The 72089-nt window shown below is 41.5% G+C and overlaps 1 protein-coding gene, 2 long non-coding RNA genes and 2 other non-coding genes across 5 annotated transcripts; 3 read left to right on the forward strand and 2 right to left on the reverse strand.

Moving 5' to 3' along the window:
* Positions 1-11716: 11716 nt before the first annotated feature.
* Positions 11717-28260, reverse strand: LOC106587390 (uncharacterized). Its single transcript, XR_001324433.2, has 4 exons — positions 27808-28260; positions 23770-26028; positions 22072-22413; positions 11717-13261 (listed from the first exon to the last, which is right to left on the reverse strand). It is a non-coding gene; the product is annotated as an uncharacterized lncRNA (long non-coding RNA).
* On the forward strand, positions 19932-23958 carry LOC106587391 (uncharacterized). The gene is made up of 2 exons (XR_001324435.2): positions 19932-20211; positions 23438-23958. It is a non-coding gene; the product is annotated as an uncharacterized lncRNA (long non-coding RNA).
* Positions 28261-41965: 13705 nt separating the features above from the next.
* trnar-acg (transfer RNA arginine (anticodon ACG)) lies at positions 41966-42038 on the forward strand. The gene has a single exon. It is a non-coding gene; the product is annotated as a tRNA-Arg (tRNA).
* Positions 42039-43032: 994 nt separating this feature from the next.
* Positions 43033-43105, forward strand: trnar-acg (transfer RNA arginine (anticodon ACG)). Its single transcript has one exon. It is a non-coding gene; the product is annotated as a tRNA-Arg (tRNA).
* A 2890-nt stretch (positions 43106-45995) lies between these two features.
* LOC106587389 (kinesin-like protein kif7) lies at positions 45996-57670 on the reverse strand. Its single transcript, XM_014175743.2, has 20 exons — positions 57369-57670; positions 55041-55455; positions 54320-54520; positions 53749-54151; positions 53274-53621; positions 52893-53085; positions 52302-52445; positions 51761-51919; positions 51481-51629; positions 51253-51374; positions 51006-51140; positions 50670-50878; positions 50335-50532; positions 49948-50073; positions 48865-49041; positions 48469-48684; positions 48044-48250; positions 47678-47876; positions 47234-47395; positions 45996-46885 (listed from the first exon to the last, which is right to left on the reverse strand). Exons 2-20 carry the CDS (start codon positions 55366-55368, stop codon positions 46647-46649), a joined length of 3915 nt encoding a protein of 1304 aa, XP_014031218.2. The 5' UTR covers positions 55369-55455; positions 57369-57670; the 3' UTR covers positions 45996-46646.
* Positions 57671-72089: the final 14419 nt, after the last annotated feature.

A 72089-nucleotide genomic window follows, 5' to 3' on the forward strand; every position in this document is an offset into this window, starting at 1 on the left:
GGTCACTTAGAAATGTCCTTGTTTTTGAAAGAAAAGCTAATTTTTTGTCCATTAAAATAACATCAAATTGATCAGAAATACAGTGTAGACATTGTTAATGTTGTAAATCACTATTGTAGCTGGAAACGGCAGATTTTTTATGGAATAAAACTAATAACTAACTAATCCAAGTTTATCATTTTAAAAGGCTAATTGATAATTAGAAAACCCTTTTGCTATTATGTCAGCACAGCAGAAAACTGTTGTTCTGATTAAAGAAGCAATAAAACTGGCCTTCTTTAGACTAGTTGAGTATCTGGAGCATCAGCATTTGTGGGTTCGATTACAGGCTCAAAATGGCCAGAAACAAAGACCTTTCTTCTGAAACTCGTCAGTCTATTCTTGTTCTGAGACATGAAGGCTATTCCATGCAAGAAATTGCCAAGAAACTGAAGATCTCGTACAACACTGTTTACTACTCCCTTCACAGAACAGCACAAACTGGTCTAACCAGAAAAGAAACAGGAGTGGGAGGCCCCGGTGCACAACTGAGCAAGAGGACGAGTACATTGGAGTGTCTAGTTTGAGAAACAGATGCCTCACAAGTCCTCAACTGGCAGCTTCATTAAATAGTACCCGCAAAACACCAGTCTCAACGTCAACAGTGAAGAGGCGACTCCGGGATGCTGGCCTTCTAGGCAGACTTGCAAAGAAAAAGCCATGTCTCAGACTGGCCAATAAAAATAAAAGATTTAGATGGGCAAAAGAACACAGACACTGGACAGAGGAACTCTGTCTAGAAGGCCAGCATCCCGGAGTCGCCTCTTCACTGTTGATGTTGAGACTGGTGTTTTGCGGGTACTATTTAATGAAGCTGCCAGTTGAGGACTGTTTCTCAAACAGACTCCTCACAATGCAGTTTTAAGAAAATAGAGAAAATAAATTATTTACTAAATAAACTAAAGTAAAAAAATAAAAAATAATGAGGCTATATACCTCCCCATGTGTGGGGGTACAGGTTAGTCGAGGTAATTTGTACAAGGGGGTGGGGGTGGCCGTTTGATGAATTGTTCAGCAGTCTTATAGCTTGGGGGTAGAAGCTGTTAAGGAGTCTTTTTGACCTAGAATAGACTGGATTTGTGAGAGTTCTCCATACTAGAGGTATAGTTACAGTACAGTTGACATGCTGAGTTCTACAGTGCAAGGCTGAGACAGAGGCCCGCGTTACCAGCAGATGGTGCCAACGTGGCATAGACTGGCACAGTGAAGCCTGGCGGCGATAGGGGCATCTGATCTTCACCCACTGGGTATACCATGCAGCCTCTGCTCTCTGTATGACACACAATACCTTATCTAGTCATCTGTATTACACTTACATTACACTTACATTGACTTTCTGCAGGCATGGCCTGTATGTGGGGGGTAGGCCTGGAAAAATCAGGTTTGTAATGTACTCTCGTGTTTAATGGCCCATATAGTTAACAGTGTGCATGCACATATAGATTGTACATACATAATTGAATTCATGTTCATTTGGAAATGATCTCAATATTTCTAAGTTGTTTTGAGCGACAAACATGAAATGGATTTGGAATGGCACTTTGCATGAGTTGATGCTGAGGCATTACAAGCTGCTATAATGAATATGTTTGTACATTGTTGCAATCATTTAAAAAGGTCAAGAGTTTAAAGAAAATTGATACCACATTGGAGCTCCACAGGATCAACAGAGATTTCAACATGACAATGCCATTACAATAGAGTGAAAGAAGTTACATAAATAGGTAACATACAGAAGATTTTTTTTCTCAAGAGAAATGGCAATGTCTTTATGAGTTGTGGTTGACATATATAATTATATATGTTTGACTGAGATGTGATGAATAAAAAAATGCATCACTTCACTTGGACATAACCCACACATAGGCTTAACTGGCCAGTCACCAAGATGGCAGTGAGTGGGCAACATTATTGAGTCCTTCCCACTACACAGGAACTGTATCAATCACTCAGAGAGACCCAAACGGAAGAGCTTAGCACATTACTCCCTCTTTCTTTTCCGCTTTTCACAATAAACAAAAGGGGGATAGAACCAGAACCAGTGCACAGATCCAGGTCTGTAGTAGGGCCGGCAGTAATGGTGGTGTTGGTCTTGGCTCGTTCCCCCATGGTCTGTTCTGTCTCCATTAACATTCTGAGACTGTGCCACTCGGAGCACCAGGCTCTGAAAGAGAGCGCTTAGACTCTCTCTCTCTCTCTGACTAGGAGACAGCTAGGACAATAACTCTACTGTGTGACTTCCTACTTTCTATATATTCAACCTCCCCCCTACAAATATACACACTGCACCACCGCCATGAATGGACCCCACTGTTAACTAACCCTACAGTGAGTGGCCATGATTAAATATAGGCCTCTGTGTTCTTTTTTAAATAATTTTTGGGGCTTAAGGAATGTGTTTAATACACTGTATGTCCATTCTAGAGCAGAGCCTCGCGTTCAGAGGACATAATACACATGTGTTAGATCATCTAAATACATGGACTCTATGCTTTCATCGAGAAATCACGGAATTCCCATCCGCTTCCGGGCCTACTTACGAATGAGCATTGATTACAGGATGCCACTAGATGCCGCACTCTTTGCATCTCCTTTTCCCTTATGGGATGTAGTACAGTAATTCCACTTAGGACAGTCATTGTGATAAAATAGCCTAAAACATAGTCCCTGTTGTTTTAGAAAATGGTATAGCTAAAGCTACGTTTATTTCGATTTATTTCAGTGTCTTAAAAAAGACCCTTTGAGAAGAAAATATTAAATAAATAAAATACATCAAATGTTGCATTTATAAGGACCAAACGTTTTCTAGAAATGGATATATGTCACTTAATAGATCGAAATAATACTAGAGATTTAGTTGAACTAGATATATTTAATACAAACACATTATGAAAATAATCTCAATAGGCTATTTGATGAAAACATCTGAAAGGATGGTTACAATAAAAAATTACAATGAGAAGTCAAATAGTATTTACAAAAAGTACAATATAGCCTTTAAAATGTATAGGCTACTATTAATACAAAGGCAATCAGCACACATTTATAAATGCTTACAAACACCATATAAGTTGTAATACTGCCTATTAGGCTACAGTGGCATGCAAATATGCCTAGAAAAAAATCCTTTCATTTAAAAATTTGAAAAATAGAGAAACAAAGGTTACAGTAAGTATGATATTATGATAGTGTGGTTTATAACCCCCCTGTCTCTCCTACGAGACTCGCCTGATGGCAATTAAACGATTAAAAATCGATAATTATACAACTCTGAAGAGGAAAGTTGAAAACCATTTCCACTCCTCTAAAATAGAATTTTAAATATTTTTGAGGGACTATCCCGATTAATCTCAAATAAAAAATTGACCTATAAAATATGATAAATGACGTTCTGATGAGATCAAATCTGTAACTGAGATATAATAGAGAAATGCATAACGATTGAACTATAAAATCATATTTCCTGCTATGATGCTATGTCAATCCCTTTTGTTTCAAAGGGGCTGACATGAACAGTTGAAGTCACTTTTATCCGCAGCATAATTTGCAAGAAATGTGCTTGATCGAAATGTTTTATTGTCAATTCGTTTGTCGAGGGCTTTGTACAAGAAGACTTAAAACTATACAATTGAAAAGCTATAAGCATCGTAGTAGCATATCAAATGCATCACATAGTTAAAATAATGTCTTAATTTTTCCATGGACCAGATCAGGTAGGCTACAGACTACTGTAGCTGGCAACCACACCCCTGAAGTATGGTCAGCACATTCTTTTGAAAACTTATTTAAACGTTATTTCATCACTGTAACTTTATTTTAGTGTTTTAAGAAGTTATGCAACTACAACTGATACAATAACACATGCATAAAATGATAAATAAGATAGAGTTTATACTATGAGATTTCTGATGTCACAACTAGAAACGCTGAAACTATGAAGCTCTGAAACGTATCGAAATGTATCAACGCTGAAACAATAAGCAGCCCTCTGGACGGGAGCCTAATCAAAACGAGCCAAGAATAGAGACACCATTTGGACGCAATCTATTTAGACATTTAAATCATGATTTTCCATAATAGCTCAAACTTTAAAGCTCTTTATCAGATGTCGTTGGTCTTTATAGCATTGTATTGGAAGCAGTTGGGTTTTATCATATTGACACAGTTGAGTTCATTTCATTTGGAGATGAGAGTATTTCTCTGTCCGCCACGGGCTCTGTGAGTTAGCCCACTCAACATGCCCTGCTTAGCCTACCGATTTGCTCTGTTCTCTAAACACTATTCATTAAGCCTACAATACGTGGCCTCTCTATAAGCGGATATATTTTCACCTGATCTGTAGGCTATTTATTATCGAGCATACCAAGGTTTTCTAATGCATGCATAAAGCTATAGACCTAATACGGCAGTGTGCATTAATGTGCTGGTTATTAATTGCCCAACAAATAAGTTCCAAATACATTAGATATCTTATCGAATGTAGCCTTCAGTAGGTCTACTGGAGCACTTGGGGATAAATGACGGGTGTGGGACGTTATTTATCCCATACTCTGACTCAAAACATCTATTTAACTACACGAGGAGCTACATTGATGAGGAGCACTTATTTTACAACACGATAACACCTATTGTTAACAGGGTTATGCCCACGAAGAATTCAAACATCATTCAAACATCATGAAATTAGAGAGCACGAGTACTGCTCTTCTTCACTAGGTCTACACTGTAAATTAGTGCCACTCTGCGCTCGTTTGTCAGAGTAGGCCTACTTGGCATCATGTTTGAGGCCGACCACATGTTACTACGACCACGACGAAGGGCACATTCAGAAAACACTTACAAGCTATGTATCATCAATGGAGTGATCGAATTCGTTTTTGTTTCATGCGTGCAATATATGGGTCGCTCTCCTTGCTCTTTAAACTTTTCAGTTTTTGTTGAAACGTGTTTCATGTCTTGAGTCTAATCAGGCCACCGTCGTGCTTTAAGGAGTTAAATATGTTTCTGCCTTCGCTGTAACTAGGTCTATGGTTGGAGAAATGATGGTTGTTAGAAAACAGTGGTAATTACTGAGCTACGACACCCCACGATATGCTCATACATGCGTGTAGTCACATTGTTCAGCACCTTGTGTTCAGCACCTTGTACCCTGGACAGCGCCCAACTCGATTTTCTCTGCATAGCAGGTCTCTCTCTCGCTCTCTCTCTCTGTTCAAAATGATATTGAATGTTATTTAATATAGCTTATCACACATATATCATGCAAGTACAATATGTAGCAAATGATCTAGTTAGACAAGTGAGATGTTATTGCTGATAAAAATACAGTTGTATTTTTCTCAGCATCTTGAGAACAGAAACAGTGGCCTATACTAGTAATAAGAAGGGAATACTAAAAGGACGAGCATGCGTCATAAAACAACAGAATAAAATACTTTGTGGGAGTGTTAATGACTGCTATTTGCAAATAGGATGACATTTTTTAAATGACTTTATGCTGTTGTACTGATCAAAATGCTTGTTGGCAGCATAATGGCCATGTGTCTATCCCTCTTGACAAAGAGAAGGCTTTTAAACCTGGACACTTGCCAAACGTCACACCTTCCCGCCTGCCCAGGGTGCATTAACAGTATAGCTGGCAGTGGTGAAGGAGTAATTATGTTTAATTATGTTTAACACTATGTAGTTAACACTGTAGCAGCGGCAGTGAGAGCATGTATACAATTAAATTACAAAGAACATGTATTTTAATAAAGCTATTTCAAGATGAATTTATGTTGGGCACATTGCTTTACGCGGACACAGTGTCATATCCGGATGAAATCATGTTTCATATCTAATGTTGACCTATTCCATCTCAGCGACACGTACTCTGTCATAACTTTAACCTACTTGATGTGGCTACAGTTTAACTCAATTTCTAATGAAGTATGAACACATTGCCAACTCTATTTAGGCTGATTTAGTTTATTGTTTTAAGACATTCTGATATGTGGCACTTTTTTGCTATGCTTCGCATAAGCACGTCATGTTCATGACTGATATATGATTGGCTATAATACGCTATCAAAAATGATTTCTTGAGATATTTCTCGAGAACATGATTTAGTAGAAAATGAAAAGGTTATCTTTTAAAAGTAATGTATAGGCTACACGTGCATAATTTGCTACTTTGCCAAAGGCCATTGCTAAAGTTCAAATAGGGCCAGTACTTCTTCATACAGAACGCTCTCCTTTCAGCTTTATAGTATACAGAGCTATATGCATCAAAAGTCATTGCCGAGATGCGTGCCTTTCTTCAGGTTCTCGGTCCACTACCACAAACCCCTGTGTTTAATTGGACTACAAACTGCTGCAGACTGTAGAAATGCATCCTCTCTCCTGAGGAGGTCGCTTTTGCACCTCTCCACTGAAATGCGCATGTGTGTTTAGGATGCTTGTGTCGTTACTTTGTCGTAAAGATGTTTGTGCTTTTATGTTGAGACAGATATATTGTTCCTACCGAATGGGATTGTAATACTGTTTTCAAAGAGTGAATAAAAATATGGATGAAATTGTTAAAAATGTCCCTCTCTCTCTCACGCACGCAAGCACGCGCGCGCGCACACACGCACACACACACAAGAGCGGAAGAGGGAGGGAGAGAGAGACGTGCATCGCTAAATCACTCCCCAGTTGTTCATTGTGCTTTGAGATTTTCAGGCATTTTGTCATCTTTTCATTCGCATTAACATGAACACTGATATAAAATAATCCTATGTGTAAAAGTCTAGTTATACAATGTCTCAGTTATACAATTACATTTGTACAGTTTGGGACTGTTCAGCAGGTTTAGTAACCAATAATACTGACAACGAGGAGGATCATCATTGAGAAAGACATTTAAATGTCTCTTCATCTACTGTCTATTAGGCCTATCCCCAGTGTTAAATGACCCTGCCCTTCCTCCTCTTCCTCTTCCTCCCACATCGTATTATCATGCATCCTCAGTGCACAACTCAATGAGGTGTGTGTGTATGTGTATGTGTGTATTTTCAGAGAGAGATATGCATGAGTGTGTGTGTGCCAGTGGCTATGATGGGCCATAATTTGCAACATATGTAAATAGTGTAGAATTATATCCAAGTCAGGGTCATTCTCTGGCATGGTTCTTCATGCCAGATTACAGTATCTCGCCTCAGTGAGGTTTCCTCTTTTTGTTGTCTTGATCTGAAAAGACTGAATAGTTGAGAAAACCTTTCTAATTATATGGAAGCACAGCTTATTTAGGTGATGAAAAGGGACTTGTAGTGTCATAGCAGCCCCTTAAATTTGCCAAATAAGGAGCGGCAATGATGAGGTGAGAAGGAGTGAATGCCTAAAACAAACTATAGAGGAGCTCCACTAAAGCAGCCAAGGGCTTAAGATATATTAAATTACCATGATTAGGACTTTAGGCATGGTTCAAGCCTGTTTGAGAGGCTGGGGAGCCTGAAAGTGGTGCTATTCATGTCTGGGGAGCAGGGTCAATAGGTCGGTGAAGTTCACAGGACCTGTTTCTATTCTTATGCTAACACAGAATACAGGCCCTAATGCTCACTGGCTTGGAAGATATAAATGATTGGGCAATAATCCACGGCCCTCCGTTGCAGGGGGAGCTGGTCTATAGCTAATTGCGCTCTGCCTGCTCTCCATTCAGGAGACGGCCATAATGATGTCAATGAAAGACTGGCCGTTTTCTCTGCTCTCCTCTTTCTCCACTTGCAGTTAGAGAGGTACACGATTGTGTTTTGATATCAGTGCACGGGGGCTCAGGCGTTTCTGAGTGCTAGTCTTGTACAGGAGGCTCTTGGTTCTATTGAGTTTATGGCTGCATACAGTGAGATGCTGTGTTCTGTTGACAATGACTGCTTACAGTCCATTCTGAAGTTGGCTAGGTGTTTTTCCCTCCACATCTCATAATGATAGCCACAGAAAATGTGTCTATTTTACAGTCCCATAAAGCGTTTTAGGGATGATAGAGTTTGAGCTGTTAGACTATAGGTGCCATCTTTAGTCACCTCCCTACTCCCCAGGACAGTTTAATTGTTCCTCCATCCAAGAACGCCTCTTAGAGTGTAGCAATGTAAATAGATGAAATTATGATGCCGAGTATTTCATTTATTTACATATTGTTAAAAGGTTGTTTTGTTCTCCTACGGCAAGCCTGAAGATTCATTTCTCAGTGATGGTAAGTATGAGGACCCTCAATGCCTCCCGCTACAATAGACCCTATCTATCTCCTTATGACAAGCAGAAAATCTGAGAAGAATAAATGAATGAATACAAATGATCTTGGAGTGCCATGTGACAGAACACCTGCAGTCAAGTTCCTGTGGCTGAGACAGAGTCTAGTCGGCTCATCTGGGAGCCTGGGCTGTTTCCCAAGTATTTTTCACATTCACACAACTAGTCTAGTTTAGGCTGGGCTGGGAGCATCATGGGAGTGGCTTCAATTTACACTGTACACATACAGAATGTATTTACATTATCATACACGTTTCACCCCAAGCAAGAGTAGTGAGGATTCTGTCGGAGATGGGATATCTAAAGTCCTGTGAAATGAATTGTACTTTTAGTCAGGGATACATTGTTACTTTTGATAGTTAAAAACCCTTAAAATGCAAGGAAAATTATGTATATTATTGGAATTTTAAGTCTATTGTGCATTGAAAAACTGCAAGGTCAAGGTTACAGAGTATGGTTTTGAATATACTGTAATTAAAAAACGTATATGTAATCCTTTATTACCTAATAGGGGATATGATTATAAGCATATTTCAGTGTCTGTAAGCAAACGATCACACTTTCAGTGTCACTGTGAAATAAATTCATGTCAGCTCCTGTCAATGGAGTTCATTCCATTGGCCATTGGGGAATAAACGGACAAGCCACTTAAACTGCGGTCATGCCCTCTGACCCCTGCCTGCTCTAGAGGGCCCTGGGGAGACACTTAATAGCACTGACATCTAGGATTCTAACAGGTCCCTCTCTGAATCACATTCCAAGCATCGAAACCCGTCATCCCATCGTCAAAGTCATATTTTCTATACACTGTATTGTTATATTGAGTTGATGAAAGCTATATTCGACATCATTCCTGAATATGAAGTACAGACACTTTTTAAGTACCTGCATTTCAACTTAACATTGCCCATTCGTTCCCCATGAACTGTCTGGTATCATAGAATGAAATGTAGAATTTAGGATAAAACTCTTTACATAAAAATACATATTATGAAAGGTTAAATTGATTACAATAGATGGGTAGTTATAGATTCACTGGATAAATTGTATGGGAATAAATAGAGAAGTATAAGGAATATCAATCTTCATTTTATAAACTATCTACAAACTAGTTAATTGTCTATAAACTATGTAAACACATCATCAACTACTGTATTTATAAACCTTTTAAAATAGCTATTTGTTTTCTTACTTGCCTGTTATCTATTCCAAGTTTAGGGAACTACAATGTTTTAAAACACCCCAGGTTTGTTGTGAGCAGGACATGTTGATAAGCACGTGTCACTTTATTGGTCTTTGCCGGGTCAAGCTGTCATAACCCTCTCTGGCTGGCGCATCCATCCAGCCCTGTTTGGCACTGGACTTGGAGATGGGATTGTCAGCAATAGACTCACACTCAGCTTACTGCTTGATCCCCTCCTGATACTAAAACACAATAAAGTGCACATTTATGATCATTTCTGTCATTGTGTTTTAATTTCACCAAATTACATTCAGAGTGTTTTCTGAATGCTGTGGCTATTTGGGATAGCAAAATGTCTGCATTTTGGCGTAAATTAATACACATTTACCGACAAAAGAATGTGCAATAAACAATATTTTATTTGAACACTCACCCTAATTTTACCTTATGCAAAGCAATCCATAAACGTTTTATTGTAGGCTGTTGCATCAGCAATTAAACCTCCTTTAGGGAAGTAAACTCAACTGACTAGAATGTAAAGCTAGTATAGTGTTCACGTATAGGGTATCTGAAGCGCTAATACATGGAGGCAAAATGTTACAAGTACGTATTATTTTGAGATGTTCTACTGTAGGCACTCTAGAAATCTATGCTAATAAACGATTCATAAAGATGTATCGACATTATATTCTTAAACCTTCCATTTGTATAGGCTAGATGTTTCATTAAAAAGGTGTCAGAGATAGGTGGCCCATGACATCAAGCTCGTCATAAAAACAATATGTGAGAGAGTCAAAGAAGTAGCCAGCCGATCTATGGGCAAACGAAAGCGACTTCAGTTGGAACGGTCGAAAATAAAATATAACTTTTGATAACCGTATTGGATATATTTAGAATAAGAAATCACTTGAGGTATTTTGGCATCAACTAAACGTACGATTGGAGTGTGTTTCGGGCTAATCTATGACCAAATGTCAGTGACCAATGCAAATTATTCCCAACGTGGACGCGACTAATATTGCAGAAAAGACATAGCCGAAAATTAGTTGTCAGACACATGATCAATATCATTGCTTTACAGACAGGTTAAGCACAACACAAAATTAAATAATTCGCTACTTACCTTAATCGCAGGCTTTATGAAAGCAATGATTCGTGATTTAAAAACATCTTAAATTCAGATGTAGGCCTAGCCTATTAATTTGGGTAGAATGTATTTGATTTTCAGATTCTTTTTTTCGGCGGTCAATTCACGATGAAGCATCTTTGAGGGGAACGACGAGTTTCTTGTTTTGAGTCGACGAGTCTGTGCTATCCAGTCTGAAATCAAATGGCGAATGATTGGCGATACTCTATAGAATTTAAAGAGCAATTAACAATTAAATGTTCAAAACAACAACGCCGTCTGACCGAGAGGGAGTTAGCTCAAGGAGAGAAACTTCTGCAGGAGCATGTCTGTATTCTGCACCACTGTGTCTCAACCGGCTCGCTCAACTTCTAGACTTTCACTGTTTCTCTCTTTTTTGATTCACGTCTATTTTCTTTGCATGTTATTATGCCTTTGCACTTTAGATTTCGTCCAATCCATTAGCATGATTTCATTTCTCTCAGCGTATGCCTTATTATGTTTTTGCGGAATCATTTTAGATTATGTTCAATGTTTCTCAGCAATTTCGTGTCATCTGTCACTCAAAAGGCATAGGCAAAAAATGTATATGAAAGCAGTTACCGATCAAAGACCAAAAAACCTGAGAGCTTAGAATCCTTGGTAAGCTACTTTTTATTTATTTTAGGCTACTTCAGAAGACTTCATGAGGATGGTCTGTTTATGTCCAAACGGTTGTAGGCCTGTATTCACATTTCAAAATAAGGCATAATATTCACACTCATCTGGTAAATAGAAGATCCAGACCGATCTACCAACAGCTTTCTATTGTGGTGTGCTTTCCAAGGTGCTGATACACATACTGTCTTTAACAGCAACATACTGTCGTTCTCAGAGTCTGTGTCTCTAGGCTGCGTTTAGACAGGCAGCCCAAATCTGATCTGTTTTTCACTTATTAGTCTTTTGGCCAATCAAATAATCTCTGAAAAAGATTTGATGTGAAAAGATCCGATGTGATTGGTCTAAAAAAATGCAGAATTGGGCTGCCTGTCTAAATGCAGACATATACACTTCAATATCAATAATTTCTGTATTTCCAATAAAAAAAACAATGGAATCTTTTAGACATCTGTTGTATTATTTATTCTGCATACACATTCAATTCAAACAGCACAGAAGTCATGACAAGTCAGAACTCAATTACAAAAACATGTTTTGTAACACGTTTGTGTACAAGTATGTGTCCCTTTCTTTATTGCAGGTATGTTCAAAACTGTCTATCTCTCTGAATAAGGATAATAGTAGTAATCAGGCAATGAGACGGCTATTAATCTGACTGCTTCAATACTGTATCCAACACATTTCATGTTGAACATTCCCTGATCACTATGAACACATGCAGATAATATTTGTAATAGGAAAAATGCAGCATTTGATGGATATACAGTAAATGGATGGAATCTTCACCAAACAATGTCTTTCTTTTCACTGTGACAGTCAAACATTAAACAACATTTGCAATACAGCCAGAGGGTGAGTCATTCACATTTATTTGCATAGAGTAGTCAGTTCTATTCATAAAGTAACTAATTGCACATGACAGAGGGTAGACATCCAGAGAGCTTCTCTTGTAAACAGCCCACACATTAGGGCACTGTAGTGCTTCTCTGAAGCCCAGTACACTCCAGAGATCTCTATAGAGTACAATAGGGACCAAACCACACACACACACACACACACACACACACACACACACACGCACACGCACCCACACCTGTCCTTAAATGAAATTATGAACACATGTTGATCACATCCCTTTGGATTTCACATCATACACACATTGTCTTACATTCTGCTGTAATGTTAAAAGTTATGTTGAAACTATACACTCTCAGCTGGGGAAAAGAGAACATTGATTACCCAAGTGCAATATATCAGCAGATAATCTGTGCGCAACTTCTGCAAACAATGTCTTCAAATATCTCCAAACATTGTCCTTACAGTAAATATCTCCAAACATTGTCCTTACAGTAAATATCTCCAAACATTGTCCTTACAGTAAATATCTCCAAACATTGTCCTTACAGTAAATATCTCCAAACATTGTCCTTACAGTAAATATCTCCAATCATTGTCCTTACAGTAAATATCTCCAAACATTGTCTGTTAACTTTAGGGGGGATTCTTCAGTGCCCTCATTTCTCAGTGTTTGACTGGAGAGGATGCCAATGAGGAAGGGCCCAGGTCCCAGGGCTCAGGTCCCAGGGCTCAGGGCTCAGGTCCCAGGGCTCAGGGCCCAGGGCTCAGGGCTCAGGGCCCAGGGCTCAGGTCCCAGGGCTCAGGGCTCAGGTCCCAGGGCTCAGGGCTCAGGTCCCAGGGCTCAGGGCCCAGGGCTCAGGGCCCAGGGCTCAGGGCTCAGGTCCCAGGGCCCAGGGCCCAGGGCTCAGGTCCCAGGGCTCAGGGCTCAGGTCCCAGGGCTCAGGGCTCAGGTCCCAGGGCTCAGGGCCCAGGGCTCAGGGCTCAGGTCCCAGGGCTCAGGGCTCAGGTCCCAGGGCTCAGGGCCCAGGGCTCAGGGCCCAGGGCTCAGGGCTCAGGTCCCAGGGCTCAGGTCCCAGGGCTCAGGGCTGATTGAAGAGGCTTCCCCTGGAGGTTGTCAACATCTGCAGGACCTGGAGACACAGAGATCAGAAACAACATGTAAGTCACCCACGTCACATTGCTTAACACAGGAACACAGGACAAGCTAATTGGCTAACTAAACAGTGAGCAGTATCTGAGTATTGTTTTAGGTCACAGTAAGATGGAGGGATGACAATGATCTTGGGCTTGACGCTTGATGGAATCTAGTTTGGAAGCAGAGAATGTGTCAGTCAGTGACTGATTGGTTAAAAAAGAAATACAGTCTTCCATCTATTTCTACATTCAAAACACATTAACACCAGTTTCGGTACTTGGAGTACGCCAATAGAAATGTTATGAATAATAAGGACAATTGTGTTACAGTATGTGCAAAGCAATTTCAGAGTGGATAGAAACAGAAAAGGGACAGATTTTACCAATACAAAGACTCATTGTGAATTCATGTGGGATATTAAGGTTCTCGGATAACTGTGTTTATTGCTTCATCCTTAACTGTCATCAGCTTAACAACTAAGACAAATCTAGCAGCCTCTCATCAAGTTTTGAATATACACAGGGGCAGTCTACCCGCACCATTACCAATTTCACCAAATTATATATAGAGAGGTTTCTGGACAATTTAATCCCACTGGGGGACTTGGCCAGACCCTTTCTCTGTCCATTTTCACCCTCTCCCTTATTCAAGCCCCCTCTTTTTTTCTCTGCCTCCACAATGCGGGATCTCTCCCTCTTTCTTTTTTATGTTCTCTCATATATTTTTTTCTCTGCGGCTCCCCCCCCCGCCAAACCCTCAGACAGCATGCAGCTTATGCAAATCATCAGCCTTTTATACTCAATACTCGTCTTCAGTCCTGAATGAGACCTCAACAAAACACACACACACACACACACACACACACACACACACACACCTCAGGTTCATTTAAAATGTACAAATACACATAGCCCCCAGTGTTCTCACTCAAAGTCTTTAGCGCCATTCCAGTCGATTTGGATTTGAAAGCCCCAACCTGACTGGATGAGCTCCCGGCTAGTAGGGTAAGAAGAGGCAGACAGATGAGAGGGTCCTGCTTCTACTGTCCCAGAGAGGGAGGGAGGGATGCATAGGAGAGACAGGGTGGGAGAAAGATGGAGGGAGAGTGAAGGAGACAGGGAGGTAAGGAGTGAGTGATGGAGGGAGGGGGAGAGGGGAGTCTGATGAATATAAAATGTTCTCTGTGTTGCTGTGTTCCCATGTTCCCAGGCTCTGAGCTGTGTGCTAGAGGACAGGAGGGGGGCGGGAGGGGGACAGGAGGGGGGCGGGAGGGGGACAAGAGGGGACCAGAGTGGAGGGACAGGGTGCCTTTGCCCAGCTGTAAGGGGGACCTAAGGGACTTCTCACACACTTTCTGACAGGCTGTCCCTTTCACCAGCACATAGCTGGGCCCGCCAGGCCTGCTACCATAACAACGCCGCAGCCCCTCTGTCATAGCAACGCCACGGAAACACCACAGAACACTGGGCTCCCCCAGTCTGCCTTGGACATGACCATGAGGAGAGAGGATGGGAGGGGGAGTTGACAAAAGTAGATGAAGAAGTACTGAATGTGAATCAGAGTCTAGACATTCCCACCGCTGTGAACTTGAACTTGACAGACAGCCTGAAATGTTCACAGGCCGTGTGAGTGATGGGCAGATAGAGAGATACAAGCAGTACAATGGAGGTGCAGACTATCTAGTGATACATTTCCTTAACCTTTTTCTAAATGATCCCACAATAAATGGATACAACATGCCTGTCTAACATTTATGTTGAAGTGGTCATTAAAACTTGTTTGGTTGACCAATTGGTTGCCCGCATTTGGTGAATACACCATAGCCTTTAGCTAGGGCTGTTATGGCCGCTGTCTCCATACTAATGCCTGTAAGCTGAGGCAGGCCCATGTCTGGGGTCCAGGCTGTTTATGGCCACTGGACCGTGGGAAGAAAAGAGATGTGAAAGGTCCCCTGTTGCCGTTACAAAGCTGAGAACAACCCTTGGTGGGATAATCGCATTTATCCCCAGATTAAGACGAGATCGCAGCTGAGGTATTCTCACAGGGGGAGAGGAGAGGGAGCGTAAAACATACAATCCTTAGACAAAGCTCAGAGTAGGGTGTGTGATTCAGTCCCTTTTATGGACAGGTTATAACATTGAATGTGATGGAAGATGACTTCGCAATTGAATTGTGTTTGTCTGAACCCACCAGTCAGTTGTTAATTCTGCCTGGATCATGGTGAAAAAACTGGCTTGATACATTGGTTGTGTTTAGCAGGGGGATCTTGATAAAATCCACAAGGCTTCAGCGACAGTCATTCACAGTACAATGTGGGATGTGGGATGTGGGAACCACAGTTCAGTGGAGGTGAAACAGAAGCTTTCACAGCCATCATTCTATTCTTATTGTTAGCTCATTCTCTAACAGCCCACTTGACCTCATGAGAAATGGGAGAATAGAGCTACGGTAACACTCTGGAAAGAAAGAACTCATTTTATAGTCATAACCCAAGTATGATCGGTATCTTGCATTTGATTCAGATTGAGCTCCTTAGTGGGATAATACAAGGTGGTTCCAGACAGCTCCCAGACCCCTGTTCACCCTGTCTATTAATATGCCAGCTGCAGCCTCTGCCACATGGAAACACAGACAGACACACAGAGGCAGACAGTACAGTCCCTCCCCCAACACACACACTGACTGTCCACACACACATATAAACACACAGAAGTGTTAATAAGTGCATAAATACACACATGCACGCACACACACACACACACACACACACACACACACACATCCTCCCCACCACGTTACATTCTGAATGGATAAGCCTGTTAACGCTCAAACATAATTTCTCTCTCATTACCACTGTTTCAAACGTGATATTTAAGTGAGCTCTTCTGTGCTATCCCTCTCACATTCTCTGTCATTACTTTTGTTTACCTCTCATTCCTTAGTTCCTGCATACATTATCACCTACTATCTTCATTGTCTGTATGCTTTGCTGTGAAATATTGTTGTCTGCCCCTTGGTAAAAAACAACAACTTCTCTCCCTCCTTTCTCTCTCATTTTACCTCTGGCTGCCTCCTTTTACAGGGTAATATATTGTGATTGCCGTTTAATGAATAGCCTGTCTGTGGTAGAAGGGGAATCAAGCACACAGTCTGCCACCCAGCTCAAATGTAACACGACATACTCAGTGCCAATTTGTTAATCCATACTTATTGGAAAATCTAACAAATTATGCTTTTTTAAATCCTAAGATTCTGTAAAGATATTATGTCTGGGAATTATTGAGAATTGTTCTCCCATAAACAACCATTAATATGCTGGCTGTTATAGACACAAGGTAGTTGAAGCAGGGGGGCAGTAACCCCCAGCGTACTCAGTGAGTTAAGATATGTTTAGGTTTTCCAACATTGTAACTATGAATTATGTTTTTAACACATGCATCTGACTATCCTTTAAGTTATTATTTTAACAGTGCAGCATAATTTCAAAAATAGCTAATTTAGGGCATTAAACTAATTTGATAATTTGTGCAAACACACGCACACACACACACACACACACACACACACACACACACACACACACACACACACACACACACACACACACACACACACACACATTCACTAACACACACAGACATAAATACATAGAAAAACGGGGGGAGAGGGGCTGCTTTTCCATGGGGCACTCTCATGGTTTTGGCGCTAATGCAGGCATCTGGCAGTGTCTGGTCTGGAGCGTCTTTCCCACCCCATTACCCCCTGTGTCTCCTGCAGCACCCACCCACACAATGGTGGGAAAGAGGGGTGGTGGACCTCCGTCAAGAGCTCCCCTCACAAAGCAGTCATTGTGGAGGGGAGCCAGGAGCAGAATGATAATGTGGACTCCATCTACTGTTTACCAACAGGCAGACTAGCTACAGACAGACAGCTGCAGTACACAGTGCACTACACCGACCTGCAGCCCTGCAGCCCAGGCTTAAAGATCACAGCTCACTGTTTCTCTCTGCTCTCCCTTGTGCCAGGGGCTAAAAGTAACACTTAACAGGAATCTGTATGGTTGTTTTGTATGTGTGTGTGTGTGTGTGTGTGTGTGTGTGTGTGTGTGTGTGTGTGTGTGTGTGTGTGTGTGTGTGTATGTGTGTGTGTGTGTGTGTGTGTGTTTCACGTGTGCATTTCAGACTTCCGTGTTTATGGGCACCCTACAATGTGGCATTAGTCACATTGCGGAAAGATAGCATTGTCCCATGCTCTTATAGAACACATTTAAATTCAGCCAGTTCACCTGTGACACAAGTCAATATTAGACATCCATCCATGTCTGAGGACATCGGGAGATGATGTGGAAACCGGCCACCAGGGGCAACATTGAGTGCTTTTACCGGCAAGTAGGTTTGGGATGGCTAGGGCGTTGTGGACTGGGATGGCGGATGGGCTTAAAGTTGCATGTTCTAATCCAGCGATAGAAAGTTGTTTTTTAAGATTTTTGTTTTAAACCGATCCCAAACCTTAAACCTTACCTTAACCATTCTGAGTTAATGCCTAACCTTAAGATTTTGAAGTTAATGCCTAAACTTAACCTTAAACACTTCAAAATTTGACGTTTGAGAAACATGGATGAACGTCTAATTCTGACGTGAGACTGTGAGAGCTTGTTGTTCAAATCAACGTGTTTTGGTTCACACAGCCAATGTCTAATTAAAACGTGCATCTACTCGGCACATGTGCATGCAGAATGCAACATCACCAGTCATTACAGTAAAAACCTGGTGCTGTCCTAGGTGCTGAATTAGATTCCAATGCTACTGCATTCACTGACAAACCACTGATTACATACTGTACCACTGGCTCCCACCACATCACCACCAAATAATTAACTGTGTCCAGCGTTAACAATCAGGGTTAAAGAGAATGGGGAGATATGCATGTAGACTACTGTAACAGCAATAGTCTTCTTCATTAGCGGGGAACTAGGCCATATGAAATCAATCCACCCAACGAAAACAAAGAGATCAGTCATGTTTACAGATTTCAAAACCTTTAAACCTGTCAACCAGGAGGATTATAGACAGAGCATTCTCTATATCACCCCCCAATTAGTAGTAAGAATCATCCATGTACAAGTCCACTGTCTCTGAGTAAATGGGACATGAAGCATCTGGATCAAAATACGTCTATTTTAGTCCCACAGTCAGTCTGAAACGGAACAGTCTTTTTATCTGCGTTCATGTGTTGAAAGTACAATATACAGTAAACGAGAATTTTATGACAGATATATGGTGGAAAAGGATCACTGTAAGAACTTCTCTCACATGAATGCAAAATGACTCACATCCGTGCTCTGTGCAGAATAGTTGCTATGGCACCTAATCCACATAGTGGAAATGATTAATTAATTGATACAAGGCAGATGTGATAGCATTTGAACACAGGAATAGACTTAACAAAGCATATTCAATGTCATAGGCATTTACCTTGGACGCACGCGCGCACACACACACACACACACACACACACACACACACACACACACACACACACACACACACACACACACACTTATCATCATATTTACATCAAATGCTATTAATTATGAGATTCCCTACAATTGATCGTAGGTTTAATTTACACATTGTGTGTAAAGCTAGTCCTTTGCTTCATCCAGTAAGCTATTTTATGTCTGCCCATCCCTGTATTCCACGCAGTGACACATCTGCGATGGAGGCCTTGAGAATATGCAAATCAGGTATGAGGAGGCCCCTCCCCCCTATGGAGAGACTGCTAGTCTAATTAAAGCTTGCTTGGGCATTAAAGGCACAGTTACCCTTTGTTGTATTAAATGCATAGTGGATTTCCTTCATCATATTAAAGGCACATTCTTTCTTTGTTATGTTAAAGCTACAGTAATCTTTGATTGTACTAAAATACATAGTGGTTATTCATTTATCATCCCATGTACTGTACATGATGATGAATACATGCGAATATGGGTAGGCTAGGCTACTGTAGATCTTTCATCCAATGCATGTAAGATGTTTAATCACTCAACAAGCATTGTGATTTTATTTTTGTTTGTGCAAACAATTAAGCATACATTTTTTGGAATACAAATAAATGTTTCTCCAAATGAATGCTATTTCCCTACAAGATTTTGTGGGGTATTATACCTTAATCAAAATCAAATACAAACATAATATAACATATGATGTCAGGTGGAATGTGTCTATAGGCCTATTTTTTGTAATTAAATTAAATCATAATTTAACAAATGACATTATATTTAACATATATGAGGCATTAGTCTATATGTATTATAAGTCACTCTCTCTTTGTATCTGGTGTGGTTTTGTTTGGCTGCCATAAAGGCTTCATAAAAAGATACCCCACTGTAAGGGATGATCTACACTGGCTTTTACATTTCATTACTTACAGTAAAGGGACTTCAGGATTTAGGGGATATTCGGTTAAACTGGATATTTTTACATTTGGCAAAAATTAATCCCACATTTTCCACTTTGCTGTCGCATGTCTCGTGCAGCTAAACCCCACGTGCATACAAGGCTGCAGCGCGCACCTCTAATGTGCTGCTGTGCCTTTAAAGAGGGCTCTGCATTCTCTCCTCGTTTCTATGCAATTATGTTAATATGCAGAGCTTGTCTGGTGCTCTTCATTAACGGCTGCAGTTGCATCATTGTTTCCTTTATTTGTTATCTCTGTAAAGCCAATGATTCAGTAACAGGCTATATTTGGGTGTTTTCTTCCTTATAAATATGTGGTCTTTAATAGTGATGGATGAAGTAGGCCGTATGTAAAGCCTTTTTATAAATATTAGCGTTTATTTGTGGGTTTTCTATTGCAACAAATGATCCTATCTCAAGGTCGTGATTTGCATCCGGTTTGTGTTGGACATCGGTTTCTAAATAGGCAGACAAGGTCCTACCTTCAGTGAGTATGCAAATAATTTATTGTTCAGAAGAATATGATTATTTATTTTTGATATAAAATATTTTCAGTACATTGTGAGATTAAATACATTTGATATTGCCATGCAGTCTCTGTAATATTAGACTTTATGAAATTCCGTTTTATACTAACGTTATATCAACCACATAACCTACATTAGGTAGCCTACCCTTTTTTCATTTATCATGCCATATTCATATTCCTAGCTTGTTAACATAATTGTCCAGCTAATTGTCTCAACGTGTAATTTCTAAGTTGCATAGCAACAGCAGTATGTGCAATGAAAGCAATGACCTGCTCTGATCATTAGAATCATTTCATCCTGTACTCTGACCAACAGACATATTTTTAGTTCAAGGTGAGGTGCCTATAAGGTAAACTTCAATACCTATGTCTTCTCAAACTATTATAGAAACATCTATAGTGTATAGAAATATATTCTATAGAAATACATTTGCCATGTTATATTGACTGATAATTTAAAGCTATGAAAAATCATACTCCAATTATAGTCTTCACCATAACCCAGATGATAATATAAACAGAACATGTCGTACAGTACACCATCCAACATGACTGGTAGGCCTAGCCTACAGTACTGTCAATCGTGTTTCCCTCTCTATGATAAACACACAGATACAATCATAGTTGCTGTTGTCTTATTTTGTGAATATGCACCTTTTTCATGACAGATGTAAATAAAAGAAAGTGCTGGTAATAAGGATATATAAATTGTAGTTAATCTCTGTTATACATAAAGACAACATCTGAAATAACTGAAACTAATTTGGGCTAAATGAGTCACCTCCTGTTCACATTTGTCATTTTTGAATAGTTTATAGCCTAATATCAAATACCCAAAGTGACCAAGAGTGGAAGTAAACAATGAAGTACAATGATGGAAAATTAAAAGGCTTTGTATTTTGTAATTCCATGTGCAACGTAAGCAATATCCACATCTTTGAAATTACAGTATATACAGGAATAAATGTAGCTCCAAGACATATGGTAGGGTGCATATGAATGTGCATATTATATACAATAGTCGTGAAACATAGAAGATGTACGTAGGTAGGAGACACATTATAGTGAGGCATGAATGCATACACGATAGACGTATCATGAGTGAGACAGAAGTTGTAGGCTAAGAAAACAGTGGGTTTAGATGTGAGACACATATGCAAGATGTATGTATGAGACAAACAGCGGTTTGAGATGTGAGGGTTGATTGTAGGTTTGAGACAGATTGAAGGTGTAATGACTAAAGAGTGAGCTAGCTCTGCTCTGTGGCCAAAGGCCACGCTAGCTCTGCTCTGTGGCCGAAGGCCACAAGGACATCATCATCATCTCACATGACCAGATTTATGCAACCTGAGAGTGCAAGGATTGTGTGTGTGTGTGTGTGTGTGTGTGTGTGTGTGTGTGTGTGTGTGTGTGTGTGTGTGTGTGAGAGAAAAATACATGTTCAAAATTAGGATTAGTTAAGAGATAAATATTTATTCATATAGAAATGCTAGTATTTAATGTGGTGTATTGTAAAAAAATAAAAAACTGATTGTCTGTTGCAATGTGTGCTGAATGCACATTACAATCAAAAAATCATACAAGGCTATTGTCAGTTCGTTAATGCAATGCCTCGTTAACATCTAAACAGTAATGGATGGGGCTGCTTTTTCTCTAGCCTACAAGCGTTCATTTATCTAATATCTCCTAAGCCCTGCCACACTCGTTAGCCCGTTCAGACTGGAGAGGGTAAGATGAGAGGGCTGACAGAGGCTAGCCTACTGATGAGGGGAGTGATGGATAAAAGCCTGATAGAACCAATGGTGCAGCCAGCCCTACCTCATGCCAACACAGCCATTTTAGGAGCAGCAGCAAGACTCTCCATCAAGATGGCTTCCGTAGCTCAGCCCCAGTCAGTCACACAGAGTCCTCTGGCTGCCTGCGAGGGGGGCCGCTCTAACTGGCAGCTCCTTTGTCCCCGTTGGCACAGGGTGGAGGCATCTCGCCCGTCCTTTTCTCCGGGGGCACAGATGGCACCAAAGGCTTCCGGTGATGGAGATTTAAGGGAAGAGGGACAAGGGGGTTGGCCTTTTTCTTCCCCTCCTGCTTTCAGTTTTTTTGTGACGACTGTGCCACTTTCCCCTTGCTCAATCCAGACCTGGTGTGAATGGCTGGCAGTCACTGTGGAGGAAATAAAGCACAAAACAGACCCCCTTTTATCACTGCCATGGCAACTACCACATAATCTGTCTTTAGGGAAATAAAAGGACAGAATAACTGTAATTCCTTTGTATCCGACAGTCACACCACTACAAGGTACTAGACTCTGGGTGAAGCTTTTTATGGTAATCTTAATAGAGTGAAGAATTAAAACAGTCTGGTTATTTGACACAAGCAATGGTGTACAGTAGGCTGTATGGCATATATTGCACTGGCTTTGTGCTACCCATAGTGGCTGCAATGTTGCTTTAGTGTGTATGTGAGCCTGCTGTCGTTTCTGACCGTGGGAGGGGGTCCGTGTATTAGAGACAATAGAGAACGAGCCGCTCTCAACATGGTTAATTAATTAAAGGGGTTGCCAGCTCGTCAGAGAGTGGTTAGATGCCAGGGAGAAAAAACATTACCCGCCAGCCACCCTACATCTTTCCAGCACAAAATGCTTTGTGTTGTGGTGCGTTGTCCCGTTTAGCAGATGGTCTGGTGTAAAGAGTGTACTTGTTCATCAATAGTTATTTATCTCACAAAAAGATTCATGATTAAATTGATGTAAAAGACACTCGTAATACTAATTTCTATTTTAGCGTTCCAATCTATGCCTTCATGAATAAAAGGAGGAAATATAGTTTCAGGCTGTAAGATGTACTCAGAATAGCAATCTCCTTGCTACTGTGTCAGGTCAAATGAATTTAGCGTCCATAAAGGAGGTTATTCTATGATTAGCCTATAAAAGCAGAGAATGAGAGAGGGAGTGGGAGATGGAGACTGTAGTTCCTCCATCTTCAGGGAGAATGCATTTTTGAAGATCAGTGAGGAACGTGGGTGGTGGGTGGGTGGCGGGTCGGAAAACAAAACCCAGATGAGATGAAATAGACAGACAGCCTCTTTGTAAACAGAATGGATTCAGAGGAAAGAAGTGGCTCATGCAGATGCTGAAGTTTCAGCGTTTTTTCTCCTTTACTCCTCTGCTCTTTCCTTCTTTCTGTAGTACAAAGCTGAAGGCAGCAGCGTCAGAACCTGACGACTACAGGGAGCAGGCTCAGATCTGGGTCACACTGCCACCAGCACAAACCAGGAACATACTGGAGCTTTTACACATCTTCATCTCCACCAAGGCTCCCATGGAGGCATAGAGAAACCTGAAGCCAAGAGGCACAGAGCTGCATCCGAGCACCTGTCATTCACACCCCCATTGGTTCATGTTCATGTTCTGTTTTCAACCTCTCTCTCATATTCTCTCCTCTCATCATGCCTCTCTATATCTGCCATTAGGTGTTACTCTACCATATAATATGCACATGTACTGTATACCTTACTTACCATTTAGTAGACAGTTTGTGTTGTTCATACTGCAGAGTTTGTGGGTGTATCTCAGGCAGCCACTGCAGTGACAAGGGCACTGGATCAACCTTTGACAATAACAAAGACATTTCCAAATACAATACAACACAATAGTGCAACAACAAAAAAGCTAAACGTATCCATTAAAACAATACGCTTGAATTCTCATCACTAACATTCAGCATCAATTTATTTGATCATTGTCAGGTTATAGAATAGTCATGCCAAGGGTTTTTCTACAACAGGCAAAGGACACGTTTATATGGATTAGACCTAGAGAAGAACAGAGTGGTGAGATAGGTGTGGTTGAATTAGATAATGTCTCCATTCTTCTTTGTTGGGACTTGTATGGACCAGAGCCTGCATTACAGTTAATGATGAGGAGATTCAGATAGGCAGGCTGGAGGTGGTGGACACAAGGCTTTTGTTTTGAGTGTAGTAGAGGTACAATCAGAATGCAGTTAGTGAAGAAAGGTGAAGGTACAATAAATAATAATAGATGGATATTTTAAACATAAATTGAGATTGATTAGAATACAAAGTGTTCAAATCAAGTGAGTTAATAGTAGTTGTTCATTTCCATCATCAACAACTAGCATACTCTCAGTATTAAAAGACCTGAGGAGGAATTTAGAAATCGGGCTAAACTTGGATAATGTAAAGCTCACAATAGACGTCAAGAAGATGCGTTTTTGGTTAAGGACGAGATTATCAGAGTAGCGACTTGTAGGCCCTACGTCACTGTGTTGACCAGTGGAAATTCTAAATTGTCTGGTGACACACTAGAATGGAGAGATCCGGCCAGTCGTGGGAAAAGCTCGCTCGGACGTTTCACAAATCCAGCGTATAGCCTCCTTTACTGAATCAAACCAATTAGCCAGGAGCGCGCTCCAGCCATTGAGCGCCACTGCAGGCTCTGAGAGGAGTTGTTGGTTGAATGAAAATGCATCCCCGGATTTGGTTCTCCAAGAGAAGCTATAGAAGTGACCTTTTGAGGGACAGCTATAGCACCGTGAGGCAGAAAGTCCAAATTGAGACACTTGAATAATTTGGGCCGATTAGGTGTGCGCACAATGCGTAAATGTATTATGTGACTCACATGGGAGGTATAATGCATTTAAAATCTACAAAAACCATGAATATCTTAAGTGGTCTTCCTTTCTAGACAACACAACTCAAAGTATGCGTTTATGTAATGGCATGGATCGCTTGACTTAATATCGACTGAAATATATCATTAGCCTACGCTTTTCAGAATTTCAGTGCAAGGTGTAGGTAAGGCCTACATAGGTCATCATAATCAGGACAGTCTTTTTCATAGACGTTGGCCTATAGTATGCCTAAATACGTCATAAATGCTAATATCGGACATTTTCTGGAAAATCAAAACGTTTCCACCTGAGACAAGAATGATATCAATATGAGCTACAAATCTTAATCCATTTGATTAAACCTTAATTCAATATGTGTTTGCGTGTGCGTAAACCTGATTTATGCAGTGAGAACTATAAGGAATACAGGCTCAACTGCGGATACTTTGATGCGACAAAGCTTTATTCATATTCATGCGTGAACATCAATTGTTACAGTTCACTCATATGACTGGATAAAGTTATTTATTCCTCTGACCAGAATAAAGGCTTTTTATGAAGTATTTTTCGTTTTAGAAGATGTTTTCGGCAAAATCACTCTAGATGCCTTGCGTGATAATGTAAATGTGTTTATATAAATAAATATATAAAGAGTATTCTTGCTCCAAGCATACTAAACAAAAGTGGGACAAATATACACTTCAATTCACAACATGATTTTTAATCCATTGTTGAAAATGTTGACTTTTCATTTAAAGGCATGCTATAAAGATTATCCTACTTATATTTTGAGAATATATTCTCTAAATGAAATAAGAAAAAGCATTAAAATAATTTCGGGTTGTATCAGGTTTTGAGGAATTCAGAAGTGTTTCAACAGATGTTTATAATAAGTGATTAGGGAAAATTGTTATAACTTACCGGAAAGGCAATGAGGTATTGGCCTGTAATTGCATATCAATTATGTTATTTTGTGTCTTTACTCCCAGACACCATTTATTCCTGTCCGAGTCGCAGGTTTGGAGGACATTCCTACATTCGGTTAGCTAGCTTTATGACGGCCGAGTAACACTCATACAGCTAGATAACCAAAGATAGCAACCGACTCCTCCTCGTACATACTGCCAGAGTATCGTATGGGTTCCACCTAACATGAAAAATAAACATTTTGTTAATGCAATAATTAGCCTAATAATGATATTGCTACCACCAATTGGTATCCATAAATCTGCCCCCTTCCCAAAAAAAGATAATAATAATAAATAGGCCTACATCAATAGAAATATCTCCTATTATTAGTTGATGTGCAGGCCATGGGGTCGATGAATAAGACTCTGTGAAAGGTTTTAATCTGTCTCCATCTCTAACTATTCTCACTGATATAGACCCATGCATGATGACATCGCTAGCATATAGGCCTACAAGCCTGGCCTGGACGTGCAACCAGCTTCCCGCCTTTTGTGAAAGATCCTTAAATTCTGCATAACTTAAATCATCGTCATATTAAATCACAAGTCACTTTAGAGTAAATCGATCAATAGACTCTCAACCAGCGAGGACTTGGCTAACATTGAAATGTTCTATTTATAGGCCTATAGCTCTGCTCCCATACACCATCACCATCTTCACCACTTAACATTCCACTCCCACTACATATCTTATGACAATAATGAGGATCAATTCATGTAAAAACATATCACAGGCGATTTAACTGCATCGATTGACATCATATTTGCAGGCAGTGTATTATAGGCTTAGTGACTTTTCCAGAAAAATTGCCTGTCTATTATGGTAAGGACTGCATGGCACTATGCGATCATTATAATGAAATTATTATTATTATTACTGTCATATTATTATTGGAATCCTTAGTCTATAGGCTATTTATATCTGGATATCATGTAGTTTCTTACCCCTCCTGGAAAAATGTATCTATTTCAAAAGATCATAGAGGACACCCACAATAACACACAAGTAGGCTATTCACTCACTAATTCATTCATTTCTCACAAGAGAGTGTAAAAAAAACAAGCTAAATCATGTCATCAAGAAGAAAGCGTGTAGGCCTTTAGACCATCATTCTTTTACCGGGTTTAGTATTGTGGCTAGTCTATCTATAATGAGCCTTCTGCACATGTTTTAAGACAGACTAACCTCGTGATGAACCCACGTTTCTCTTTATCAGTGCGTCTGACGTCATAGCTTTTAATTGAAAAAGTCACGAATAATAGTGAGCTTGTAAGCAATTTCCAAATAATTTCGATTTAACACATCAATAATTTAACACAACGCAATGTTGTTTGTTATTAATATAATGCAACAATGAAAAGATTGACAGAAATGTATACAACTTTATTGCTATTTTAGAGAATAGCCCAAATAATTGCATATTCTATGTACATTTATTTGTATGTGAAAAGGTGTGGGTGACATTACACATCCTAATGTATGGATGAGGATATTCCTACAAAGCAGTTAGGTTACCAGGCTATAGGCTACATTTGAAACTGCTCAATTTCATCACACCGACTATCTTACTAAATGAATGTAGAAAATAATATAACCAATATACCATATAAATAAAACCCCTAGCAGTATATGCACGACCAAAATTACTGCGTTTATTTCACAGATAGGCCTATACATGTCATAGAGGCTATACAGGGCGATGTAGATCTATCCGCTCTTTCGACTATATAAGCCTAGGCTACAGTTGATCAGATCAAACACAGGTTCATTCGTCCCATAATTAGACAACTTTATGTAGACTAGATCAATTCAAACTCCTTAACACTGTATATATATAATTGATGCACAGAATTGATGGCTGCGATATGATAAACAAAGATGAGTGTCTGCAGCTAGCGGTATGTTATTTAGCCTAAAATAAACTCATATCGACGTCTATTGAATAAGGAATCCTTACTTTTCAATGCGAGGAAATTTGTCCTGGTTATTTTGCCATCCAATGGAGGGCTGCGTATCCGCGTGGAAGTCAGCAGTAAGGGTTCCGGTATAGGATGAGAAGCATATGGCTAGCCTATAGAATAGGTTTTACCGAGGAAATGAAATCAGATTATTTACCTATGAAGAGAGGACATGTGTCTGTACAGAAAACGATAAATGCTTCTCATTCCAAATTCCCCGTTCGAAGCAGGCGGAGGCAGCCGGTTTCTAAAAGCCGCTGTCGATGCTCAAACCTCAAACCTCTGTTTTGGAACGATCCATGTCGAATTGGTGGTTTATTTCCGAGGTTGTGAGATCCCTTAACCATTATTTCACTTCTCTCTCCTGAATGGCATAAGAGATAGTATCTCTCTACGGATTATAAATCAAAGCGCGGTCCTCCCGTGGCCCGTTAGTTTATCCATTGTAGCTCTCCTCCGTGCCTCCGTGCCTCCGTTGCTCTCACTACGCTGAGAGCATAGAGTTTTTTCTCTAAATGCTTCTTCCTCTGACAGTTCTCTCCTGCAGTCACGTCACTCCAGCAGCAAACGGCCCAGTGACCAATCACAGACAGGCTACATAGAGGGGGACGTGTGCGTGTGTGTGTGTGCGCGCGCGGGTGTGTGTCAGGTACAAGAGTGAGCATGCACGTGTGAGTTTAGCATGCTTTGCGCGTATGCCATTATGTGAGAGAGCGCTTTTTCTATTCATTTTTAGTCTATAGGCTACTTGAGAAAATATTACCGCCTGGTTATTACACTATATAAGAAAAATATCGAAAGATTACCCCAAATTTAGGGCAACGGGTAGGCTACAATTTTGTTTGCATGGGCTTTAAGGACGTTTGGTGACTTTTACGCAGATTTATACCTCTGTGTGTGTTGTGTGTGTGTGTGTGTGTGTGTGTGTGTGTGTGCGCTTTATGCAAAATTAGGTAACAGAAATAGCTAAACACCTCTTTAATACCCAAACCATTTAGCCCTTAAAAGCACCTTATAGAGGCAAGCATTATGACAATGTTATTACAACAGTATTATTTGTGTTTATTAGATGCATTTCCCCCCATTAACTCTGTATGAATGTTATTGTATGACGACATACTGAGCTAGGCCTAGTATTGCACAATCCACCTTCGGGTTTTGGTGTGGCAGATTTAAATTAAGCTAATTCGGATGAAATAGGGTGCTAGAATAGGCCTATAACCGAAGGAGAGAGAGGGAATCTATTGAAACTGTATTTTGCCTTGTAGTTCTGTACTTTGATACTATAGGTGCTCAGTCTAAGATGTGCTCTGTGGTAGATGTGCTCAGTAAAGATGCTATACGTCTGTTAATATAATTTCTATGTCTTTATCATATTTATTAGGCTATATTATCCTAGTTTTTTATTATGGCATTTTTTTTCTACAACCGTTTTGGGAAACTGTCCAGGTGGGCTATGGGTTAGTGCGTGCTATGTGATGAGACGTAATCAATGCAGCTTGCTATATCTTCATTTATCAGCTGACCTATTTAGGCCTGCAGTTTACACTTTTAGCGTGAGCATTTTCTTCTCACTAATCCCCCTTTTTTTACCTTCAATGCTTGGCACTCTCCATGTTTCATGTTTGAAAGCAGATATTCTACACCACAACGATCCAGTCCAGCAATCCAATAGGCAATGACAATAGAGAAAATGCAATACTTTATGGAGGGTAAACGATTTTTATGCTTCATGAAATGTTGTGATCTAATTTCTCTAGCTATCAAACCGATTGAAGTTTCAATTAAGTTTGCAATATCACAACCAACAAATCAATTTTAAAGTAACTCAAAAAGCTAGTTGGATTATGTTTTGTGGGTATACAATTTTCCCCAGGCTTGGAAGACGAAATTCTTGAACTTATCTCTGATCTCCTCTCTCCGTTTGGCCCGTCGGACAGGGAAGTAGATAAAATAATATGCAGAGATACTGTAAAAAGTGTACTTTTTTAATGTACCATTTATGTACCATTTATGTACCATTTATGTACCATTTTGGATGGTGGACCAAACAAAGGTAATGCATGATTATACAGCTGTCGGTGATGAAGCACCTTGTAAGAAAATGATCCTGATCATCATGTTTTAAATAGAAATCAATTTATTTACGAGACAATGGAAATAAGGCATAAACAGACAATGGTACGTTCTTTTTTAAAGGCTCCTTGGAGTAGGTATAATAACTGGACAGCCTTGACTGTGCAGTTTGTCTAATGCAAAAAACGAAAATGTTACTGAAGGCATTCTAGTTTTTATTTTTGGTAAAATCATATGGTTAAGCTAGTGTGAAGGAGATAGTCTTTACTTTGCTATTTACTCAATTAGATCACACACACACACACACACACACACACACACACACACACACACACACACACACACACACACACACACACACACACACACACACACACACACACAATCTTTATCTCACACACGTGGAATTTCGAATGGATAAAAATGCATGTCTATTAGCCCATGTGTGTATCATATTCATGAATCGATCATAGACTAATGTCATGGACTAATGTCACGAGGGACTTTGAGGGGTTGATGGCTCAGGCAGTGACAGAACACGTCACTAACGCGGAGAGATCAGGTCAGTTCTTGACCTCTAAACCCTGGGTTTTGTTATAACAAAGTGGTTCTTTCCCTGAGAGTCCGGTCTCTCCATGTAGACAGGGTCATTTAAGGTTAGATTAAGTGCTCGTGTCTCTATAGACGGATGTATTACTAGCTTGTTAACCAGTTGTGCGAGCCATTGTCAGATAAACGATTTTACAATGCATTATCTAAATAAAATGTATGCAGTGATGTTACCCAGGTCAGCCTAAAAATCCATAGCCTATATTCACACATACATTAACCTGCTGAATCTCCAGATCAAATTGTTGAAATATATCCCAAATAGTAGGTTTTTCAATCCGTAAATCGATGACATCGACCAATACTGAGGTGCGTATAGGTTATTTTAATCTTAATTTTATGTCACTGACCCATGGATTGACCGTCATCTAAAAAAGAGGATAGGGCCTATAAGAAATCCATGAATTGGCTTGAACAATGGTCCATTGACTTGGGTTATACCGCCATCTAGCGCTCGGCTGATGTTTTTCATTCCTCGTGTTATACTCTAAAGTCAATGGGATATGCTCTAGGCATAACCTCAGTCTATAACGTTTGTAATCGAAAATGCAATATATAAGCTTAATTGGGCAATTATGATATTTTGTAAACATTAGGCCTATTTCAATTTGTTTCAGGATTGTAATATAGGATTGCGAATTGTTTGTGTCAGATGTTTTGTAATATATCAGAAATGATGGTAGTAAATCACCAAAGTTATGGTCGAGACACAAAAATCCTAATCTTTAATAGATCGTGTATATTTTATATTTCTCCCCCAATGCATATTCTCATCTTCTAAAAAAGTTTACAAACTTCAATCGATATTCTATAAGATATTTTTTCTAATATGCCAATGTAATACACACTAAACCTAGGAATTAGATTCACTGCACAAAGAGTCCTTGTTTTCTTAGAAGTCAAATGCAATCTTTTCCATGTTTGGTGCAGACAAGACTGTAGAAGGATTTGTATAGTCCTAAAGTAGCTTTGTTCTTGCAGTTGGTTAACAAATGAATGAAGGTGAACTATACACTTCAACACTGTTCAATATGTAACTTTAGAACTAAAGATGTGTTCTAACAAATGGCAGTGCACAGTTTCAGAGATCTAGAATTATTGAGATGATCATGATTATTAAATTATAATAAAATGTTTTAATGTGTTTTAATTTGTTTGGATTATTACCTGTCTCCTTATTATAAACAATAATATGTTGGCATATTGTCGCGACACGCCATTTCGATACGTGTGTGTGAGTCAGTTGTTATAAATTGATAAATTAGCCTTACAACAACACGGTAACCCGCGCGCGTGTGTGTGTGTGAGTGAGAGAGATTTCTTAAGAAAAAAAATGGCTCATTAGTTTAAAACAAAAATAAAATATTATCTTACAATTGATTTCGTTGCAATTTTCAGTAAGTTGAAGCCCAAGGAAACTTTATATTTTGCACTCGGTTCTCACTACCGTTACGCGCGCCCCAAATTAGACACAGTATATGACCGATCAAGAATAATTTCCATAAGTAGAGTAAAATTGGATACATCATTCATTGATTTAGTTCATGCATACACCATTATTATGTGTGCAAAATAGGACATCATCTATTCGTTGAGTGTCCGTATGGAATCATTTTGGGAAGGAAGCCGCACCACCAGTTTCCACCCGCCACAGTGCATGATGGGATGGGATGGAATCCACCACAAACCTCCCTGAGCAGGTAGGTTACAGGCACAATTTAACGACAGGCCACATGGCCTTGAAGAAATACATTCATTCTTACTGTGAATACGCCTAGGCCTATTAATAAAGACAAAAATACAATATTTTCGTTAAAAGTTTGAGGAAGTCCAAACGAGAATTTGCTCCATGAATAGGCTATGGGCCATTCATTGCACATCTGAAATGACTGCAGGGAGTGGGTTTATTATTAGAAAGTTAAACGAAACGATCACAATTTACTTACCCCCCTCGAGTCCCTTAGTTCCGCTAGGGCAAGTCATCAACTGCAGGGAAAGAAGGGCTACAAAGTTTTTCGTTAGGAATTTAGGTGAAGTCGCTCCTTCTGGAAGGATATGAGTAAAAATGTTCCAGTCCTTTGCCGCCGTCTAGTGTATGAATCCATAAAGTAAAACAATTCAAATTGCAGGCTATTTTACACTAACAATCAATAATGAATAACAAACACACTTCGATTAAATAAATGGGATTGAAAAACAATTGATCAACAAATGGTTTCTACAAACTTATGTTCCATAATATGCATACAACATCATCAAATTAGGAAAAGGGCAGATGCAGCCTAGCCAGCACAGGCTGGATTGCAAATGTTCATAAATGCAAAACACATCTGCTTTCCAGACCTGGATCTTTTAGTTGGGTCTTTTACCCATTTATTAGCAGCAAATATTAAAACAGCAAGAATTCCATACTGGCAGATGTAATTGCCATCTGCCATATCATAGTTACAAAGGGTTAACACTTGAGCAGGAAACATATGCTCTCCATACCTATACATCCCTAATTACTGGTCACCTGTGGGTCTATATAGGCCTACATGTGACCATGATCCGTGACCCAACATAGTGCCCTCTACTGTAGGACTAGCCTAGAAATGAGGTGGAATATACAAAGACAGACAAACTATAGACAGCACAACACAACAACTATATAAGTAGGTCAACATTGCTCTTATAGCAGACATGATTAACAAATCCATGTCCTTTTGTCGCTGTCTGAATTGCAACACTTTCCACACTGCGACTCTCAGAACTGCTCTGCTACATGCAAGAATGTGGGGCGAGCACCATTGTCTTACATCAGATTGCACGACGGCCGTCTGCAACGATCAGTTTTTACATCAAATTATTTTCTTACAGATATTTCAAGATAGTGTGATGGATATTATTTAAAGTCAGACCTCCTGAAAAGCTTGTTCACACAAGCAGAATCCACCTGTTCACTCCTGTCTCAGGACGTAGCAGAGGGTAATGGAGATGACCCCAGCCTGTCAACCTGTAATTACAGCTCAGCTACCAGGAAGAGGTGCTCTTTAGGCTTGTCTGGAGAATGCTAAAAGACAGCATGTCAGTTGGTATGTATTTTGCAGGTGCAAAAATGTGTAAAAACCTAGTTTATAAAGCTTAGTTTACACTGAGTGGACAAAACATTGCTCTTTCCATGACATAGACTGACCAGGTGAATCCATTTTACATTTCCATTTTAGTAATTTAGCATACGGTCTTATCCAGAGTGACTTACATTAGTGCATTCATCTTAAGATAGCTACTGTAGGTGAGACAACAACACATGACAATCATATCAATACATTTTCCTTAAACAAAGTATTTATCAGCAAAGTCATTGCTAGTGGGAAAAACTATGATCCCTTATTGATGTCACCTGTAATGTCCACTTCAATCAGTGTAGATGAAGGGGAAGAGACAGGTTATAGAATGATTTTTAAGTCTTGAGACAATTGAGACATGGATTGTGTCTGTGTGCCATTCAGAGGGTGAAGTGTCTTTGAACAGGGTATGGTACAGTAGTAGGTGCCAGGCGCACCGGTTTGTGTGTCAAGAACTGCAACAATGCTGGGTTTTTCACGCTCAAGCGTTTTCCATGTGTATCAAGAATGGTCCACCACCCAAAGGACATCCAGTCAACTTGACACAATTGTGGGAAGCATTGGAGTCAACATGGGCCAGCATCACTATGGAACCCTTCAACACCTTGTAGAGTCAATGCCCTGACAAATTGAGGATGTTCTGAGGGGGTGTAACTCAATATTAGGAAGGTGTTCCTAAAGTTTTGTACATTCTGTGTATAACTAGGCATAAAGTTCTGAGAGACAGAAAACACATTTTTTATGAAGACTTCAATAACCCCTTGCCCCGGGTATTTTTCTCTATGGCTGGTTCTGGGTTCAGACTGCAGGCTCTGGGGTGTGAGCTGATGTTGATGGAGAGACAGCGGGACATCAAGGTGTAGACACAAAGCACCAGGTTCTGCTCCTGGAGAACCAAAGGCTGGTCCAAGCCCTGCTCTGTGTACGGGAGTCTCCGGAGCAGCAGGAAGACTGGTGAACCTATTAATTGAGCTGGGAGGTCCAAGTAGACTCAGGGTTTTGGAGTTGACCGGAAAATAATACTCCTGTTCTACGATGTGGTCATTGAGTATCCTGAGATATGGCTTCACAGTCTGGTTTGTCAATTTATCAGTCCAACTTAAATCCCAAATTGTCTGCCTGATACAAATTGCCATGAAGCTAATGGGTGTTAGGCAACATCCCTCACTGCAGCCTGTATTTGAACAGACCTTTATCAGACAAGCACAGAAAGGTGTTTCAGATCCCTCCCATGTAATTTACTCTGAGTATCAGTAACTCCCCTCAGGCAGACACTAGGGCATCCACACTCTACTGGCGGACTGTGGACCAGATCCGGACCAAGAACGGGGTCAATACAAACCGGGCTTCCTGGTATCATAAAAACACACATAAAACATGGAATAATGCATAGAATTGCGGGAAATTTGCTTTAAAACAGCAACATATTCTCTCCACCAACAAGAGGGGTGTGAACAGTTTGGGGTCGCATGGATTGCGAGGTGGGGGTTTGTTACTACGCCGATAAATTCCATTATCCATCCGGACCTTTGCCACCTAGGACATTTGTGTGACCAGAGCTTCTCAAATAGTACTTCAGTACCCCTGCTATATGGTACCCACATGTAAGCTGAACAGGTATAGGCACTGCTTCATTCCCCTATCCATCTAATACCTAAACAGCAATAAGTATGGCTGAGTTGTGTTAGTACGCTGCTGACAGAATAAGGGAATATTCAAAGTATTATGTATGTGGCTATATGAGAAGTGTATGATGATAAGTTTAACGTGCAATGTATGTTTTATGTTGAGTGTGTAATGTACAGTGTCTAAGACAATTTTCCCCTTGAGACATTAGTTCACAATATCCTCCTAAACCCTTAACCCCAACCTTAACCTAATCTAAATCTAATTTGCAGGTCAGCAGTGTCCATATAGTCTTATGGTTAGTGCTATATGGGATCCTTGTGATGTCCCTACCCTAAACCCCAGCCCTAACCTTAACCCCTACCCTAACCATATCCCTTAACCAACCCTAACCATTTTAAATGTAAGGACATCCCAAGAATCCCAGATAGCAATGACCATAGCCTTTTCCCTCTGACACCGCTCATCATTACAGTGCTTAAGTGTCTGGCTGTTGAACTCTCTCACCTTCCTGACCTTGGCCACCTGACCTCTGATTTGTTGCCATGTAGCCCGGCAACTGTGATTCTGAGTGCCAGACCTATTTCGCCAATCAGCTGCAGACAGTTACCTGGTTTTGACCAGTTTAGGCTGATTCTAATGTCAGTCTCCTAGTGATGGGCATTCCGACTTTTTCAGTGAGCCGTCTCATTCGGTTCAGCACTCCAAAAAGAGCAGGCTCTTTTGGCTCTTAAACGGCTCTTTAAAAAATAGATGCTTTGTATTTTTTCAAGTCAAACAGTTTGTGATAGTTTGACTATGATTTGTGTTAAAACAATTCTAATTCAATTATTAAATGAAATCATACTCTACCTTAACTACAATGTATTTAAAAATGCATTGTTTTGTTAGGAAAAATAATGCTATTAAACATTTGCATTTAAAGTATAACTTTTTAATGTATATAAACAAAGTGCATATAAATCTAACCATTCAAAATGAATACAATCTGAACAGTATAATAGAATATTGCACCATATCAAAGAAAAATAAATAACAATTTGCAAAACGGCAGCATTGCACAAATGGAAATAAATGTAAAAAAGAAGGATGCTATAACACATGTACATTTAAAGTATAACTTTTTTAATATAAACTCAGCAAAAAAAGAAACAGTAAAACTACTCATAACTCGACCATGCTATGCAACATGGTCAAGTATATTTATGCAACAGATTATACTATCTAAACTCAGCAAAAAAAGAAACGTCCTCTCATTGTAAACTGTGTTTATTTTCAGCAAACTTAACATGTGTAAATATTTGTATGAACATAACAAGATTCAACAACTGAGACAAACTGAACAAGTTCCATAGACATGTGACTAACAGAAATGGAATAATGTGTCCCTGAACAAAGGGGGGGTCAAAAGTAACAGTCAGTATTTGGTGTGGCCACCAGCTGCATTAAGTACTGCAGTGCATCTCCTCCTCATGGACTGCACCAGATTTGCCAGTTCTTGCTGTGAGATGTTACCCTGCTCTTCCACCAAGGCACCTGCAAGTTCCCAGACATTTCTGGGGTGAATTGCCCTAGCCCTCACCCTCCGATCCAACAGGTCCCAGACATGCTCAATGGGATTGAGATCCGGGCTCTTCGCTGGCCATGGCAGAACACTGACATTCCTGTCTTGCAGGAAATCACATTGTCATGCTGGAGGGCCATGTCAGGATGAGCCTGCAGGAAGGGTACTACGTGAGGCAGGAGGATGTCTTCCCTGTAAAGCACAGCGTTGAGATTGCCTGCAATGACAACAAGCTCAGTCCGATGATGCTGTGACACACCACCCCAGAGCATGAAGGACCCTCCACCTCCAAATCGATCCTGCTCCAGAGTACAGGCATCGGTGTAATGCACATTCCTTTGACGATAAACGCAAATCCGACCATCACCCCTGGTGAGACAAAACCGCGACTCGTCAGTGAAGAGAACTTTTTGCCAGTCCTGTCTGGTCCAGCGATGGTGGGTTTGTTTCCATAGGCGACGTTGTTGCCGGTGATGTCTGGTGAGGACCTGCCTTACAACAGGCCTACAAGCCCTGAGTCCATTCTCTCTCAGCCTATTGCGGACAGTCTGAGCACTGATGGAGGGATTATGCATTCCTGGTGTAACTCGGGCAGTTGTTGTTGCCATCCTGTACCTGTCCCGCAGGTGTGATGTTCGGATGTCCCAATCCTGTGCAGGTGTTGTTACACGTGGTCTGCCACTGCACGTTCACACAGATGAGTAGGGACTAGAGGTCGACCGATTAATCGGAATGGCCGATTAATTAGGGCCGATTTCAACTTTTCATAACAATCGGTAATTGGTATTTTTGGCCAACGATTTGACGATTTATTTTTGTTTACATTTTTTATTATATATATATTTTTTTTTACACCTTTATTTAACTAGACAGGTCAGATTAAGAACACATTCTTATTTTCAATGACAGCCTAGGAACGGGGGTTAACTGGGGGGATTCGGGGATTCATTTTTGCAACCTTCCGGTTACTAGTCCAACGCTCTAACCATCTGTCTTACATTGCACTCCATGAGGAGCCTGCATGGCAGGCTGACTACCTGTTACGCGAGTGCAGCAAGAAGCCAAGGTAAGTTGCTAGCTAGCATTAAACTTATCTTATAAAAAACTATCAATCTTAACATTATCACTAGTTAACTACACATGGTTGATGATATTACCAGTTTATCTAACGTGTCCTGCGTTGCATATAATCGATGCGGTGCCTGTTAATTTCTCATTGAATCACAGCCTACTTCGACAAACGGGTGTTGATTTAACAAACGCATTTGCAAAAAAAGCACTGTCATTGCACCAACGTACCTAACCATAAACATCAATGCCTTTCTTTAAAACCAATACACAAGTATATATTTTTAGACCAGCATATTTAGTTAATATTGCCTGCTAACATGAAATTGTGTCACTTATCTTGCGTTCATTGCACGCAGTCAGGGTATATGCAACAGTTTGGGCCGCCTCGCTCGTTGCGAACTAATTTGCCAGAATTTTACGTAATTATGACATAACATTGAAGGTTGTGCAATGTAACAGGAATATTTAGACTTAGGGATGCCACCCGTTAGATAAAATACGGAACGGTTCATTCAAACAGCACTTTCGTGCGTTTTGCCAGCAGCTCTAAGCTGTGCTTCAGGCATTGCGCTGTTTATGACTTCAAGCCGGGTGGGTATAATTTGTGGAACGTTCCAACAGGAATCTATTCCAAAAACTTCGAAAATAACAAGGTTGCCAAAAAACAATGCATACAAAGTTGTATAGCGTCAGAATAAGATACCGGGTAGGGAGTGGTCTATTTCATTGCGTTTTTCATTCATCACGTTTATTCTGAAAAATGTCTGTCCTCACTCTGGTTGCCTATGGACAAACATTAACAATAAGGTACGTGGTGAGTTGTTGCCTATTCGGCAGCTAGTTAGCTAGGTTTGTATGCGTTGCTACTTTGTATGCGTTGTTGGTTGGCAACCTTTTACTTTATGTTTTTTGGAACAGATTCCTGTTGGAACGTTCCACAAATTATACCCACCCCTTCAAGCCTATCAACTCCCAAGATTAGGCTGGTGTAACCGATGTGAAATGGCTAGCTAGTTAGTGGGGTGCGCGCTAATAGCGTTTCAAACGTCACTCGCTCTGAGACTTGGAGTAGTTGTTCCCCTTGCTCTGCATGGGTAACGCTGCTTCGAGGGTGGGTGTTGTCGATGTGTTTCTGGTTCGAGCTCAGGTAGGAGCGAGGAGAGGGACGGAAGATATACTGTTACACTGGCAATACTAAAGTGCCTATTAGAACATCCAATAGTCAAAGGTATATGAAATACAAATCGTATAGAGAAATAGTCCTATAATTCCTATAATAACTACAACCTAAAACTTCTTACCTGGGAATATTGAAGACTCATGTTAAAAGGAACCACCAGCCTTCATATGTTCCCATGTTCTGAGCAAGGCACTTAAACGTTAGCTTTCTTACATGGCACATATTGCACTTTTACTTTCTTCTCCAACACTTTGTTTTGCATTATTTAAACCAAATTGAACATGTTTCATTATTTATTTGAGGCTAAATTGATTTTATTGATGTATTATATTAAGTTAAAATAAGTGTTCATTCAGTATTGTTGTAATTGTCATTATTACAAATAAATACATTGTGTAAAAAATTGGCCGATTAATCGGTAGCGGCTTTTTTGGCCCTCCAATAATTGGTATCGGTGTTGAAAAATCATTATCGGTCGACCTCTAGTAGGGACCCTGTGTCACGCCCTGATCTGTTTCACCTGCTCCTGTTATTGTCTCCACCCCCTCTAGGTGTCGCTTATTTTCCCCAGTGTATTTATCCTTGTGTTTCCTGTCTCTCTGTGCCAGTTCGTCTTTATGTTAGTTAAGTCAACCAGTGTGTTTTTCCCGTACTCCCTTTTTTATTCTCTTTTTGATAGTCTTCCCGGTTTTGACCCCTGCCTGACTCAGGACTACTTTTCCGCCTGCCTGATCATCCTGCCTGCCCTGACCTTGATTCTGCCTGCCCTTCGGTACCTTTTGGACTCCAAACTGGTTTTGACCCTTTGCCTGTCTGCGACCATTCTCTTGCTTTACCCTATTGGATGAATAAATATTGTAAGACTCCAACCATCTGCCTCCTGTGTCGGCTTCTGGGTCTCGCCTTGTGTCATGATACCCTAGGCATCTTTCTTTTGGTGTTTTTCAGAGTCAGTAGAAAGGCCTCTTTAGTGTCCTAAGTTTTCATAACTGTGACCTTAATTGCCTACCGTCTGTAAGCTGTTAGTGTCTTAACGACCGTTCCACAGGTGCATGTTCATTAATTGTTTATGGTTCATTGAACAAGCATGGGAAACAGTGTTTAAACCCTTTACAATGAAGATCTGTGAAGTTATTGGGATTTTTACGAATTATCTTTGAAAGACAGTGTCTTGAAAAAGGGACATTTCTTTTCTTGCTGAGTTTAAATTACACCAAATACCAGTTTGATAACAGTTGAATAGTTAGTAAGCCGGTAATAAGTGTTTGTTACATAGAATACAACAGGTGCATAAACTAATACACAAAGACACTCTGGCTCCACTAAGTCTACTTACTTTGGGCAGTGAAGCGCACACACTAAAGGAGTCCAGATGAAAGGTGTCAGGAGGTGGTAAAAGTTGAATGGAGAAGTCTAGAGGTGAAAGAAGCAGCACAGAGATACAGGAGCATCCACTCTCTCTGTGCAGTTGGAGACTGTAGTGATGGGTCGTTCACGGACGAGTCGGCTCTAAGAGCCGGCTCTTGTAGGTGAACGTTGGGAGCCGGCTTGCATATCAGAAGAGCCAAATCTATTTATAAAAATATTTAAAAAATTAAGATATGAACAATCCAAATATTTAAATGAATAGAATGAACTAATTCAAAGAACAACATTTTTTATAAAATAATATAGGCCTAAACGCTCAAGCGCACACACATTCGTTCTGAGTGAACCAAAAATGCGTGAGGGAGGGCCGAGCCAGAAATGTCCGGGAACTTGCAGGTGCCTTGGTGGAAGAGCAGGGTAACATCTCACAGCAAGAACTGGCAAATCTGGTGCAGTCCACGAGGAGGAGATGCACTGCAGTACTTAATGCAGCTGGTGGCCACAACAGATACTGACTGTTACTTTTGATTTTGACCTCCCCTTTGTTCAGGGACACATTATTCAATTTATGTTAGTCACATGCATGAGGAACTTGTTCAGTTTATGTCTCAGTTGATGAATCTTGCTATGTTCATACAAATATTTACATCTGTTAAGTTTGCTGAAGATAAACGCAGTTGACAGTGAGAGGACGTTTCTTTTTTTGCTGAGTTTAGATAGTATAATCTGTTGCATAAATATACTTTACCATGTTGCATAGCATGGTTGAGTTATGAGTAGTTTTACTGTTTGACCAATAGTCATAGCCTACTTATTTGCCATTGAAACCTAGGCCTAAAATGGCTGCCGGCCACAGTTGCAACAACCACTGTTTTGGTAAAAAGCTGAGGGATGGGGCAGGAGAAATGTAACCACTCTCAAATTCATAGACAGAAGACTGACCATCCATGATATCAAAATTATAGTTTTAACCATGTTTTGAAGCTATACAGTGTACATGTACTTACATTTACAGTGTTGACAAACATTGGAGTAATGACAGTTAAGCTCACAGGGGCATTTAGTTATACGTATATTATATTTAGGGGGGAAAAATACATGCAAATCAAATTGTATTTGTCACATTCGACGGTAGACTTTACCGTGAAATGCTTGCTTACGAGTGTGTATTTGTCACATTCGACGGTAGACTTTACCGTGAAATGCTTGCTTACGAGCCCTCAACAATGCAGTTTGAAATAGTAACACAAGAGTAATAAAATACAATACACAAGAATATAACTATATGTATGTTATAATGAATACATACAGCGTCAACAAGAGGTCTACTGGACAAAATGCTCGACGTGTAGTTATATCAGAAAAACGAATTAAAAAAATGCATCTAAGAAAATCCTTGATGTCCCCGAATATTAAAAGCAGGGTGAGGACTAATCATATAGCTGTCCCCCTCCGAAGAAATTACGCACAAGCCAATCACAGACAATATCACTGCAAGATATTACCAGGAATAAACCAATAATAAAAGCGCAATGGCGGGCAAATAGTTTAGAAGCGGGCTTGTGGCGCAATGGATAACGCGTCTGACTACGGATCAGAAGATTCTAGGTTCGACTCCTGGCAAGCTCGTTCATTTTATTTTTGCTCCACCCATCCAAATCACACAACGAGATTCTCACATAATTGGATGTCAATGCTTCCAAATAAAGAGGCTCTGCAGAAAATAGCCATTGTTATCACCAGAGAGGAATATGTGAAGCTAAATAATGTTAGCTAAGTTAGATCTTTGTTATCATCACGCAGGCTATTCATAACACAGTTGCCGACCTCAAATCAGTGCCCGGGCTGAAGAACATTGTCGATATTTCAGTTGAAGAGGGGTGATTTGTTATGGGGGTGCCTGGTTGGCAACACAGACACTAACGTTAACGTTAAGAGCCAATTTATGCTTGATCTGAACATGTGGGCGGAAGCGCCATATGGATGGTGTGAAGCAATAACGGAGTAACTTAACCCTTTAACCTAACTCCTAAATGTAACTCTATGATGAACCCTAACCCCTAGTTTAGCTAATGTTTGCCAGCTAGCTAACATTAGTCACCTAGCCAGAATGTGTAACATATCATATGTTTTGCAAATTCGAAACATATTGTACATTTAGCAAATTCATAATTTTTCATACGTTTTGGACATCCACAAATTAATACATACCATACATATTATACTAAATGGGGCGTCTTCGGATTTAGGTACAGAATAATACGAAATGCTCTGAAACCAGGTTGCAAATCGAGCTCTGTCTGTACCACACAGCTTCCCAAATGTTGTAATTTTGTTGAGTGCTCCATAAAGCTCCGCAATGAGATGATTGGTTGACGGTAGGTGGGGGCGGTACGTCCTGTATATACACAAACTCCCTTCACAACAGCTCTGCTCCACACAGTATGAGTGCCCTGCCTTCTGCACAGGTCGCATCTCAGTAAAAGCTGTATGGCTATTGCAGACGCTGGAGTGACCAAGCTGCTAGCTTTATGCTAACCAATCACATTCAGTTTCACCACAAACATTTTACCAGGAATTGCCCAATAAAAAAATTGCTATTTTGTCGTCTTAGGTCAGGAGAGGGCTTGTGGCGCAATGGATAACGCGTCTGACTACGGATCAGAAGATTCTAGGTTCGACTCCTGGCAAGCTCGTTCATTTTATTTTTGCTCCATCCATCCAAATCACAAAACGAGATTCTCACATGATGGGTTGTCTATTCAGTTCATCCAAATAAAAAGGCTCCGCGGAAACAATGCATTGTTATCACTAAGAGAGGCATATGTGAAGCTAAATAGCGTTAGCTAGCTAAAGTAGATAACGTTAGCTTTATTCCAGTGTCTTTGTTATAATTACCCAGGCTATTCACAGTTTGCTAACCACAAATCGGGGCTGGGCTGCTGTACTGAGTGAGATAAAACGTTCAGAACATTGTCGATATTTCAGTATGAGGGGGGTGATTTGTTATGGGGGTGCCCAATTATCAACACAGACAGTAGTGTTAAGAGAATTTATGCTTGATCCGAAAATTTGGTCGGAGGCGCCATATGAATGGTGTGATGCTATTTCCGGAGTTAGGCACGCAGAGGCCAAATTGATCTCTTTATCACATTAATTTGTGTCTCCCAGATTATGTAACAATGTGGAGGGCTCCATATAGCTCTGCATTTTCAACCTAAAGGCTGTGAGTTCCAATCTTATAACTGACAATTTTAGCTAATTAGCAACTTTTCAACTAATTACTACTTTTTAGCTACTTTGAAACTAACATGTTAGCTAACTCTTCTCCTAACCTTAACCTTTTTATCTAACCTTAACCCTTTAACCTAACTTCTGAACTTAACTCTCTAACCTTAACCCCTAGCCTAGCTAACGTTAGCCAGCTAGCTAACGTTAATCACCTAGCTAGAATGTGTAACATACCATATGTTTTGCAAATTCGAAACATATTGTACAGTTTCACTACCAATAATTTACCATGACTTGACCAATTACAGCTGAGGGCTTGTGTGGCGCATAACGCGTCTGACTACGGTTTGGAAGATTCTAGGTTCGATTTCTGGCAAGCTGGCATATTTTATCCAGGATCGTTAGATCAGCATTAGAAATCATTGTGTACTATATTTGCCCTCTGTAGCAGCCGAACTCATTTATAGACTACACTACCGTTCAAAAGTTTGGGGTCACTTAGAAATGTACTCGTTTTTTAAAGAAAAGCATTTTTTTTGTCCATTAAAATAACATCAAATTGATCAGAAATACAGTGTAGACTATTGTAGCTGGAAACAGCTTATTTTTAATGGAATATCAACATAGGCATACAGAGGCCCATTATCAGCAACCTTCACTCCTGTGCTCCAATGGCATGTTGTGTTAGCTAATCCAAGTTTATCATTTTAAAAGGCTAATTGATCATTAGAAAACCCTTTTGAAATTGTTAGTACAGCTGGAAAATGTTGTCTTGATTAAAGAAGCAATAAAACTGACCTTTAAACTCGTTGAGTATCTGGAGCATCAGCATTTGTGGGTTCGATTACAGGATCAAAATGTCCAGAAACAAAGACCTTTCTTCTGAAACTCATCAGTCTATTCTAGTTCTGAGAAATGAAGGCTATTCCATGTGAGAAAATGCCAAGAAACTGAAGATCTCGTACAACGCTGTGTACTACTCCCTTCACAGAACAGCGCAAACTGGCTCTAACCAGAATAGAAAGAGGAGTGGGAGGCCCCGGTGCACAACTGAACAAGAGGACAAGTACATCAGAGTGTCTAGTTTGAGAAAAAGACGCCTCACAAGTCCTCAACTGGCAGCTTCATTAAATAGTACCCGCAAAACACCAGTCTCAACGTCAACCGTGAAGAGGCGACTCCGGGATGCTGACCTTCTAGGCAGAGTTTCAAAGAAAAAGCCATATCTCAGACTGGCCAATAAAAAGAAAATATTAAGATGGGCAAAAGAACACAGACAAATCTGGATTTGGCGGATGCCATGAGAACTCTACCTGTCCCAATGCATAGTGCCAGCTGAGAAGTTTGGTGGAGGAGAACTAATGGTCTGGGGCTATTTTTCATTTTTCGGGCTAGGCCCCTTAGTTCCAGTGAAAGGAAATCTTAACGCTACAGCATACAATGACTTTCTAGACGATTCTGTGCTTCCAACTTTGTGGCAACAGTTTGGGGAAGGCCCTTTCCTGTTTCAGCATGACAATGCCCCATGTACAAAGCGAGATCCATACACAAATGATTTGTCGAGATCAGTGTGGAAGAACTTGACTGGCCTGCACAGAGCCCTGACACCAACCCCATCAAACACCATGGATGAATTGTAACGCTGACTGTAAGCCAGGCCTAATCGCCCAACATCAGTGCCCAACCTCACTAATGCTCTTGTGGCTGAATGGAAGCAAGTCCCCGCAGCAATGTTCCAACATCTAGTGGAAAGCCTTCCCAGAAGAGTGGAGGCTACTGTAGCAGCAAAGGGGGGACCAACTCCATACTAATGCCCATGGTTTTAGAATGAGATGTTTGACAAGCGTTTGGTAATGTATATGTAAACAGATCATAAATGTCTATATTTCCATTTTCTTGGAAAGCTGTGCTATTATATGATACAATATCAAGTTGCATTTACAACTTGCCATCAACTGATTTCAGCCAGTGTATGGCTGTGGAGTGACTGCATTGTTTGAATGTAATGTTGACATATTGGAAGTTAATGGACAAATGTATGGAATCATTCTTCTAGAACTGTCTGTCTAACTAACAATCATACAGTGCAGTTACATTCTTCAAATTCATTATTTCACACAATATTTTATCACAGCACAGTCATACCATGGTTGACCAACTCCCTGACCAAAATGGTTGATTTTTATCCCATCGTAATAAGTTTCATTCCCATTGTAGTATTCTAATTCTATGACTAGCCACCTCCCGGAGCCCGGTTCCGCCCTTCTAGGGAGTTTTTCCCTAGCCACTGTGCCTCTGCATTGCTTGCCCTTTGGGGTTTTAGGCTGGGTATCTGTATAGCACATAAGTAAAAAGGGCTTTACAAAATACATTTTATTGATTGATGTCCAAATGTATGGGATTACAGAAGCAAGAATCGTATTTTATTTCACATACAGAAATGGGTAGTGATGACAAAATAGCAACAGTGAAGGATAAATAGCAACAGTGAAGGATATAACCGATGATGACAACGTCTATGATTGTAAAAGCGGATATGAATTACACGGAGGAAAAGAAAAGTGCTTGATGTAGAAAATGAAGAGCATTCTTCCAACATTTATTTATAAAACCACAAATATAGAAAAATAAGAATGGATGAATGAAAAAGATACTTACAGGTTATAAAACAAATACATAATTTTAACAATATGAAAACAGGTTAAAAAAAAGTAAATTTTGACATGTTGAATTGAACTTGATACTGTTGCATTTTAAACAGGATCCTGCCATTAAGTCCTTTGGCATTTAAACTGAATTCTGCCTAAGGTCCTTTTGCTTTTCAACTTGATTCTACCATGAGGTCCTTGTGCTTCTAAACAGGATTTTTCCTCACATCAATTCTGGAACTGTTTGAGATCAATGGTCCGGTATTGAGGCTGGATCGGCGGGACTCTCTGCGTGATTTGGCAAATGGCAGAGATGTCGTCCCACTCCAAGGGCCCGTACCGGTCTGAACCACCCGCTTTACAGGCGTCTCCATGGCCACCTGCTGCTGTAACTCCTCCATGCCGCAGGGGTCCTCAGTGGGGAGGGAGGAGCGCCTCCATGTGGCAGGGAGAGGGGCGTTGACCAGCTCCTTATTTCCTCCCGGGACCTGGTTGGTCTCTCTGGCTCCCCTGGTCCTCCCCTACGGCTGTCGTCTGGGCCTCGGCTCAGCCTCTCCACACTGCCACTGCCTGCTGTTCTGCCCTCAAAGACCGGAACTGCAACACAACATATAAAATAATGAATATTCACATGCCTCACAGCCCAGCATTGAACAGGACAGACTAGGAGGAATACTCAGTCACAAACACTGAATACTTATTATTCCCTAACAGATGTGCATTTTACATATATACTTTTTTATCTGAGAGAGAGAGCAGATGTCTGAGTATTTGAGCAGATGAGGATTATTTTTAGCAGAAATCAGAGATTGGATTGTTTTTTATACCCTTACCTTCTGTTATCTTACCTACATTATGTTACATTAATGTACTTTACCCACTGACTAGAGCGCTTTGAAAAAAATGACAATAGTATGTCCCTATCCAAAATGAGCCATACATTACCCTTTCCCTGCTCCATGGGTTGGCTGGCGTTGCCACACAGCTCCCTGAACCGGTTGCTCAGTTCCAGGTTGGCAGCCTTGTAGTGGTTGAGCTCTTTACTGAGGTTATGGATCCAGCCTTCGTACTGCCTCTGCCTCCCCGCCAGGCCCTCGTCCATTTGCTCTGTAGGGAAGTAAACATCAGGCGGACCACAACAATACCTGAGGAACACTGCGCTGCAGATAATAGGCCTAGTGGCTTTTATCACACTGGGTGTGGGAGGATTGAATGGAGGGTATAGACAGGGCAAACTGAATGGAGATAAAATATCAACAATATATAAATAAATAAAAAAGATATGCGTAAATGTGCCTAGATCTTCGTTGAAAACAAAAATGTTGTTTATATTCTGACATGTTCTGCCTAAATCCTACAGGTGTGTGTATTTATTTGTGTGAGGCCCACCTCGGCACTGCTGCAGCAGTAGCTGTACACTCCTCTCGTGCTCCTTCTGCTGCTGTGTGAGCCTGCGGTCCGTGTCGAGCTGCGTGCGGTCCAGAGCGTTCTCCAGCCACTGCACCAGCTGCAGCTGCTCCTCACCACGCATCTCCAGATCTGCCAGGGCCAGCTGCAGCTTACGCTCCTCCTCCCGCAGCGACACCACCTACACACACAAACAACTTACATCCCCTATCTTTCTCTCTCACTCCCTTTCCATGCTGCTTTGAATCATAATGGAGATTTGCTGTGTACACGTAGGCTATGCGGCCATGTATTTGAGCAGACACAGTGAAAACCACAACAGTAGGGAAGAGGGCCACACAGACAGACCTTGTCAAAGTACTTGCAGAGCAGTGCACGGGTCTCTGAGGCAGACAAGTAGCTGAGTTTGGCCATGAGGTTCATCTCCCACTGGGAGAGCATGCTGGCAGAGGCCCTCAGCTGCCTCTGTCTCTGGGTGATGGCCTCGTTCTTATACTCTATAGCCGCGTCCAGAGCCTCGATGGCCTCGTCCAGCTGGAACACAGACCGCTCCTCCTGGGGACAGAACAAAAAGAACCACAGGGGTTGAAATGGGGGGGAAATACAAGCACACACACAATATACCAAACTACAGGGGCACCGCCAGCATTGACACTCAGCACCTAACACGCCAAACTACAGAAACTATACAAATAATACTACGTATGGAAAGAATCCACAGAGAAGTGTTGGGGCGGTGTTAGAAGCTTCTGTAAGCCTGTAGGGTCTCTGACCTCTGGTGAGAGCAGACTACCCTGTCGTAGTTTGTCATCCAGCTCCACTCTCTGTTTGAGCAGTGTGTCCTTCTCCTGGCGCAGGTTGTTGATCTCCTGGCGGATCTGCTGGGAGTCCTGGGCACTGCTGCTGCGGAGCAGGCCGTTCCTGTCACTCAGCTCCCGCTCCAGAGACTCGATACGGCCAGACAGCGTCACCAGGTCCTCACTGAGGGCCTACGGGGAGAGAAGAGATATACTACAGTTGAAGGAAAGACGCTACTAGGCCGTACTAGATTTATGAATGATTTATCAAATAGAAGTACAGTAAATCATTAAATTGACAGTGAAATTAGCTTGGCAAACCACTATACCTGTAGGGCCACTGAGAGTGTGGGGCCTGTTTAATGTGTGTACCTGACTGGAGCGGAGTCTCTTGGTCTCCAGGCCACTGCGCTCCTGCAGCAGGGCCTCCTTCTTGGCTAGGATCTGTTCCCTCTTGGTCAGCTCTCCCTCCAGGTCCTCCAGTCCTTTCCTCTGCTCCAGAACACTTTCCATCTCCTCATCCAGCCAGCGCTTCTGCTCCTCAATCTTCTGCTCGCACAGGAACACATGCAGACACACTTCATTTGGATCCACAATGAAACACGGTAGTACCGTACAAAGGAACTCAATTTTTCTGAAGTAACACACATTGCCCACAAAGGGGCGCACACACATTCAATAACAAGACAAGCCATTTTGCTCATTGGAAGCTCGGAAAATAACAATTAAACACTTGTGCCTCACAAAATTGTAAATCTATAACTGACAGGCAGCTGAGAATTTTTGTTGTTGATTGCCCATCATTCAGTGTATTGATCTATATCGCACCTATCTCCATCACACAGACTGCCAGGTCTCTTACTCTCTTCATTAAAAAGCCCAAGCTAAGAGACCAACTAAAACAGGCTTTCACACAGAGTTCAGTATGGTGGCTGTGTATCACGCTGGTCCAGTGTGAGTGTGAGCTCTGGGCCTGTCCAGGCACATCAGTTAATGACTCTCCACTCTCTCCACTCAATGTGTACTATGAGTGTGAGATATAAGACGCACAAAGGGGAAACTCAGCTGCATATAGTTGCTGGGGGATACGAGGCATTTTTCATCTTTCACTTTTAACAATGGAAATAAAGCCTTTGGATGTTGAAACATGCCTTTTGTCTAAATATGTAGCCAGCTGATCTCCTGGCCAGGCTAGTGTTTTGTTGTTTTATGTCCTTGGCTCATATATAGAGGAAACTGTGTAAAACCACATAAAATATGTGAAAAGGCTGTAGAATTATATTATAAATGGTGTAGAACTACTGTATAGAGGTGAATGAACATGGCTTGTATGTAACATCTGTATAAATGCTTCTGAGATTCTATGCCTATTGTATAACTAGTGTATAAATACTTAAACTGTTTATATGTGCTATATAAATGCTTCATAAGCATTGTAGAAGACCCATGTCCCACCAGCTGTTCCTCCAGTGATATGACAGAGCCGTTGCTGCCGCTACGTCTCTGTCTCTGGAAGGCAGCAATCTCCTCCGTCTTTATCCTCAGGATCTTCTGCTGCTGTTCATTCTTTATCTCCAGCTCCTGGGGAGGGCGGGATGAAAGAGGGAGGGATGGAGGGAAAGAAGGAGTATTCAGGGATACATCATATTTTATGATTCTGTCCACAGAATTTAGGCCACAGTGGAGTGTATGGAATATGCTATGAATGCAAATTAGTCATGTGTTGATGCCATGTGATCACTGGAGACTTTTGATGTGACAAATACCAATCTGTAAAAACCACAGCATTGTCCTGCTCCACTCTGTTTCTTAGCAGGTATTCTACATTCTCCAGGGCTGCACCTTGACTCTGTGCGTGCGTCGCTGCATCTCTGTCTCCAGACGTCGTTTCTGTTGGCTCTCGTGTCGCAGACGTCTCTGCAGCTGCTCCTGCTGCTGCCTCATGCCCTGCACGCTGCGCTCCAGCTCCGAAACACGCCGCTCGCTCTGCGCAGACAGTGAGGCCAGCCGTGCAGTGTCCCTCTGACGCTGGCTCAGGACCTAACGCGCACACACACACACATATATGAACAAACCGACACAGGCAAGTACAAACATCCACTATGAGCAGACACACTAACTGATGTTACGAGTGTACAGCATGCATTAGTGTAGGAGTCCGACTCAGACAGACAGACCTGTACTTTGCTCTGTGCTGCAGCTATCTTCCTGCGACACTCCTGGGCCCTGGTCCTGTCAGTGACACCGCTGGTCTCCTTCTCCTGTTTCTCCAGATCCTGAAGCTGTCTCTGGGCCTCCTGGACTTCCTGCCTGGCCTGCTCAGCTTCCCCCTCCAGGGCAGAGATCTTACGGGTGTACTGCCTGTTCAGAGCCTGGGCGTCCTTACCTACAGTAACACACGATAACATCTGTCCCACCACTCCATGGTACATTACGTATTGTTTATAGGGAGAAAACAGGCATGTGATTGCCATCATATAGAAAGCCAGGAAGGAATGGTCTTAGGTATGTACCTGTCTTGACCAGTTCTCTGATGAGCTCCTCCTTCATGCGGATGGTGACAGACAGCTCTCTGATCTTCTGCTGGGCCTGTAGCAGGCCCCACTCTGACCCCAGCCCCACTGAGCTCTCCCCTACACTGGAGTTGGCTGCACAGAGAGAAGGGGACACAAACACACGTTAGTGCGTCCACAGTCATAACTTAACTTTGAATTAGTTCATTTAGAATTTGATTAGGCCCCGTCCTGCTGTGGGACTCACATGGTCGCCTGGTGGAGAATTGTTCAGAGGCAGGCAGCCCAGGCAGCTGAGACAGGAGACCTCTCCCTCCAGCTGCTGATCCACCCATGATATCTCTCTTAGTCCAAGTCAGATTCACGTGTCTAAGAGATACATACAGTAGCCATCAATAACCTAGACAGTCAATGATGCTTGGGCATTCTATAATCTGCCTGATCTCACTCTAAATAAAGATGTGATATTCCATACTTCCGTCTGTCATGGCTCATGTTGACGTAAGTGTCCTCCTCCTCAGAGTCCTTCACCTCTCCCCCTCCCAGGTCCTCGTGGTCATGAGAAGATTGACCATAACCACACTGGATCTGGTCACCAAATGAGCTGCTCTCCAGTGGACCAACCTACAGCCAACACAGTCACACTCATAGCACACAGCGACATACACTGTTGAACACACTACTGATTAACGTTGAGACTGGAACTTCATGCCCGTTTTCATTCCACTACTAAGAGGTGCTGATCAGTCAGATACCTGTCTGTTGGTGAGTCCGTTGTGGGAGTGGCGCGTGGAGCCCTGGGGGGCGGTGTGGGGGCGTGGTGTCAGGTGTAATCCCAGCCCCGGTACACCTGGCCCCGAGAGCAGGCACTGCAGCTCCACTATCACGTCCTGCTGCTCCTGCAGCTTATCACTCTAGGGGGAGAGAATATAACATTGAAACAATGAACAATGTTGATCATCTCTCAAGATGGAAATGATTATCGACAGAGACTAGTACTGAAATATAGGAGGCAAGTGAGGACAGACTTAAGAAATGAGACAAAATGTATTTGCTTTTATTCTTTGATGATTAGGTTTCTTCCTATGTTCTGGCCTTTCTAGGGAGTTTTTCCTAGCCACCGTGCTTCTACACCTGCATTGCTTGCTGTTTGGGGTTTTAGGCTGGGTTTCTGTACAGCACTTTGTGACATCAGCTGATATAAGAAGGGCTTTATAAATATATTTGATAATTACAGTGCTGTCATGTTGAACACTAAAAAACCAGTAAGAAGTCAAAATGCTGTGTAGTTCTGACCTGCTGTTTGTACTGCTCCATGGCGTCCTCCAGAGCAGCCAGGAAGTCTGTGTTCTCTCTCTCCAGCTGCTGGACCTGGCCCTGGAGCTGAGCCACACTCTCCTCCTTCTGACGGCCCCACTCCTCCCCACCACTCTCTGCCTCCTGTGGGGTTCAATGACAGATACATTATGAGTCACAGAGCACAACAACACTTCCTGGATTGTTTGGTGAGATGACTGATGCCTTACCACCATAACTCTATCAGGTTGTTTGAATGTTTTTAGGATAGGATGAACTAGGGCTGGGCTTCTGCCATTCTGACTGCTTTAAACACAAATCAAACTAGGAAAAAACTGACCGTGAAGTAGTCCACTTTATAGAACTGTTAACTTAGCACTGTATCAACATATCGCTATAAACAGCATTGTAAAAGCCCATAGCAGTATATGGGTCCATACCGGTATACCTCAAAATACGATATATTACCCAGCCCTAGGATGAACCTCTTGTTGATAAGATAAAATATTTTGTTAAGCCTTTTCTTTGAATAAATTGGAGCTTTATGAATATGTAGTGAGTGATGTAGTGATTGTTAATGTGTGTATGGACCTGGTTCTTAATGGCAGCCCTCCCCCTCCTCAGAGCGGCGGTGTCCTCGGTGGAGCTGCTCTCGATGCCGCTGTCAGGTCCTGAGGCAGTGGTCAGGCCGCTGCGTTCTTCCTCCACAGAACACAGCCAGTCCTTCACCCTCAGGCCTTGCTCCACAGTCAGCGCCCCCTCACCCTGCAGCTCACACAGCAACCTGGGGATGGGTACACAGACTTCCATATTCAGACAACTACTCCTGAGCTCATTAGCCAAACAATACCCACACACATCTGTCCTCACAATAAAGTGCACTGTGTTTATGAAACTGATTATATTACATCTAGTCAACTACTGAACTTATTGCCAATGATTATTAAGAAAAATAAAGCAGTTTCATCTCACCTGTATGCAGTGTCAGTGCAGGTCCTGTAGTGGGCACTCTGGGCTTGCAGTGTGATGATCTCTCCCTCTCCGGGGCGAGACCGCTTGTCTGGGTCCGAGCGGGCAATGATACGGGTCTCTGAGCGCTGACGGTTTTCAAGAGCCCTGCGGAGCGCCCGGATCTGCTGCTCCAGCCCCTCCACACGGTCCGGCTCTCCTCGGCAGTTCACCGTGGCCCGGTTCTGGATGTTGCGGGCCCGCTTGGCATAGTTCAGTGTGTTCAGGCTCTCGTCAAAGTCCACAGAGGAGGGGCTAATGCATGCAATCATCAGCGTTTTGGCGTTTCCTCCCAGAGAATCTTTCAAGATCCTGAATACAGATTTTAAATGTCATAAGTCAATCGGGGGGAAATTACTTGCACACAAAAAAAAGAGGAGGAAAACAATATATCCTGCACACCATTTTATGAGTCCCCAAATGTTAGAGGAATACATACCTGGTGATTTTGGAGTCCCTGTATGGTATATGGGTGCCTCTCCTCTTGGGGTCTCCCAGGGCTCCTATGACATTCCCCAGGGCCAGCAGGCCACTGTTGATCTGGATGCTCTCCTTCAGCCTCTCCCCTGTGTTCCCTGTGCGGAGGATCCTCTCCGACCCCGCCAGGTCCACAAAGTGGAACTTAGAGGAGAGGACGTGAGGCCCGGTGCCCGTGGTGGGGTTACCATGGGCACAGGAGCCGCCGCGGCGCTGGTCCATATGCACGCTGAAGATGGTGTGTGAGCGGCTGGAGTGGGGGTTCATCTGGGTGGCACCTGTGTGTCTGGCTGTGTTGCCAGACTCCAGCAGGCTCAGCACCTCGTCCAGCCCCTCCGCCTCACACTCCTTCACCCCGCACAGCACTGCAGGGAAGCGCACAAACATGAGCACAGACAGAGCCATGAATAACTAACACACATGACTTTGACTACTCCCTACCCTCATGTTGAAATTTAAGATCCCTGACAACACAAAGAGATGCTTGTTTGTGATAAATATTTGTTGGAAAAACAAACCAAAAAGATCCATACCAATGTTGCCCTTGTCATCCTCTCTGATGTGGATGTCCTTGCTGGCTGTCTCCACCTCCAGCAGGTCCCTGAAGTCCTCCTTGTACACCTCCAGGTAAGACACTCGGACAGAGAAGTCAATGAGGTCATTCTCATCCAGCAGCTTGAAGACCTCAGCCACAGCCCTGGGGACGATGCCCTGCTCCTCATCCCTAAAGGAAGCTACACACAGACACTGGGTTCATATACCCTGTATGGTATAGCCTAGTAACCTCTCTGAGGATAATTAAGTATGTACGTATATAAAACCATTGCCTGCAGCTTTGCACTGTTTTCATTGAAGGAACACGTACCTCTGACACACACATGCACCACAGAACTGATCTAATATAACACATACTTCATCTCACACAAACACACACGCTCTGTGTTATAACCATAACCCACCCACACAGCTTTGCCATCTCACACACCAGTAGCTCAGATGGCAAGCCTGTCTGGTATGGACTGTTCCCGCAGGCTGTAGCAGCTGAATTGTAGGAAGTGCAGTTGGCTTCCAGGATGGGTGTGAACTCTCTGCATATCAGCATTTATATATCACACACCAGAAGACGTGCATCCATTCTCCGCTCCTCTACACTACAAGCAAGTACATCTCCTTTGATCGGACTCAAAAGCCATAGAACAAAAATTATTAAATGACCAAACATTGCAGGTAGCAGGGAAGAAACCAGAAACTCACAAATGTTGGCCTCTCCAATAGTGTATGTCTTGCCAGAGCCCGTCTGTCCATAGGCGAAGACAGTGGTGTTGAAGCCCTGAAAGAAGGCCTCTATGAGGGGCTGGACACACACAGCGTACACCTCCTCCTGGCAGCTGGTCTCCTCAAACAGGAAGTCACAGTGGAAGTGTCGGTTGTGACCCAGAGTGACCCTGCGCTGCTCAGGGTCAGCCGTCATGCAGCTCTCGTGGCTGTGCAGCAGCTCCTTGGGCAGCAGGGGGCGCACTCGAACAGCGACCTGCACCGCCATGTCCTCCGCCCTGCCATGGCCAGGCACTTTGGGAGACATCGCTGACAGGCTAGGCTAGCTGTCAGGGGTCCAGGAGTCCCTTCAGGGTTTCTGGTTTGTGAGTTCAATCATCTTAGACAGGACATCCTACACAGGCCAAAATAACCACAATCAACTCATACAGAAAACCACATCAATAATCCTCATACAGAAAATATGTTAACATTCAATGTGATCCATGTTGGAAAGAAATAAAATGTGTGAAAGAAAATGCTAATAGAAAGAGGCACAACAAATATATTGTGTAAATAATATATTATAAACTGGGTAGTTCGAGCCCTGAAGGCTGATTGGCTGAAAACCATGGTATATCAGACCATATACCACGGGTATGACAAAACATTTATTTTTACTGCTCTAATGACATTGGTAACCAGTTTATAATAGCAATACGGTTTGTGGTATATGGCCAATATACCATGGCTAAGGGCTGTATCCAGGCCGTGGTATATTGGTCATATACCACACCCCCTCGGGCCTTATTGCTTAAATATTTGCCTAGCTCTATCGTTATATAGACATTGCCAATGAGTCCATGCTATGATGGGAACTTCATAGATGGAATTGTTATGTCGTTATACTAAAATAAGCATCTAGCGAAACAAGATGTGGATTTCTGTAACTGGCTAGTCATCTGCTAAACAGCACATTCAGTCTGAATTTGTTTTGGGGATTTGTATACATTAATTAGCATGAAAAAGATGTCTGACGTCTTGGCCGCCAAGTAAACAAAAACTTTGATTTGGAACTCGCACAGCCTGCAGGCTAGCTTTAGCTTAGCTACACACAGGATGGCATAGCCCTGGTCCATTGCGTGTCCATTGCATAAACGAACCCAATCAAGGATTTGTGGAGTAGACCCAAAAGTATAAATGGTGCCAGAGAGTGCAGACTGGAGAAGTTTTCCAGAGATCTGTATATAATGATGAGATGTTCATGTCTCCGCCCTAATAATGGGAGTCACTGTCCCAAAGGTAGGAAGGCAGGCGACAAGTTCAGGTAAAAATTAGCCCATACATACGAACGCTTCGCATCTTTCTCTCTGACCCTTCTCTGCGTGTGCAGGGTACCATTTATCCTAAATAAAATACTTTCGACCACTGGCGTCGGGTGCGCTTTCACTAGTGGCGATCCAACGTATGAGCGTGGACCAAAACGCCTAAAAGTACGCCACCCTGTGCGCACATAAGAAAACGTTATCCATCACTCTGGCAACATCTTTACTCTGAGGTACAGCAATGGTATATTGATGCCAGTCACTAAACAAAAGTAATTTACAGCCAAAAATAACACTCAGACTGAAGATGTTAGCAGATGACCGTTGTGGCTGCTCTGTGTGATGTATTGTTGTCTCTACCTTCTTTCCCTTTGAGCCAATAATGTTTGTACCATATTTTGTGCTGCTACCATGCTGTGTTGTCATGTGTTGCTGCCTTGCTATGTTGTTGTCTTCGGTCTCTCTTGTCTCTTGTTGTGATGTGTGTTTTGTCCTATATTTATATTGTATTTATTTTTAATCCCAGGCCCCCGTCCAGCAGGAGGCCTTTTGCCTTCTGGTAGGCCGTCATTGTAAATAAGAATTTGTTCTTAACTGACTTGCCTAGTTAAATTAATAAAAAAATGACCAGCCAATTCGTTATCGCGCGATGGACCAGATCTAATGATAGTCTCGGTAGCTAGCTGGCTAACTAGCGAGGAAAGTAACTTTTTTTGTTAACTAACTAGCTGGCTAACATTGTTTTACGAGAACAACAAAATACATACGTATACCGTAACGTTACTTGCCAAAATAGCTAATTTGGTTGAATATCTTCACAGAATGCCATCGTTAGCTAGCAGTTTTTGGCCCAAAAAAGTTAGCCAGCTAACATTAGCTACAACGTTTTTGTTGTTGTTACACACAAATTAGTTATCCCGTACCTCTTATGCATACATAAAGCAGGAAAAAACAAGTGTGTAAAATGAATACGTAAATAACATATTGCAATGTATTCACTTACTGAAAACTTTTCATCTTCCAATCCATTAACCTCCCGCAGAGAGACTTGAGAGTTGCAGGAAAGGTGTGGGAATGTTTGGATGAAGTGATGTCATTCAGTAGACACTAGCAGATGCCCGTCCAAAGGGTTTGGACTATGTGGTAGCACAGATAGAACACATCTTTGAGTATACATCCATGACCGTAAGTTACTTTTTCGTAGCAGGTTAGGATAATTAGGTTAAGGTTAGCTAAAATCCTCTACTAGCGTACTATGAAAAGTCACTTCCGGTCGTAGCTGTACTGTATCTATTCACAACCCGTCCAAAGTAATGTGCTGAGCGTGTTCAATTGAAATCGCTCTGACTGTAATCAAACAAACTATGATTCTGAATCTTCTCCGGTTTTTTACATTTGAATAAGACAAGAGAAATAAGAGTACTCTAGCAAATATGCAGTAGGTTATTTGGCAGTTTATCCTTCAACATTAAAACATGGTTAATCATAGTCTCATTATTTGTATTATTATTATTATTATTATTATTTGCAATATCCACATATGGTTATATTATGTTATCTGAAGTAGTCAAACCGCTTCCCTTCTTCCACATTTTGTTACATTACAACCTTATTCTAAAATGGATTAAATAAAATATGTTCCTCAATCTACACAAAATACCCCATAATGATAAAGCAAAAACAGGTTATTAGAAATGTTTGCAAATTTATAAAAAATTAAAAACAGATACTTTATTTACATAAGTATTCAGACCCTTTGCTATGAGACTTGAACTTTTGCTCAGGTGCCTCCTGTTTCCATTGATCGTCCTTGAGATGTTTCTACAACTTAATTGGAGTCCACCTGTGGTAAATTCAATTGATTGGACATGATTTGGAAAGGCACTATAGTTCACTATAAATGATTGATACTACACAGCAAATGCCACAGTCTTTGATTTCATTCAAACTTAATTTTGAAGATTCTATGAGACAGATTACTGCTTGATCTGTCTTTGTTGGGGATGTAATGCTGTTTTCTGCAGCATTGAAGGTCCCCAAGAACACAGTGTCCTCCATCATTCTCCATCATTCTTAAATGGAAGAAGTTTGGAACCACCAAGACTCTTCCTAGAGCTGGCGGCCAGGCCAAACTGTGCAATCGAGGAAGAAGGGCCTTGGTCAGGGAGGTGACCAAGAACCTGATGGTCACTCTGACAGAGATCCAGAGTTCCTCGGTGGAGATGGGAGAACCTTCCAGAAGGACAACCATCTCTGCAGCACTCCACCAATCAGGCATTTATGGTAGAGTGGCCAGACGGAAGCTACTCCTCAGTAAAAGGCACATGAAAGCCCACTTGGAGTTTGCCAAATTGCACCTAATGGACTCTGACATGAGAAACAAGATTCTCTGGTCTGATGAAACCAAGATTGAGCTCCAAGCATCACGTTTGGAGGATACCTGGCACCATCCCTACAGTGAAGCATGGTGGTGGCAGCATCATGCTGTGGGGATGTTTTTCAGCGGCAGGACTGGGAGACTAGTCAGGATCGAGGGAAAGCGAAACAGAGCAACGTTCAGAGAGATCCTTGATGAAAACCTACTCCAGAGCGCTCAGGACCTCAGACTGGAGCGAAGGTTCACCTTCCAACAGGACAATGACTCTGAATGTCCGTGACGGCTCAGCCAGAGCCCGGACTTGAACCCGATCGAACATCTCTGGAGAGACCTGAAAAAAGCTGTGCAGCGACGCTCCCAATCCAACTTGACAGAGCTTGAGAGAATCTGCAGAGAAAAATGGGAGAAACTCCCAAAATACAGGCGTGCCAAGCTTGTAGTGTCATAGCCAAGAAGACTCGAGGCTGCAATCGCTGCCAAAGGTGCTTCAACAAAGTACTGAGTAAAGTGTCTGAACACTTGTGTATGTATATATATATATATACATACACATATATATATATATATATGTTTACAGTGCTGCGAAAAAGTATTTGCCCCCTTCCTGATTTCTTATTTTTTTGCAAATTTGTCACACTTAAATGTTTCAGATCAAACATATTTAAATATTACACAAAGATTACCCAAGTAAACACAAAATACAGTTAAGTGATGATTTTATTTATTAAGGGAAAAAAGCTATCCGAACCTTCATGGCCCTATGTGAAAAAGTAATTGCCCCCTAAACCTAATATCTGGTTGTGCCACCCTCAGCAGCAACAACTGCAATCAAGCGTTTGCGATTACTGGCAATGAGTTTTTCACATCGCTGTGGAGGAATTTTGGCCCACTCTTCTTTGCAGAATTGTTTTAATTCAGCCACATTGGAGGGTTATCGAGCATGAACCGCCTTTTTAAGGTCACGCCACAGCATCTCAATTGGATTCAAGTCTGGACTTTGACTAGGCCACTCCAAAAACCTTTTTTTTTTTTTTTTTAAGCCATTCAGAGGTGGACTTGCTGGTGTGTTTTGGATCATTGACCTGCTGCAGAATCCAAGTGTGCTTCAGCTTGAGGTCACAAACGTTTTGGTAGAGAGCAGAATTCATGGTTCCATCAATCACAGCAAGTCGTCCAGGTCCTGAAGCAGCAAAGCAGCCCCAGACCATCACACTACCACCACCATATTTGACTGTTGGTATGATGTTCTTTTTCTGAAATGCTGTGTTACTTTTACGCCAGATGTAACGGGATGCACACGTTCCAAAAAGTTCTACTTTTGTCTCGTCAGTCCACAGAGTATTTTCCCAAAAGTCTTGGGGATCATCAAGATGTTTTTTGCCAAAAGTGAGACGAGCCTTTATGTTATTTTTGGTCAGCAGTGGTTTTCGCCTTGGAACTCTGCCATGGATGCCATTTTTGCCCAGTCTCTTTCTCATGGTTGAGTCATGAACACTGACCTTAACTGAGGCAAGTGAGGCCTGCAGTTATTTAGATGTTGTTGTGGGTTCTTTTGTGACCTCTTGGATGAGTCGTAGCTGCGCTCTTGGGGTAATTTTGGTAGGCCGGCCACTCCTGGGAAGGTTCACCACTGTTCCAAATTTTCTCCATTTGTGGATAATGGCTCTCACCGTGGTTCGCTGGAGTCCCAAAGCTTTAGAAATGGCTTTGTAATCCTTTCCAGACTGATAATGTCAATTACTTTGTTTCTCATCTGTTCCTGAATTTCTTTGGATCGCAGCATGATGTCTTGCTTTTTGAGATCTTTTGGCCTACTTCACTTTGTCAGACAGGTTCTATATAAGTAATTTCTTAATTCAACAGGTCTGGCAGTAATCAGGCCTGGGTGTGGCTAGTGAAATTGATTAACCACAGTAAATTCATGATTTAACAAGGGGGGAAATTACTTTGTCACATAGGGCCATGAAGGTTCAGATAGCTTTTTCCCCTTTATAAATAAAATTATCACTTAAAAACTGCATTTTGGGTTTACTTGGGTTATCTTTGTGTAATATTAAAATTTGTTTGATGATCTGAAAAATTTAAGTGTGACAAATGTGCAAAAAAAAAAAGAAATCAGGAAGGTGGCAAATACTTTTTCACAGCACTGTGTATGTATATATATAGAAATATCATTTTTATTTTTTTAATACATTTGGTAAAATTTATAAAAACCTGTTTTTGCCTTGTCATTATGGGGTATTGTGCTTGATTGATGAGGGAAAAAACAATACATTTTAGAATAAGGCTGTAACGTAACAAAGTATGGAAAAAGTCAAGGGGTCTGAATACTTTCCAAATGCACTGTATGGATCATGTTTTGTCATGTTTCTGCAGAAAGCCAGCTGGAGTCATGTTAAAAATGACCTTTCCCAAATAAAAGAATGCAAATCCCAAATAAAAGAATGCAAATAATTACAAATAAACCAATAATAACAATATGAATTTATGTAAATGTCATGTTTTGGTTGTAGTATCATATCCTTGCTCATTAAAGGCCCTGTGCAGTCAACAGCTAGTTTTCAGTCTGCAAAATTATTGCTTGAGAAATTGCTCTTTGATATTAGAAGTCTTTTTTTTATTTTTAACATTTGAATTGACAACAATCACAGTAAGGTACTTAATTGTTACCCATAAATTATTTGATACTGAGATAAAAGTGGCTGCATTGGATCTTTAGATTTTGAGACTGTTGGATCTATGGTTGGAAAGTAATTTCGGTATTCTATTGCTGCTGAGCCTGTCTCAAACCCACTCAACGTAACCCTATGGCACAATTAATGACCTAAGAAAAATGTAGACAGAGGAGGTCTACTGCTAAAATGATCCCAAAGGTATTTCTCCAACATTGAGTTCAGCTTGGTATCATCTATTATGGATTCATTTCAAAATGCACTGTATAAAACAATCTTTTCACTGTACTTCAGGCCATTTTAATACTCAATGTTGCAAAAAGCTTGGAGATTATTCTTCCTGCAGTATAGCCTGATATTATTGTAGCAGTTATGTCTATCTTTTGGTTGTCTGTCCATTTCAGTTGAGGCACCATTCAATTATCCTGCTTTCTACAGCATGCCCCTTTTCCATAGAGATGTATTTCTACAGCACATTGAAAGGGTTGTTGAGTTTCACCAACAATGACCCTCGAGGCCATGGAAATCAGACTATTCCATACTGATTTGTTCTAGGCTGATGTCTGTTTTTTAGTAAAGGTTGCCATGGTAGTAACCATGGAAACATCATACACTGATCTCAGAGTTGAAGGTAACGCCCACTCTCATTGTTACTCTCTGTGATGCATATTCATATTCAAAAAAAACTATTACAAATGGCTGTCATTAGGCTTCCATTTCATTTCTGTCCATCTCTCTTTGCATCCAGTAACTACTGTAAATGCAATAAATACAACTCATTTCCACCAATACATTCTTCTTTCCTTGCGGCGAATGAATTTAAAATTCTATAGAGGTCTAGAGTTTCACTACATTGTCAAGGCTATACTGCTGGGAAATTATACAGAGTCATTTGGCGCTATGGTCCGTCTGGGACGGACAAGGCTTACCTGTCCAAGGCTTACTACTTACTATTTGCCACTCAAGGGCTATGGAATGATATCTGTAAGCAGAGTGTGTGCATTGTGTTATTACAGCATTAATAACCTTCTGATTGGTAACACCAAAGAAAAAGTTAAGGACCTACGCTAAGATTTCTTAAGACTTGATGGAATAAGAAATCACAACACATAATCCATGATTTTATAACATATTTCAATACATTTCCCAAAAAGGCTGGAGATCAGCAGCAGTGGCGCTTTCTCATAGAAAACTTGTGTTCCACATAGGAACGAAGAGGATTAAGTATGAGTATTTATTCCATATCAACACTCACAATGGACCCATTTTGTCTGGCCATAAAGTCTTCATCAGCATCTGATGACTGAAGCCTCTATGGCCGAAACGTGCCAATTTTAACATCAGATGTAGCCTAAACACAGAACTGACAAAAGCCATTATATTTTAAAAGAATAATAAAAGATGCCTCAATCAAGATGGAGAGTTTTCTTTAATGGGAATAGACTTACATTATGTGAATTTATGATGGAACGTCAAAGAACACATAAGCCATAGGAAATGACAATAGGTTACAGTGCATCCCACAATTTCAAAAAGAGTCCACTCTTCCTAAGCGTTCTACGATTATGTCTCTACTAAAAGCTTGAGGTGTCATTGATGCATGAGTTCTGGACACTGAGGTAGACTATGACTTGTTGTCTGGGTGCTGTATTTACAACAACAAAATCACTAGTCTTCCATAGCGTCCAGGACCACAAAAGTCAGAACTCTTCACCTTGAGCTGTGGCTCCATTTCTGTTGTAGCGTTCTGTAAGGTCAGCTTGGATGTTAGCCCTCTGAGTCACAATGCAGTGTCATCTCCCTAGGGAAAATAAAAAGACATGACAAGCTCGATCAGGGCCAGCCAGATACATTGTAAGATTTAATTTACCATCTGTATTAATTACTAGGAAATTAAGACAAATAAATTCAAGACTGCAGTTATAGCTACTAAACTGTTTGAATTGTTTATTAAGGCTCCATGTGCCCTTACAAATCCTGTTTTGGAGAAGTTAATAATGTCATGGTGTAAAATCCCAATGCCCTTTCCTGTGAGTGGGCAGAGAGTCTCCCAAATCCATAATATTCTCCTTCATTTGCAGAGGCTGTCACCTGTGTCCCCCTCCTCTCTCAGTGGTCAGGAAGGACACAGTCAATACAGCCACAGCACTCTGAGTCTAATAAAACCCATCAATAGAGAGGGGTTGTCCTTGTAAACGCTCAAACTGCATCTAATGCACAGTGCAACCAATCGTCCAACTGACGCGGCGGGACACAGAAAAACTAAATGTGCAATAGACCGTGTTTATGCACATAATTTTCCAAAGATACTTTCAATCACGATCAGATCTCTTGATTGGATGCATTGAAGTAGAAATAAAGAGTTGAAATAGGACATGATATCTCACCCGCTATACTCTGATGAATATTTAGCCATTCTGTTTAACGGTCGGAACATACTGAGTAGCAGTAGCTAACAGTCTTTCAGTGTCAAGTTATCAACTTGCTCATCAAAGGCAGTTCAACCTGTCTGGATGCTGAAAAGGTGCTGAAAGGGAGTTGGGTCCATGAATTTTAAACGAGTCAATGTGAAATAAGGCACTTGGGTAAATGAATGATTCCCCATTGATCTCAGCAGGTAGTATAGAGCTGTGTTGGCCGCCTCTGACTGGAACTGTGGCGAATCTGCTTCATTTGAAATAGTCTAAGGCTAAGTAGTCACAATACCGTCTCTCCACTCTTCTCCATCCCTCTTGCTTTCTCTTTGTCTACACGCCTACACAAACACATCATTCTATATCAATGAATATATAATTATTAGCCTCTAAATAGCTTTTTGTCATTACCCCCACTGACGGGTTTGGCAGTGTGCTAACTGGCCTGATTAGCCTATATTCAAGTCCCATTTATTTTGCATAAGGAACTGCTTGGGTTATCACAAACAAAAGCGGAGGTCATAATTGGATAGCATTGTATGGGAGTCAGCTTCATTTAATGGGAGCAGACTTGGCTGGGGAGGAAAGAGTAACTTGCCACCGACATGGGTAATGTATTACGTTAGGAGTCCCACTGTGAGAGTGAAATTGACTTGGATCAAATATGTTTTCCCAATTAAATATATATTAACCATAATAGGGCCATCCGCTAGTGTGAATATGAGAGACTTGTTCAAAATAGCAGAGCCTGCCTCTGCATCCATTTATATATTTACTTGGGGTCTTCATGAGGAAAAAGGTCTGGAATATGTTCCTCTTATTTCTGCTGGAGTCCTGGCAGAACTAATAGGTGCAGCATGGAATGGTAATGCATTATTAAAGCCGGCTGAATTATGCTCTCCAGCTCAAATGAAGGCCTGTCCTCTATACAATTACCGACACAGCGGGCAGAGAGGGGCCAGGGCCAATTCTGTCCTTGTGCGCTTTGAATAGAAACTAATGTTCAACTAGAGCGCCTATGATTATGGCAGACTATGATTCATAAAATGCTGGCAATTTGCAATTTTTTTTGCATCACCACAAAAAAGGAGAAAATAACAAACACAAAAGCATGTTTCTTCATGTCTCGGCCTGACCCCGTGACTAAAACACACCACCTCGGAACATTTCACATTCTCCTTTCGACATAAGATGTAGATTGGTGAACAAAAGAGGAAGAACACGTAGATACAGTATATGTCGTTACATTTAAAATCACAATGTCTAGACAGTGCAGTTGGAAACATTTTGATTCCAAGTAACACTGACAAATTAGACCAGCATGCACCTTGCATGGGGAGAACGATAAAACAGACTCCCTGAGGCCAAACAATCAGGTGTAAAAAGAAAAATGCATTCCAGTTTTCCAGAACCAGACTGAAATGAGAATGAGGGGGACTTTAATTCAATAACTCTGAGTGAGAATAATCATGCCCTTAGGGCAGCTCTCTGGCCTCACCTTAACTCCATTATAACATCCCATCACCCAGCCATGTCAGCAGGGAACATGGCAGGAATTTCTTAAATGGCATTTTATTCACCCCTCGTTTCATTAGTTCTGTCTCTCCACAGGCGTGGAGCGGCTCTGATTAGTGGAGAGACTTATGGAGACAAACAGACCCTCCCCTATCTCCGATAACAACACAGATATACATACACACTGCATGATGTGCATGCACAAACATACACACACAGAGAAACGCACAAACAGATGAACAAACAGACAGGCACTCGCATGCATGCAGGTACACACAAACACTGGTGGGGGCTTCCCTATTGATCTCACATTAAGAAGCTGATGAGGGAATACCTGTCAGGAGTACATTGGGAGTTAGGAGCCAAGACAGCCCCCCCCCCATCCACCACTAAATAATCCCTTATGGCCCTAGGTACTACTTTCACTCTGTTCCCAGGGGCCTCATCTTTACGCGAGTGACAGCAAACGGCTCAGAAAACAGCTCAATTCAATCTGAAATGCAGTTTGTTTTCATCTGACAGACTAACATTACAGTGGCAGGGGAACATGAAATACAGCAGGCGTTGTTGTTTCTTATTGTATGTAATAATAGAACACCTGCCTGTGGCCTGTCGGCAGATCTGAGGAGGTATCAGAGCTCTAGAAACGGCACACGAGCCAGTGTCTGCTACGACTGGAGCACAGCTCAGCTTCTCTTTACTACTCAAGCATGATGTCTCCCCTGAGGTCTCTGTCGAGTTACATGAACAATTTGTTTTATTACAGTAACGAGAGGGCTGTGCTTTAGAAATCAGTCCAGAGTCCCCGTGCTCATCTTCTTCACGCCCGTCAAAGTGTAAAAAATCCACTCTGAAATACATCTGGCACAGAAAGAATCTTACACTAGACGGGGAATCGTACTCTATAATGAGAAAAAACGTTTGGGAGAGCATCACTGTTGCTGTAATTGCAATTGAATGATTTCCTACTGTAGCTCATCTACATATTGATTCCCAACAACACTGTACATGTCCTACCTAGAGAGCCTCCTTAGTATTGAATTAAGAATGATCATTATCTAAATGAATTTTTTATCATTGTGTATATTTATTTTGTTTTGTCTTAAAGGGTAGTCTTATGGGCCAATGGGGTGCCTTTGGAAACAAGCTCTAAGTGTGTGGCTTCTTTCTTGTAAAAAGCTGTGGCTAGAAACTGAATTTTACACAATGGAAGAAATCCTGTAGGTCCTAATATTAAATCTTATCTTACAGCTGCTGACACGCGGTGCAGGAAAATCAAATCCACTACATCCCCAGGCTATCCAGACTGTATTTTCCCTTATCAATTACCCAGCAAATCAAATAAAAACACCTTTGGGTCAATACACATTCAATTACAATTCTCCGTCACCTCAAAGGATCGGCAGTTTGATCCCATTTTCAGGAGACACTAACCGAAATAACATTTTGCTGGTGTATGATCAAATGACAGTAAAAGATCACATTAGATGTAGCCTGTCTGCGACTGTCCACTGTATTTATTCTGTATTCTCCATGTTTCATTGCACTTAGTGTGTAATTTCATGGCAGGTGCTGTGCTATCAGTGACCCTGTTCATGTGTAGGGCAGTGATCTATCTCCACTCCTGCACCAGAGCTGCTGCCACAGACAGTAGGCCAGCTGGAGCCTGGCGACTCACCACCCACAGCCATGCCTCAGCAGGAGAGAAGACTGGGGGCAGTGGCCCCCTTCCCTCCCCTCCACCCTGGCCCCCTCCCCAATGGATGTGCTCTATGGTGACTCAGTTAGTGTGCACTGCACGCTCTCACAATCGTTTTACCTCGTTATTGCGACGATACCCCATCTAGTGTAAGATTCTTTCTGTGCCAGATGTATTTCAGAGTGGATTTTTTACACTTTGACGGGCTTGAAGAAAACGAGCTCAGGGACTCTCTACTGATTTCTAAAGCGCAGCCCTCTTGTTACTGTAATAGAACAAATTTCAGGGAAAGTAAGGTGCTGGGGGATGGAGGGAGGGGAGTCAGGGATGGAGGTATACAGGGGTGTAGTGGAAGGTAAACACACATTATGGCCGTTAACCCACCTTTTGTGTAAAAATGCATTGAAAGTATAGGGAATGTTACTTTACTCATTAGAACTGAGATCAGCATATATTTTTTTTACCATAACATCACTGGAGGTATATCAAAGTAGTGGTGGGGTGGGATTCTGGGGTTGAAGTGGAGGCTGCTGTTGCAGAAGGGGTAGGGATGGGATGGAGGGGGGATGGGTTATGAAGGTTACAGGTAGATACAGGGTGATAGATTTGGGTGATGGGGGGTGTTCAAGGTGTGGGGGAGAGTGACTGGAGGTGATGGTGGGGGTAAGTGTGTAGAAAAGGTTGGGGGTTGAGGTAGTCATAAGAGGGATATGAGAGATATGTGAGTAGTAATATTATGGTGTGTGGATGCAGGGAATGAGTGTGTTGGTTAGAGACCGGCTGGGGGGTTAGGGCCATTGTGTCCGTGTCAGTAAGTGAATATGTGGTCCTCTGAGAGGCTTGGTGACTCTCTCTGGGCACACAGCCACACTGACTGACTCTCAACTCATCCATCTGGCGTCAGATCTGCCACGTTCCTTCCCCACGCCTCTGCATTACATTAGGACTGAGCTTGAACTCTGACTACGTTATCCACCAAACTGACTGTATAACAGACTTCTACCATGCATCCACACCGCCACCTCACCTCCTTCTCCATAGACACTGTTCACACTTTTTCTCCTTCCCTTCTGCTTCAGCGAAACCATGGAAATGTATTCTAAGATACCAAAAGCTGTGTGAACAATCTATCATCACAAACCAACAGGGATGGATATGCTTAGACACATGATTCACTTTCTATTCTATTATCCTTTGTTTGTTTTTATTGGAGCATAGAAAGATTAGTGCATTTGGAGTGAACGTTTGCTCTCCCTTCCTGTCTCATCTCGGCTGTTGTGGATTTCTTCTTTAAATATCTGAGTTGTGTGGTGATGAGGAGTCTGGGTGCTCTTTCTCAGTGTGGGTGACCAGCTCCCTGCCCTGACAGGCTGATGAAAGGACAGTTCAGATGCTGGGGCTCCTCCCCTGGGCTCCATGGGGACCCACATACAAACCGGCCACTCGGGCATTAACTACTGGGACTGCACTTCAAATGTCTCTCTTTAAATGGCATCCATTCTCACACACACGCGCACACACACACACACACACACACACACACACACACACACACACACACACACACACACACACACACACACACACACACACACACACACACACACACACCCACTTAGACACACACCCACACAACACATAAAAATACATTTAGACCTTTTTTTGTGTGTGTGTCTTTTCTGTACCCTGTGGCACTTCAAAAGAGCTGCTCTTTCAGAAGCAGATTGCCCTCTTCAAGGTTAGAGCTGAGACTAAATTTTGCGCGATGTGCTCCTGGCAGATGCATCCCTGCTTGCACATATCTGTTTAGCCTTGAGGGGGCCAGAGGCATCAGTATGATAAATCATTTCTCCACAAACAATCGGCCATCAAAGATTGACTCCTAGCATGAATTGGTTTGGTTAATTTCTATATTTGTGTATACTGGTTTGTTCCAAATAACTACACCAAACCCACTGAATTAATTTAACCAACCGGTTTGTTAAACATGTTTGCTCATATTATATGCTACTCATTTTCTCAACCAGTTTAACATAATGCATCAATAAGTACAGCTGCCCTATTCTGCCACTTCAATTGGTTAAACAGGAACAATGAACAGGTATACTCGTTAACCTGCAATTGTTATTCGAAAATGACTTGTCGAAAATATATCTGCTAGTTTTGTGTTTACCGTGGATCATTTACAGTGGGAAACTAACAGGCCAATTACAACCAACGAAAGGAGCTGTCCACATCGGTGGTGCTGAACCGGAGATGATAGTGCTGTGTGTGTGCTATGGATGGTTTATCTATCAGGAAGTAGCATAAAGCAATAATAAATGATGTCAGAAATGGCAATGGTTACATATAGCCTACTTATCGGAAAGCAAAGTAGCAGACGTTTTTACAAATAATTAATTGCAAATCCGCTTGATAGCGGCGCACTACAGCTGCTCAATCCTAATCCCAGGAATCGTGAATAAATATATAATGTAGTCTACGGTTCGAAAGGTCATGGTTTATGGGAACCATATAAACGGTACCTAGCCTACAATACGTCTAATTCAATCGGGGGCTCTTTACCAATGCTTTTGACTGACGAATGTAGCCCAAGTAGCTAAGTGTGTAGATCGAGGAAAATGCCGTGTGTGTTTGGTTTCTGCTTGCTACAGCCGACCTGTTGCACTGTCCGGCATCCTCTCTCCTTTCACCCCGACCCCAACATAAACCTCTCTCTCTCTCTCTCTCTCTCTCTCTCTCTCTCTCTCTCTCTCTCTCTCTCTCTCTCTCTCTCTCTCTCTCTCTCTCACTCTCTCACACACACACACACACACACAGTAAATACAAGTATCTTACCTTCAGAGTACTTAGACACAGCGTGCATTTCTTCCTTCAATCCTCTCTGGTTGCTGATGCCTCACGCGTCACTGGTTTGCTGAGAAAGACTATCATGTTCAAATGGTATAAACTGCACATCATGAATTAGCGCCAACCTATAGCATTTCCTTCTCTCCCTCTGTCAACCTGCTCTATCTCTGTTCCTCCGTTTATTTGTCGCTTACTCTCTTGCTATATGTTGAGGAAGAAAGATGACGGCCCGTCTCTTTGCCATGTGTAGAGAGAGAGAAGTCTGGCGTTGTTATAGTCCTGCCGCTTTAAAGAGCAGGTCGCCCGACAGGTGGCCTGTCAATATTCTGAACATCGGTGACGTCACCATCGAGGAGACTGAATTTGAAAGTCCCTGAATATCTTTTTTTTTTAAAGGGCACACCACAACTCCAGCCAATCTTCCACCAAGCCATTCAACAGATACATATGAATATGCAAGATACTATGTACCTGTTCATATTAGAGAGATAGATTTCACATCTGTTGCCTGTTGGTACTAGATCTGGTTAAACCCCTTCCACATGTTTTGCATACATTGTGAAAACCCAATTGAAAACACCTCCAATTAACCCCTTAATGCATTAAGACTGCATCTATAATCTTAACGCCTTGATAATCATAGGGAAATTAGCAACAATATCAATGATTGTGACAAATCATGTAGTTCCCTTTTTAATGTGATAAAAGTCACTATATGTTTAATTCACAAGGCATTTTATTGTTCAAATAAGACACACACTATTCTGTTCATGTTGACCACTGTCTCACTGTATTCCTGTCCTGTTAAACAAGTAGCTGTATAGTAGCCTACCAGCATGCTTGCCTGACTCCATCTGGCTGATCTGCTCCTGCTTTGTCCCACTGTGTGGAGACTACAGTATACAGAACACTGCCTCCATTCTCCACTGGAGATCAGCACCTCAGCCTTTCAAAGAAACAGCTTGTATTTAAACACAGTGTCTCCACCCTCAGGAAGAACGCATGGAGGCAAATTGTTCTCTGTATTCATCTCAAATTGGTCTTTTTACATGCATATTTCCTCTCTTTTATCCAAGACAGCAGCAAAGAGCCTGTAACTGGCATTCAGCAGTTTCATAATGTTTCACAAAGCAAGAGACCATGTAATCTTTTCAGATGTCAATGTGCTGCTTTAAAAAGTATTATCTACTCAAAATATGTAGAGTTATAGTTTTTTTCTGACTGAATGAACACCTGAATTTTATATTTTGTCCAAAGAAATGTGCTTGGACTTGTATGCAAGTGTCTTGGTGGGTATAAATGAGACATATGGAAATATATCTTATGAAGAGCGCACAAAAATATAGATTGTTGAGCGTTATACTAATGACTTCAATATAATATACTAGCTTTTTTATTGTGTGGCACTAAATGTTCGGGTCTGACATACTGTAGTCGATAAAAACACATTTGCATATATCACAGATCTAGATATTCTTTCATGTATGAAACATTATTACTGAAACATTCTGGTTATAATGGTATGGGTAGGCAGGTAGCCTAGTGGTTGGAGCATTGGACTAGTAACTGAATGGTTGCAAGATCGAATCCCTGAGCTGACAAGGTAAAAAACTGTCGTTCTGCCCCTGGACAATGCAGTTAACCCACTGTTCCTAGGCCATCATGGAAAATAAGAATTTGTTCTTAACTGACTTACCTTGTAAAATAAATAAAAAATATTGGTGTAGTATTTCTGCAATTCCAGTCGATACCATCATTTTCTCTGTAAGGGTGTGATTCTTGAACTGCATTGTGTAGGGCTTGTAATCTGTTGTTTTCGTCGCATGTGACAAATAAAATTTGATTTGATTCTATTTTAATCCCTGTGTATAAAGTGTGCTTAATGAGACAATGAATAAAAAGCCTGGACCAGAGGGAGTGGCTCACATTGTGTTTATACACCATGGTTCATCATGCTCCCCGATGGTTCCAATCAGCCACTCAGAGTTCTCAGGAGATGATAATGGCTTTGCTACCTGCCATGAAAACAGACCTGGGGTTCAAAGGTCACTAGAACAGATGTCTGTACTCGGTATCAGTGCTACAACACACACACCTGCCTGTGATGGGCTGGGTTTGTTTAGGCAGGGTATGGGCAATTCACTGTGCTGCGTGAGAGCGAGCATCTGCTCATGTATTTTCTCTCTCTATTTCTCTC

Source organism: Salmo salar, chromosome ssa26 (genome assembly GCF_905237065.1).
Source record: "Salmo salar chromosome ssa26, Ssal_v3.1, whole genome shotgun sequence".
In the NCBI taxonomy this organism is placed as follows: domain Eukaryota; kingdom Metazoa; phylum Chordata; class Actinopteri; order Salmoniformes; family Salmonidae; genus Salmo; species Salmo salar.

Excerpts from the sequence above, each read along its gene's own strand:
- LOC106587389 (XM_014175743.2), bottom strand. The coding sequence starts at position 55,368 with ATGTCTCCCAAAGTGCCTGGCCATGGCAGGGCGGAGGACATGGCGGTG. Across the intron at positions 48,251-48,468 it reads GTAGTCTGCTCTCACCAGAG|GAGGAGCGGTCTGTGTTCCA; the intron begins GTCAGAGACCCT and ends TTCTGTCCCCAG. Across the intron at positions 47,877-48,043 it reads TCTGCAAGTACTTTGACAAG|GTGGTGTCGCTGCGGGAGGA; the intron begins GTCTGTCTGTGT and ends TTGTGTGTGTAG.